Source organism: Abramis brama (assembly GCF_963993115.1).
Source record: "Abramis brama genome assembly, chromosome: 6".
In the NCBI taxonomy this organism is placed as follows: domain Eukaryota; kingdom Metazoa; phylum Chordata; class Actinopteri; order Cypriniformes; family Leuciscidae; genus Abramis; species Abramis brama.
The window spans coordinates 14515006-14569611 of NC_139968.1; the positions used below are offsets into that span (position 1 = coordinate 14515006).

The window sequence follows — 54606 nt, forward strand, 5'->3', positions numbered from 1 at the left end:
GTACACAAAGATTTCTATTGTTATTTAAATGTTATTCTCTTTTGTCATGGTCGCCAGGTTTGCATTTCTCTTCTTATTGAAATATTATTCTGTATTGTACAAATTAGCATTTTGTTTTGTGTGTCTCAAAGCATATTGTTTTGTATATTGTTTTAGTATGTGGACAAAATGCTTTTGATACACACAGGCATTCAGTTTGATTTCTTCAATAGTTTGCCAGTATCAGATGATTTTATATTGAGTTTTATAAGCTTGATGTGAAACTCAAACCTAACTCAGCACTTCACCTCATGGGATGCAACACAGGACTACAGTGTGTAATATGTTTCCTCTTCTGCCCTCAAGAGGATGCAATTGTTATATTTATATAAACCCAATGGATCCCTCATACTATTCAAAATAACCTTTTAATGTAGGCCTATTCAGCAACTATAAGGAAGGCGTTGGTTATGATAAGACACAAGAAAACATTTGATCAAAATGTGCACACCAAATCTTATTGTTTGTATGTTTATTTTTACAAAAAATTAAAAATAAAAAAAAATAATGTACGATTTTTTTTGGGTCAAGATATTTATGAGAAAATAAAAGCGTCTGTTTTTTTTTTTTATTCCATAATTATGATAGTCATAATTTTGACTCTTAATCTCCTATTTTGTAACAGGGCTGCAGGGGTGGACTGTAACAAATCGTTAGCCTCATAGCATAATTGCCCAAGTAAATTTTTTTTTAAATATGCAATTATGCTATGAGGCTAACGAAATTACATTTACTTATTTTTAGTGTCTGTACTTTACTTGAGTATTATTTTTTCAGGAAACTTGTGACTTTAACTTCACTACATTTAAAAGACAAATATCATACCTTTCACTCCATTACATTTATATCAAGATCCTCGAAAGTTGTGATGTAGCAGCTTTAAAAGTCAGTGGATGATTTTCTGATCAGCTGATGGTAAAATGGAAGACGACGGCACCATACTTAGAAAATATGTTTCAGTTTGAACCTTTTACAGATTATGGTTTGAACTACTAACTTTAACATCAAATTTGTTTAGTTTTAGATGTTTTGTTTGCCTAAAACCAACCAAATCACAGCCTCCAAAAACTCGTCGCCTAACCTGTGGAATCATATTGAGGTAGGCTATGTAAACTTTAATTTCAGGTGAAAGCTTGAAATGGAAATTGTCTGTTAAAAGCCCAGACAATTTCCATTTCAAGCTAAAGTTTCAGTAAGAAGTATGGTCTGTCAAATTATTTTTTATGGATTTGCCTGCCAAGTTGCCAAAACCTTGTGGATATCCCACTAACGCACAAGCAAGGTTCGACAATGACGTTAGTTAAAATGCTAAAATGTAGCTGGGCTAATAACGTTAACTGAAATCTATTTAGTTTTAGAATAATCTTGTCAAATAGACACAATGTAGAAATCTTTCTTTTCTGGTATGATTTCGCCTTAAAGCAAGTATTTAAATGAGTTCATGGTAGTCGTATGCTAGTATGTTGGATGGAGCATCACTGATTGGCTTAATTCATACAACTATGAAACAATAATAACTCTCTCTCTCTCTCTCTCTCTCTCTCTCTCTCTCTCTCTCTCTCTCTCTGGGTGTGAGGTGCATTGTGTGCTTTGGAGAGCGCTCTTTCCTTTTTGGGCTCTCCCCCCCTTCTCTTTTTGTTTCTTTTCTAATTTGATTTTCCCCCAACATTATTTGCATTTATTTGTTAGAAAAAAAAAAAAAGTTCACAGCGTAATACGCGGGTTCTGGGTGTCAGTATGGCAGCCGTTCCTGTGCAAGGTGCAACCCGTATCTCTCCGTAATGGGTGCAGGTGTGTGCCAGAGGCTGGTGTAACAGTCGAAGAGTTGCTTGTCATGGTAGGACAAACGGTTGGGTTTGATAATGTAATTTCAGCTTTGCGAATGAATAAAGCAGTCGTATTATTTTTGAAATCCGAAGCATTATTGAATCAATTGACTGTGGATGGATTGTGGGTGAAAGAGGCTTTTGTTCCGGTTTCCCTGTTATCTGCCCCAGCTACAAAAATCACTATTTCTAACGTTCCGCCATTTGTTTCCAACGACACCATCATAAAAGAACTTGTAAAGATTTGGGAAATTTGCGAGCCCCATGAGAATGATTCCATTAGGGTGTTTTGTCGTCAAGTCTACATATTCTTAAGTTCCCAAGAACGATCTTTAGAAGCATCTTTTCGAGTTAATCATGAAGATAATTTGTATATGGTATACGCGAGCACAGAGAGTCTGAAATGTTTTGAATGCAACAATATTGGACAAGTGTTTTGCGTGCCCGTATAAAGAAGTGTGCAATGATTCTCAGCATCCACTGATTAAATCTAGAGTTAAAGAAACAAATGGAGTTTTTCTCATGAATGAAAGGAATAGACAAGACACTGAGCAGACTGAGTAACTTGTCACATCCACCGTCTGTCTTCCTCATCTGTCTCTGCACTACACTCCCCAGAATCCTCCTTGGCGCACACCTGCACTCACTCTCCTCTCTCTCCTCTAAGTAGTAATCACCGTCACCTGGATCCCATCACCAGCTCACCTTTATATTCAGCACTCAGTCACTCACTCCTTGTCTGGTCTCGTCAATACATGTCTATTCATGACACACAGACTCTCTACTTCACCTACCTGCATACTTACCATTGATCCTGATCTTCTTCAGCCTGTCTTCAGTCCATCTTCAGAGAATCTTCATCATCTGCATCTGCAAGAGAAAGAGAGACTTTGTTATCATTCAGTTAAGCTTCATCCAATTATCTACTTCCTGTTTACTCACCTTTCACGCTGTGTCCGATCCATTCTGCTATCAAACTTACCATCTTGCCTGCTTCGTTTGTACAAAACCTGACAGTAACGGAGGAAGTGAAGGAACAAGATGAGGTGAGTGGAATTGTTTCTAAAAGCGTGAGTGATGATCAGCCTGGATGCAGCAATGCGGTTGAAAAACCTGATAGTGTTTGTGATGTTACTACGATTAAGATAGTTAATGAACACAATGCAGAGGATGTGCTGAAACTCTCTGAACTGTCTCAGGCAAAAGTTTTAGATGAAATGGATGGTTTATACTGAAGATAGCATGAGAGATAATGAACAATGGTCGGATGAGTTGGAAAGAGTTAGAGAAAACGATCTGTACACTGTTGAACAAATTAATAGTTTTCTTGATGAAACAAAAGGGAAAACAGGAGTGGTAATTTGTGATTTTTTTTTTTTTTTTTTTTTTTTTTTTTCGCTCTTGAGAAATGTCTTTCTTCAGTGGCTTGGGCCCGAAAAACGAGTAATTGTGCTGAACTCTCGTGACAGAAACAGTTTCGGCTTAAGAAACACATTACAGCGGTTAGACAAAAAAAATTAACTTTTGGGAAGTAGCATTTAACGAGTGGGAAAGTTTAAAAATTCATGATGGTATCCACTTTTTCTTTATTTTTTGCTGTTTTCTTCCCTCTCTCTTTCTGATGGAGATGTGAATGGGATGAGGGACATGAAAAAATTTGCACTTCTTTCTGAGATTATTAATTTGAAAGAGTTAAAAGTATTTTTTTTTTTTTACAAGAGACAGTCATTTGTATAATGAAGTTGATTAGGGATTATGGTGGAAGGGAGAACGTGCTCTTAGTCATGGGAGTAATCTATGTGCTGGGGTGGCAACACTGTTTGCTCCTCTTAATTTAATAATAATAATTTATTGTCATTGCAATGATACGAGATTACATTAGAGCATCAATTGACAGTGCAGTTTCATGAAGTGCAAGAGATCAACAATAGCATATTTTGTAAACAGGGCACAGCGACAAATAACAAACAAGGAAAAAGGAATATGAGGCAAAGAATCACTAGTAACCAGGAAAAATTAGTATAATTGTGTGTGCTGCAGCAATGCAAAGTCCAGTTCGCAGTTATTGCAATTGTTGGATAATGTTAAGTGAGTGGATTAAGTGAGAGGAGGAGGGAGAAGGGAACGGTGCTTATTCAGCAGTCTAGCTGCCTGGGGGCTGTTGGCCATTCTGGTGCTTCTGGCTTGAAGAGACTTATACCTCCTGCCCGATGGTAGCAGGCTAGGGCTGGGCCGATAGATGATATCATATCGAATTGCAGTAAAATTGATGACGATAACGATGATAAGCTCTGGACATTTTTACTCAATATGGATTAATCTAAGAGCCAATCTCACAGCAGAAATGCGCGACAACAGCCAATCAGCGTGCAGCTTTTAATGTGCACGTCAAAGTACAAAGTCCATTTCCTACTGCACTTTACAAAGCAAACTCAACACGAGGACGACAAAGAAATGTGTGGAAGTAGTGACGAAAGTGAAACTCACTTTGAGTTATTATCGAAAGATGATGAAATTGTCGACAGAAAAGGTAGCATGAATTCAGTTGTATGGAAGTGGTTCGGCAATTTGAAAAGCGATGAGGCGCAGATTAAAACAATGTGTAAAATATGTCGTCAGTCGGTGAAAACCAAGACTGGCAACACAAACAACCTATTCCATCACCTAAAAAAGTACCATCCCAGCGACCACACTGAAAGCATGAAAATTCGGGCCGATGCTACTCCGTCAACAAGTACTAGAAGCGGGGCTGTACCAGAGCAGAAATCGATCTCGTCGTTCTTCGTGGCCATTAACCCTTATGAAAAGTGTTCCAATAGGAGCAAGTATATTACACGAGCCGTTTCTTACTTTCTAGCTAAAGATATGTTGCCCCTAAACACAGTAGAGCAAGACGGGTTCAGGAAAATAGTTAAAGTGCTTGACTCCAGGTACGTGCTCCCTGGCAGAAAATACTTTTCCAAAACTGCACTGCCTCAGCTTTATGAAGAATGCCGCGGAAAGCTGGAAAATAACCTAAGGAACGTGAGATACTTTGCCACTACCACCGACCTATGGTCCAGCCGCACATTTGAGCCATATATGAGCCTCACCATTCATTACATCGACGAGGAGTTGCTCTTCAATTAAGATGCTTGCAGACGGCATATTATCCGGACAACCATACTGCCGAAATACTCTCCGCGGGTCTGGAGGATGCACTCGCATCTTGGGGCCTTAGCGAGGACTGCTAGGTGTGCATCACAATGGACAACAGTACCAACATTGTCAAGGCTGTCTCAATTAAACACTGGACTCACCAGCAGTGTTTCGGTCACCGGCTGTATCTAGCCATTGGTAAGTTAATAAACATAAAAAAAAGTTTCCAGTGCTAAAAATAGCATATAAAAATGTATAACATATCCTAATTGATTTTACAGCATTTAAGGCTGTCCTGTTTGACTATGCATAATTTAGAAAATGCTTGCGTATTCACACTTACCTTACAAACACCAACTTGTGTGTGGATGTGGACTGTAAAGGCAGTGATAAAGAAAAAAACGTACGGTACGGTACGGCTCGGTTCGGTACGGCTCACTTATGGCGCATTTCCACTGCATGGTACGGTACGGTACGGCTCGCTTTAAATGGTACCACCTCTGTTGAGGTTCCAACCGTACAGCACCAAAATGTCTCATGGTGGCAGGGCAGTGAACAGGGACGTCTCCCTGACACCCCCTGCAGCAAAACCTAATTAGATGTTACACCCCAAGCCTTGTCTCGTCGTTTCAGCCAGAGCCAGTGGCTTGCTTTCTCAGCTTCCTCAGAGAGCTCTTTAGTGAATCTGCTCAGTGTGGCTCCCCGTAGTCCCATGTCCTTGAGCAGACGTGATATCGATCTGCCCACAAAGACGCTGGCACCCACCTCCACCGGGTACAGCCTCACACTCCATTCACTTTCCCTGCACTCCGCAACCAGATCTTCATACTTCGCCTTCTTTCTCTCGTAGGCAGCTTCCAGTCCCTCCTCCCATGGCACTGTCAGCTCGATCAGTATTACTGACTTCACAGCTGCAGACCACAGCACCACGTCTGGTCTTAGGGTGGTGCTGCATATCTCCTGTGGGAACTGGAGCTGCCTTCCCAAGTCTACTTCCATCTTCCACACCGCCCCTGGTGTTAATAGCTTGGCAGGTTGTCTCTTGCTGGTATGCATTGCGTGTTCCCCCTGCCTAATGAAGTGGATCCTGCATCGGCTCTCTGATGGACTCTGGTTGTTTGTCTCCTGTCGACTTTTCTCCAGCACCTTTTTACAATAGTTTACAATAGTTTTATGTTTACATTTTGCACATTTACCTTCTTTTGACACAACTTTTGGTTTTTAATTTATTTTAGAAAGTTGTCTTAATATTTTAATGCCAAATGTGTAATCCGATTTTGTTAATAAACTATACTTTAAAACATAATGATCGAACCCTCTAGTTGTTGTGGCTTCTGTCATTGTTGGGATACTCTGTTAAAGCTGGCAGCACTAACAATTTATATAAATCGAAATGTATATCGTTGGCATATTGCCCTGTTAATCTGACAACTGACATTGACTCACTTTGCATTTTAGATCAATGCTAATGCCCGGTCACCATACTAACAGGCGAGGCTGCTCGTGACACTTGCTAAGTGCTTGGTGACCTTTGTGAATGCAAGCGAGTACTTCATCTCTCATCTTTGTTGGGATCGCGATTCTTGACCGTGTTTAAGAGAAGCCCTGTCGACTCGCTCAAAAAACCCTGTTGCCTAAAGTAGACTCACAAATCGACAGGCACCGCTTTTACATGTTTAGGCCACCCTTGTCGAACATATTTAAGCACACTTTGCAGCTCCTCCTCTTAGTGTTGTCAAAAGTACCGGTACTTTGGTACCAAGTTGGTACTGAATTTTTTTAAATGTGACGATACCAGCATTTCTGTAGTACTGGTAGTGGTATATTCGGTACACACTAATAGGCAGCTGCTATCAGTCACTTCCGTGTTTAACTAACCGCGGGGCTCCAGACTAACTTTTTTACTAGGAGCACTGTAGCCGATATATACCACAATCTATATTGTCTGTGTATAATAAACAGCAAAAAGACTATTTAAATATTAACCCTGCATGTTCTGCTGGTCTCTGTGTGAATGAATGGCACAGATGCGCGGTTTAATTTACCACACACACACACACACACACACACTCACACTAAAGCACGAGTGACGCTCGCGCTGTTTTCAGTCTCTGCTGCCTCACGATATGATGACATGATGAAATTCATCTCCAGAGCCACTCTGAGTCACTTAATGAGCATTTTACCATTTCATTTGAGAAAAACTATCGTCATATCATACACACACAGAAACTCTAAGGTCTTCACGGCAACCCGTCAAAATAAAAGTTCAGTTTAACGTGAAGAAATTGACAGAAATAATTATATTAGGCTACTGTACAGTAGATTTAGCTATGTCTCCATGTATTAAAAATACTACTACTACTACTAATAATAATAATGTGTGCATAGAAGGTTGCTTATTTTTCACTTGATTTTTTTATAAGCAATATTTACGTTTAAACAGCATGTAGCCTTCAATGCTTATATGTATTATTTACTTATGATTACCGTCATAAATAATAAAGTCATTGAATTGAATTTAATATTTTTTTCAAATAGTTAAATAAAATAGAAAAATGGTTCCAACAGATTTTGCTGAGGTACCGAAATTGGTACCGAGAACTGTAAAATATTAATGGTATCGGTACCGACTACTGGAATTTTGGTATCGTGACATCCCAACCTTTTCTCGTAGCACCGGCTATCTGCTGTAGCTTCTGAGATGAAGCCGGCAAGTGCTCCTCAACTCCAGCTACATAGGCCTCGACTTCCTCTTCGAGGTCTGACGGTTCTGAGTTTGTTGGTAAAGTGTGAGAGACCTTGCGAGCCACATGATTTTTGCCAAAGAGCCAGGTGTGGCTCGCGAGCCATAGGTTCCCAACCACTGGTGTACACGAATCAATAGATTAAATTACGTGACCATTTCACGAACTGCCGTGAGACTGGGCTGGTCTGACAGGGCGGGGGGCGTGGCGTGGCATCACGATGGTGGCTCTCCATCGTGATGTCGGTCAGCCATCGTCCATCAGCACAACCCTAATTAGCATGCCATCAGTCCCAAAGAGCCAAAAACGCTCTCTTATTTCATCTATTCTTTTTATTAGCCCCATTTGAATTGCAGTACTGCATCCCAGCAGATTTCCAACATGAGCTCCTCTCACCACATTAGCATTCATCAGATACATATTTTTTTTTCACACTTACTTTTGTTCTCAGTAGGCCCATACACTCCAGCTTGCCACCAGGACTGTGCAGTATGATGTTTGTTTTGATCAGTGGTAATTTGTTCTTTAGACTTTCGTAGCTTTTCTCAGACATTACAGTGGCGTCTGCAATTTTGAAATTAATTATTTGTCCATCCATGAAAATGTCGACAGTCCATGGTGGAATAGGTGCATTCTCCCTTTGAACTGAGCCTAGGAACATAGCTGACCCCCTGCATCCTTAAGATGTCACTTCTTGCACTGTCTTAGTGTGGCAGACCACAGCAAAATGGCCAATCTTTCTGCACTTACAACATTCTGATTATGGGTTTTGTTACATCTTGTGCATTTCTTCCTGTCACTCCGTTCATTTCTATAGCCTTGTTCTTTGTCTATCAGAACTAATTTTTCTTCCTCTGCCTTCATTCACCTTCTTTCCTACATTTAGATAGGTGGGCAAATGCATTTGTCTCGTGAGCTACTATTCACGCTGGTATGTTGACGGAAGTCGTGGGATTTCATGTGTTGCGTGATATCTCTGCGCCCAAGTAGCAGTGCTTTGCCTGTGCTTCCCCCTAATATAGTCCCAAGTCAATATCTGCCTAGGAAATCGCCTAGTGTTAATCTGCATCGCTATTTGTACTCGTTGTGAATACGCAGGCCACAAGAAGTAATTAGGTGGGGTTTTTTATTTTTTTTTATCACAGGACATGCTAGCTGGCAACAAAGGATTCCATTCATTGTGCTAAACTAAGCTAGCGCCGACCCTGTCAAACTAAAACAACGCATGCACTGAGACAAAAATGCATTTGCCCACCTATCTAAATGTATGAAAGAATGTGAATAAGCCCTATTTCAAAAAACGGTGGAGTGTTCCTTTAAGGGGATTGCACACCGGATGAGAAGCGCAGCCCCACGTCTTTAAAAAAAACTGAGAAAGTGTGCGTCCGGTGTGCGATACCTCGAGCTGTCCTAGACGTGGCACTGCGAAAGCAAAAGCTTCGAAGTGTGTGGTGAGAATACGACACTGAATAGGCTACATTAAATTTGGTTTTATATGAGCAGGTACTGAGACACACAGACAGACAGACAGACAGACAGACAGATAGATAGTGTAAGAAAAAATTATGTAGACGTCGAAGATCTTAAAAATGAAGTTTATTACAGTATAGCAGTGGCAAGGTACACAAAGCACCTTGGGTTCACCGGTGTCAGAATGAACCCAGAACATCCAAATCTTAAACCTTTTATCCTGTTACAGTTTACAACTCTTTAAGTTGCCCTTATTGTAACAGCTGTGGTCTGTATGTTAATGAAGTTGAGACACCCCATTGTCTGAGAAGGTTCTCTGTGTCCCACACCCAGTCCCATTCTACAATTGACTACCATTTGCTCAGGATGTGATCAACCCAAATGGTCAAGAAACAATATAACTTGACTGCCTTAATCTCTATGATAATTAAGCCATTTTGGGGATGAGCTCATTCTAAAATATATTTAGGAGTGGAATCTGGGTCGAGGCAGACTACAATTTCTTACAATAGTCTCAACCTGCACCTCAGTACTCAGTACCTCACACACTTCGAAGCTTTTGCTTGCACTCCTACATCTGCTTTTCTTTTCAGAAAACGATCCATATTACAGTAACGTAATCTGATTGAACGGTCAATCTGACGTTGTGACGTGATTGGTGTTGCGATATTTAAACATAAATTAGCTTTTAGATAATGCATCTTGACTTAATTTTTTTTGATCAAATACATTCATTAGAACAATCAGATAATTAGAAAATAACAAGATTTGTCAATTAAAAAATAAATAAAAATTAATTTGGGAGTAGTCTACCACTGCCTACACGGCCCACCAGATGGCGCTCCGAGGCCCACTAGAGGTTGAGAATCACTGCTTATAGCTCTTTACTTAAAGAGAAAGACAGTCTTTTCAGCTTGCCACTATAAATCGCTATTTTTCTGCACTAAACTAGTGAATTTTGCCAATATATATTCAGAGATGATAGACAAGATGTTATAGAATAATAATTTAATTAAAACTCAATTTTGACAAAAAACTGACATTCAATCTATTTTTAGACCTTATTGAAAATATACGAGCACAACATCTGACAGGTTTTCCCAGATCGCATCACATTTGCACAAGATCACAAGATGAAATCATACAAATTCAAACCTAAACCTGCATGGATGTAATAGAAAAAAGAAAAAAGTTTTAGTACTATCTAAGTTGGACTGTTTATCAAATGATTTTAGCATCTTATACAAATTATCATGAGTTGTCATGAGAGTGTGTTGGCTTTATGTGACAAATAGCAATTTACTGTCATTTTTAACTTGATAAAGTATTGATGATTTGGGTTGGAAGGTGTTGAAAAAAACAAGAAAAAAAACGTGTATACAATGTGGTCAGAGCAAACTTGACTTCCTCTGCTGGTTCAGAGCTGCAGTAGAACTTCATCATCCAGGGTTCAGTTTTAAGCAGAAACATGAAGATCCTTCAGCTTCATTTCTGTGAGTTTATTTCTTGTTATGAATATATTTACATGAGCTTAACCATAAATGGTTTTATGTTAAAGTTTCACAGTGATTTTAATCATATAGTAATGATGAATGTTTGTGTCTTATAGATGTATTAATCTGTTGTCGAGCTGCAGTGTCAGATCAACTCACTGATTTGGGATCAAATGTGACCATAAACTGTCTTGATGAAAATGAGGTTTATTGGATTTTACTGAAAACACCAGATCCTCCAACAGTGATTCTACGGTCAACCTCAAATCCAACAGCGCCTTTTTACTCAAATAAAACATTCAGAAAGAAATATTCACTGCAGTTTAAACATCGTCTGGTTATTAATAATGTGACTGTTGATGAATTAGGAGTTTATTACTGTATGAACACACACACCTCTAAAACTCAGCAACAGCACCAGACTGCACTTCACCGGTGAGTTCATTTACTCCTCTATTGATCAAAACATATTGATGTACATTGTGAATGTTTATTTTTCATTACTTATTTACTACATCAGTTTTTTTAAACGTGTATGAAAATCATAATTATCACTCATTGGTTCATCCACACAGAGATTAATATGTTACAGATATTAAAGGTTTATAAATTTGCAGTCATTGTTCTCCAGCTGGAGACTGACATTAACAAACTCTGAACACTTTCATTACAGAATCAACTCAACTAACTGAGTGTCACAATCATACAGCGGTGGAGTTTATTAATCAGAATCAGACACAATGGCAGATTATTATCATCATATCTGGACTGATGAACGGGCTTCTGCTCATTGTGCTGATCGGTGAGATTACGCTTATTGTTTTAAAAATGATCAAATTAAATGCACAATAGTGCAACAAAAAAAAAGCAATATGATGTTTTATTCTTAGTTTTTGCTGCTGGAAAAACAGAAAAGTTGGACAAACACATTCATCCTGATCTGCAGACACAAGTTATATATCAGCTTCAAGGCCCAAACCAGCTGTAATGTAAGTTATTATAAGTTATTGCTAAGTGTCTTTAAGTTTTAAATATTGATTTTAATTTAAATAAAACAATTATAACATTTTATAATAAAACTTTTTTTTTTTTTTTTTTTTATCCCAACAAAATATTGTTCCTCTTTGTTTGTATTCATCTATATCAACTGCAACTGAATGCTATAATTTTTTTTCCTTGTTGCTCTTCCAGTTCACCGAAGTGGAACATATTCAGCAAGCAAACAGCATCTGTCTTTGACTATATAACATGTTCTTAAATGTCATGTGCTTAAGTCAAGAATATAATATTTTATGGTGTATATATATTGGCACATAAATCTTGGCTATAAAAACTGTTGAAAATGTAATTCGTAAACAGTCCATCTGTTATCAAGCTTCAGTTAATATAGTCATATCGATGTGAAATTCTTCAGGATTTGCATGTTTGCGCACCTACCAATAAATTGACTGAAAACAAGTCTAGTATTATTATTTTTTAAATGGCCTGGCACGAGTCACACCTCCATTATACATATTTATATCAACATGTATACTGTATATATTTGCAAAATAATTTGTGTTCAGCACAAGTCCACACAGTGTATACACAGGCTACACAGTGCGGTTAAACTCAACTGAAGTGTTAAAGCAAAACCAGAAATATGTTCCACTGGTCGTTCACTTGACAAACAGAGTCTCTCACCTTTGTCTAGAGTGGAGGTTTAACCTTAAACCGAGTGCCAGTACCTTCATACATTTATGTGTCTCAGTTCTCACAGTCGTCTTAAACTCTAATGGAAACAGCAGAATTGCAGAATCTCTGCTTTGTCTACTGTATATCTACAAATTTATTGTCAGAGAACTTTTATATTGTTTATATTGAGAGTTTATATTGGTTTGAATATCCAGCTGTCAAATCTGTTGTTAAATATTCACCTCTGATCTTCATTGAGTGTTTGTATAAAGATCGGATTTAAGTCTGCCTTGATTTCTACAGCCCAAACCCACACTACTTATAGAAAGTCAGACTGAACTCTGACTACATCTCGGCCATTTTGAATGCTAAGAGTCAAGTAAAAAGTAAAAGTGATACAGGTTACATTTAAACATTTAGTTTAACAAAGTTTAAAGGGTTAGTTCACCCAAAAATTTAATTCTATCATAATTTACTCACACTCATGTCGTTCCAAACCAGTAAGACTTTTGTTCATCTTCGAAACTAAATCTTTTTGATGAAATCTGAGTGATTTCTGTCCCTCCCTTGACAGCTACGCAACTACCACTTTGACTCTTCAACAAGTTCAAAAGAGATTGTACAATTAATTCATATGAATTGAGCGTAATTGAGTGGCCTTTTCGGTCGTATTGCGGTGACAGGATTTCGGCCCTACGCCACTGCTTTAGTGAACCAGGACAATATCCTGTAAAAAAGCTTTTGTTTCAGCTTTTGTTTCTGCTCTGACAGCCGCAAGACCATGTCGAACACTGTGAGTGTGTGTGAGAAATCAGGAATGGTGAGAGAACATTGTGCTGCTTGGTATGTTTTTCATCTTCCAACCAAACTTGGGTCTTCAGCCGACAAAGTTTCAATCCCGTCTGGCTATAGCGCGCTTCCCATAATGTTTACGCATTAGGTCAGTAGGCGAAGAGTAGACGGTCTTTTTTGCGGCTGTTTGGCGTTTACACTACAAAAGCAATCTGGACGAATACGTTTTCAACTACCTCTGGAAGTGGTCGAAAGTGGACAAGCTCGAAACGTTTTAGACCCCGTTAACACCTGTATTTAGCGAATGCAGAGATCATTAGTTATTAACTTAGGGACCGCTAACACAACACTGTGTAAAACAGAAAACCTTTAATGCGTTCAGGCCTGTTTTTTGTACGACAATAGTGCCTGATGACTTGAAATAGGTACCAAGGTGCAAACTTTGAAAGATTTTGAAAAACGTTATCATCTCTGTGTAAACTTCAAAACCGTGAATCTGTGAAAACGCTGATGCCGTACACATGCAAATTACGTGTTTAGTCTATAGGTATTCGCATTTGAATATATACATGAATATCAGTCACGTGACCTCTTACGTCATCCGCTCTTTTTCCAGTTGACTGCCGCCATCTTGAGTACCTACCGAGTACTGTCTATGGTACTGACAAGCATTAACTAGTTAGCTTGCTACTATTTACAGCTTCGTATGGATACAGTAATTGGCTACGAAAGACAACATTTCGCACCTCGACTGCCATGAAAAGAAACGCTACTTTCAAAAAATAATATCATTAGGGTGTGATCCCTACGCGATACCTGATGCGTACTTCCAGCCTCTGTCCGCTGTTAACTACCAATCCTGGCATTCAATTATATTATATGTTGATCCGACAATTTTAAGTGTGTATTTAAATGGTCCAGGGGTAGAACTTTTGCCAAGCGTGTCAGAGGTTCTGGGTTCTAATCCGCACTCATATAGTTTTTTTATTTTTTTATTATCAAAACCGATTATGTTTATCAGTGGTTGTATATCAGGCAGGGACACGTTTGTGTGCATTTTGTTTTGTAATTTCACCCGAACGAATAGAGAGTCTCTCCACATTGAAGCGCGCGTCCGAGTGAAGACTGTGCGCGAGCCACAGAGAACACCGTATCCGCGCCACTGATCGCAGCAGGAACGAGCACTTTGATCACTTGATTTCAGAAACAACACATTTCAGCGCTAGATCGCCTCTTATTTAACAAACGAACGAAATGAATGCTCTGCTAGTTAACTGGAGATGTTTTGTTTATTTGTATTGGTACATTCGTGCCGCAGGATGTTTCAAAAGTGGTGGGGACATGTCCCACCCGCAAATTACGGCATCTATTTTCGTCCTGAGGTAGCCAAGGATATTTTGGGGTCTCCTTTTTTGTTGTTGCACCCCACCGCACAACATCTTGAAGGCATAGCTAGCTAGTTCCTTTGCGACTGACGTGAATCAGGTACACAAGATGGTGGCAGACAAGTTTTAGAAGTGAGTGACATCAGTGAGGAGACGTTGGTGACATCATCTGATATTCATCTATATGTGTGCAGGCGTGTAGTCTTTCTTTACAAATTGACCTCAGCACATTATTTGTGTGGCCTGCATAATACAGATTTTTGCAAACTGGAATCATTTTGATAACGTTTTATCTGTACAGAGGTGAAGGGAGCCTCTGATATTAATAAACACCCTGATGCTTCTGAGCTTGATAATGGCAGTGGATTGCAACCATCAGTGTGAAGCTCATAAAAGTGCATCTATCCATCATAAACAAACTCCACACGGCTCTGGGGTGTTAATAAAGGTCTTCTAAAGCAAAATGATGAGTTTGTGTAAGAAAAATATTCATATTTAAAACTTTATAAAGTAAAATAACTAGCTTCCGGCCAAACGAACATCGGATTCGACTTAAGTGTAAAGCGCAACTAATGCGACAAACTGCAGATATTTACGCTGTGCCTTGACGCACTACACTACTTCTGACGTCACAAGTTTCGTAAGTTGCGCTTTAGGCGTAAGTAGACTGCGCATGTTCGTTTGGCCGGAAGCTAGATTTAAATTTAAATATGAATATTTTTCTTACACAAACTCATCGTTTTGCTTTAGAAGACCTTTATTAACCCCCCAGAGCCGTGTGGAGCACTTTTATGATGGATGGATGCACTTTTATGAGCTTCAATCTGATGGTTGCAATTCACTGCCATTATAAGCTCGGAAGCGTCAGGGTGTTTATTAATATAACTCAGATTGTATTCGTCTGAAAGAAGAAAGTCACATATACCTCGGATGGCTTGAGGGTGAGTAAATAATTTGGTAATTTCCTAATTATTTTTATCATTAATAATTTATTAAAATGTTCAAGAATAATTGAGTTTTTCTTTTTTCTTTTTATGATTTAATACAAATATATTATCAAAAACGGTGGTAATCAAAAAAACACACCTTTTTATCCTTTTATTTTATTGCAAAGTGCTACAGAACAGATTTACTCAATTTAACCATGGACAAAAAAAAATATTCCTTAAATAATGGTTAAATAAATTGTATTATTATTGTTGTTGTTACTATTATTATGAGGCCTACAATAGTAATATATTTCTGTCATAATTTTCTTCTAAAGTAAGTTGAACCAAACTTTTATTTTGACGGGTTGTAGTGAAGTCCTGTTTCAGAGTGTATTTGACAATGTTTTTTTCTCAAATAAAATGATTGAAATGCTCATTAGGCGTTCTCAGAGCAGCTCTGGAAATGATTTCATGTCCTCGTATTGTTTGTGAGATGCTGTAAACATCATGAGCGTCACGCGTACTTGAGTAGCCTATGTAGTAGACAAAACGGCGCTCTCATTCGCACATATTATACATTTATATAGCAGTCTTTTGCGCTTTAATATTCACAGACCATGTCGCGATTTGATTTATTGTACAGCTTTACGTTATGTGTTTTACGTGACATCTACGTTAGGCCTAGTAACATTAGGTTACTGTAAATTCCATTTTCATGACTGGATTCCGGGATTTCCTCAGCATCACAGAAATGATTGGCCTTAAGTTATTAACGGAACTTACCTTTCTCTGCATGGAGGGATGGTGTTCCCGAACATGTTCTATGTGTTTCCTCCTTTTGCAGCCAAATTTGCGTCCACAATTTTTGCAGATTGGATATATGCTCGACTCGAGGACAACCGTATTTCCATAGTGGCCGTGTGTGTGTGTGTGTGTGTGTGTGAAGAATCTGTCTTGTCGGATATGATTTAAAATGTAGCGAAGTAGGCTACAATACAAAAAACATACTTAAGTAAAAATAAAATTACAGATTTAAAAAACTACTTAAAAAAGTAGAAGTAGCCCTACACAAAAAAAAAAACGACTCAATTACAGTAACGCGAGTGTGTAATTCGTTACTTTCCACCTCTGGCATTTGTATAAGGTAGACTGAATGATGCTGTGCACTTGACAAGTGCATTTAAGTACATCTACAGTAACACAGTGTACTTGTGCTATATGTTGTTAAAATAAATGTCATCTGGTTTAATATGTTGTTATATAATGACATTTTAAAGTGTGGATTAAGTATCCAGAATACAGCATCACTGTATACAGCATTTTAAAGATTTAGTTCAGGTGTTTATCCAGTAGAGGGCGCCACACAACAGTGAGAAAAACACTAAACAACTCCTTCTTCACTGTATTTCTGTATCTTTAGTTCTGAGCATAACCTGCACTGTATTCTGTTATATTTATGATTAAAACAGAAGAATTACTTCATTGAAGTAGTATATTCTCAGAAAAGTCATAACAGCTTAAACAGTTTGGAATCTTAGTTGAAGTAACCTTGAATTTATCTTTATCTTTTAACTTCTTGGAAACATGACTAAAATACGGTATGTTTGATATTCAAGGTGGCAAGGAGCACATTTGCATTTTTCACAGAAGAATATGTACATAGAGGTGAACGTGATTCACAGATCTCAACTTTGAGCTCCATGTTTCATCTTTATATACAAATATATTTATATATATATAATATATATATAATATATATATATATATATATATATATATATATATATATATATATATATATATATATATATATATATATATATATATATATATATATATATATATATATTTTTTTTTTTTTTTATATATTTTTATATTATTATTTTTTTCTATTTATTTATTTATGTTTTTTTTTTTTTGTTTTTTTTTTTTTAAGAGGCCATTAAAGCCCTCGTGGACCCCCAGTGCACTGCCTCAAAACACACCAACAGCTTTAATGTCTTTGCAAAGTTTTACTGACATTTTTAATTCTTGCATGTTTGGTTTATCTTGACCATTGAAACTTGTTCATTTTCCATGTATAATTAAAAAATACTACAAAATAAAGGTTAAGGTCAATGTCTACATGGCCAAAGCAATACATCATTTTATGTAGAGAATATACTGTAATTTCCTCTTCTGCCTCCAATAGGCTGATAGTGATAGTTCTCCACAATCTAAACCAGGTGAACAACTCTGATACTTTTCATAGTAAACCTTTAAATAGACTGTATATTCAGTGTCTACAAAGTGTAGGTTGGTTATGAGGAAACATTTATTTGGAATTCAAACATTATTTTCAGAGAATCCTTGTGTTTTTTTTTTTCAAGTAGAAACCATGTAAGGGAAGTGTATAATGGAATTTTTTTCTCTTTTTTTTCTTCTTTTTTTTTCTTTTTTCTTTTGGTTATGAGAAAACTTTTAGTTTTATTAAAATATCCAATATAAACACCCAAATAAATATCCAAAAAACTTCAACATGAAAAAGAGATTGTCTGTGTACAATGAAACACAAAGCTCCTGCTCTGAATATAACTGAGAATATTGAAGATTTAAACTATGTCTGTAACTTTACAACACAACTTTTTTTAATTAAAAACTTAACACACAAATTACCCAATTTCACACATGATCAGCTGTTCAGTCTGAAGTTCAGATGAGTTTGTGATTTTAGGTGTATTTTCCTACATCAGCGTATTGAAGATTGCTGAGTTTGATGGAGTTTCCACACAGAAAATCACCAGGGAAACTTTCAGTTCTGTTCTCATAGTCTGAAAACTGTTTCTGAATTTCTGCTGGGAATTATATCACACACAATATTCACTGACTCTGTGTCTCCAGCTCACATCAATGTCTATTAAAATCCCCTTATAAAGTCATTTGAATTTGGGTATTTTTTGTAATTACTAAAGAAAGCCTTGCTATAAAATCTTTTTATTTAAAAGAGTAAACACACAGATGTGATAATAAAACGTGCTCATAAATGGATGTATTACAGTATGTTACAAGTGAAGCTTCCACACCACCTCCTTCACACCACCAGAGGGAGAGTTCACCCGAATACTGACTGGTTCTCATCTGGACTTCATCTCTCATAGGCCCTCATTCCTGGGACTGATTACACACACACCTTCAGTTCATTATACACACACTACTTAAGCACACCACTTACACAGTATCAGTGTGAAGTCTTGTTTTGCAAAATATAGTTTTAAGACACAGAAGGAAATAGTAGTTTACATTTCCAAACATTCATTTTGACATTGATTGTAATAATCCAGTAACATGTTGGTAGTAACGTTTGTCTTTGTGTGTGTGTGTGCGTGTGTGTTTATGTGTGCATGCAACTCAACTAAAACAAAAGTGAGAAGAAGAAAAAAACAGAAATCATGGGATTAATCTTTTCTTGTTGAAAACATAGAAACGAAATATTTTCATGATAATATTTTTACAAATATGTAGGCCTATATTACAATTTTACAAAGTAAAAATGGGTGCCTTACAAGAGGATCATCATATCTGAGGGTCTATGGTTTGTTCACATTTGTGGTTTCTTACATCATGTTTGGTTGTGACTTTGTTTGCACAGGTGGCTGATGGGTTTTCCCTCCAGAAGATTCACATGCAAAAGCCAAGACTGAACTTCACTGAACACAGAAATATTTATTTGTTTGTTCATTGAATAACATAACTAATTTAGTATCTAAACAAGTTTAGTAACATTATCCTCTTCCACGCAGACTAGATCAAATCTGGTCATCTTTCTGGGGCTTCACCTCCACTGTCAGCAGCTGCATAAACTCTGGTCTTGGTTTTGGATCTTGACAGTTTTAGTGTGCTATTAGGACAAGTGCACTTAATTGAATTTACAGTGCCACTTACAGGGCCCTATCTTGCACCCAGCGCAATTGACTTTGTACACTGACGCATGTATCATTCCTATTTTGCACCCGCGCAAAGCGGACTTTTCCCTCCACAGAAGCACGTCGCTAAACTAGGGAATGAACTTGCGCTCCCTGGGCGGTTCAGCGCAAAAAAGGAGGCGTGTTCCGGCGCAAACGTTCCTTCATGCTATTTTGCAGGTTTAGAAAACAATTGCGCCACTAACCAGGAAAAAATAGTTTAAAGTCAGTGGCGCGTTGCGCATGTTATTCATATGCTATTTTAAGGGCGCATGCTTGGCCATAATCAATGTAGCGTGTGCACAACGCGCATACACTTTGATTCTCTCATCTACACAGAAGCAGCAGTTTTCATTTTTGCAAATCATACATTATTATGATAGATAGATAGATAGATAGATAGATAGATAGATAGATAGATAGATAGATAAACAATTTATTATAAAAGCATACATCTAGCTTACACATTTACCCAAATTATCATACACCTTTTTAACCGAAGTTAATTTGGGTGGGTTTCTCCATCCCCAACGTCCCTGACGAGAGCGTTGCTCTCCTTGGCTGTGAACCGCTCCTGGCGCGCGTCTGGCAAATCCGCCGTTATAATAGGAATCCGCTTTAGAACAAAGCGCGTCTGCTCTTAAAGGGAATGTGAGATGACGCTCTGATTGGTTTATTTCACGTTACGCCCAAACCACACCTATGAATAATGAAGCTACTTCAGACCAACCCATTTTAGATTTGCGCCTGGCGCAAGAGTTATTTATTCCGCTGGGAAAATAGCAACAGCGCCAAGACCCGCCCACAAAGTTACTTGCGCTTTGCGCTTTGACACTTGCGTTTCAGATCGTTAAAATAGGGCCCACAGTGTGCTTGTGCTATATTTTGTTAAATAATGCAAATACATTTTTTAAGTGTGGCTTAGGTGTCCAAATATATGTTAGGACACTGTATACAGTATTTCAAAGATTTGGTTCAGGTGTTTATCCAGTAGAGGGCGCCACACAACAGTGAGACAACCACATTCAGAAAGAGGCTCCTTATAGTAGAGAAGTAGAAAGGTTTGATTTGACAATGACAAGTCTTAATATCTTAATATTTTAGGAACTATTACTGGATTACATGGCAAAAAATACTGTATGTTTGACATACAAGGTGGCAAAGAGCACATTTGCAGCTTACCTTGAGGGATATGTGTATAGAGATGAATGTGATTATAGGACAGGTTTCCTCTATCAACATCCTTGTTGGTCCTGCAACAACATCCCCATATCTAGCACTCAGATTTCAAGGCTGGGTTAGAGTTATAAGCTTGTACAGCATTGCTTATAATGTATGGTAATTTCCCTCAAATTTTAGGAGTATGATTTGGGTTTAGTGTACAAGTAGGGTTCAGGTTAACTGAAATATTTTTGACTGAAATGTTGTTCCTGGGCCAACAAACAGCCAAAGCTGATCCAGTTTTGAACACATATTACTTAAAGCTGTTTAGTCTTTTTCTCTCTCTCCCATTTTATAGTAGTAAGGACATTTTGGACCCCACAAGCACTAGCAGCCTTTGCTAATTGCTATGTTTCACCTGAGTCACTTGAAATGCAACAGAAGGGGCCTTCACTTCACACAAACCAGGGTTGGCAATTAATGGGAAGGTGAAATCACCACCAAAAGTATTTAAAATGCCACCCCAAAAATAAGGATATGGGGTAAAATAATAATAAAAAAAAATCCTGTGTGTGTTCTTGTTTTTTGTTTCTAACATATGATATAGCTAGTTCCATTGCATACAGGGTTTTGTGTTTTCCCCCCCTTTATTTTTCAAATGTGTTTTTTAATTGGCCTCTGAACTGCTTGCTAAGGCAAATCCTCTGCTCAGTATAGTCAAACCATAGACTGTAAAAAAAGAGTCAAACCCAAAGAAAGCATTTTGATCCCCCCGGTGGCTAACTGCAGTAGCCTATAAACGTGAGCCAATCAAAAAAAAAAAAAATCCAATTACAACTTAAAATTATTATTATTATTTTTTTCAAATATGGTTTCTGTCATTTCGGGTAGTATCACGCAGACGTATGTTCAAGTGTTAGTTTTTCCAATAAGTTTGGAAGTTTCACAGCTGTGCTTGCGATTGAGTTTGCGGAAGAGGGAGTATTGATCCCACGGCTCCACCTCAGGATAACTACTGCGCAGACTCGGGCTCCAAATTACTTAATCAGAAATGTCCATTACTGGAATATTTTGGCCTTTTTTTTCTATTCTTTTTTACAGTGGAAGGAAGTGGAGACGCGGCGTCGTCATGGTTCCGAAAACGAAAAAAAGGTCATACAGGATTACAACAAAAGGGTGAGCAAATAGTAAGCCTACTGAATTTTAAATTATTCTATTGTGTAACATGGACTTCAAAAGTTTAAATCTCAATTGGGTATGTTTGTACATAATCAGTCATTACTGTAGGTAAGACCTGGCTTTGTTATTTTTTGTTATTTGCTAAATTATATAAATGTGTTGCTTTCCCAATTCATCTTTCTTGCCTCATGAGATACTATACAAGCAGAAGTAGTAGGTCATCTGTATATTTTTTTGTTTGTTTTTTTGTTTTATGAATGGGATTCTGTCATTTGATTTATTGATCATTATTCAAATAAATTGTCAAAATTCATTAGTTGAGTAAATTAATACATGTATCTATTCTCTTTAATAATATGAAGACCTCCGATGCAAAAGCCTGTAAAAGCCACTTGTCAAAAATGAGATAATAATATTGAGTGAATGCTCTCTGTATACGTTCATAAAATACAAACTCACTAAATCCCAGCCAGCCCATTCAGAAACCTAGACCTTATGTAGCTCTGCCCCTTTTCAGCGCTGCGCTCGTTGTCTTTTGACTTCCGGTCTGTATTTTCACAGCGATCTTGTGTATTTATGAATGAACGGCTCGTTTTAAAATCTTCCCGGTCTACTGACATTTGTTATGACATCTGCTTTAAACATTACAGTCCTCATGATAACTTTCGTTAACTTTACATTAATTAAATCCACTTCAAAAGCTAATTACTCCTGGACAGCAATGCCATAGAAATATACAGAGCGACTGCAAAAACGGAAGTTCAAAGACAATATTCTAAAGATGGCGGCGCCCTTGTTTCTCTGGTGCATAAGGTGATAATGTTAATATTAAAGAAATACGTTAGACGGACTTAGAGGCTTTTGCATCTGAAGTCTTCATATCGTCGCTGTCGGGCGGAATCCTTGTATCTCCAAAACCATTATTTTTCAGGAAATTAAAAAAACTGCATATTTTTTGAGTTATTAAACATTGTATCGTTAAAGTTGGTATTATAACTTATATTGCTATCATATACTGTTGTATACCAACATTAACACAACATTTCCCCAAAATCATGTTTAATCGGAGATACGAGCTTTATGACTTGGGGAGATACGAGGTTACGCTGTCATTGATTAGAATGGTATGGACACAGACTGCTGCTGCCAGCAGTGTTCATCAAAGTCTGCGGTCGCATTGAGCCTTTTGACAAGAGATAAGGCTTTAAGAGCTATTCAAATCTAATGATTGTGGTTACATACATCTTCCTAAACTCTATTTTAAACGTTTAAGAGATATGAGTGATGCAATACCAAAATATTAGGCTGTCTATAGGCGGAAATTAATCTGCACGCAAAGTCGGCGGTCGCGTTGAGCCTTTTGACAAGAGAAAAGGCTTCAATAGTTAACCAAAGCTAACGACTGTGGTTACATCTTCCTAAACTCAATTTTAAAGGTTTAAGAGCTATACGTGAAGCAGAACAAAAAACGATGAGGTAACTAGGCTGTCTATTATCATCCAGTGCCACATTACTTCATTTTCTCTGTACAGCTAGCATAAAAGTAGTTTTAAATTAAACATTTTTTATTATTATTTAGAATACCAGTCAATATGAATCAATTGGAAATACTTTTGTGTTGATTTACACTTATTTTAATGCTTTCTGCTATTAACAGAAATAATGTTGCCCTTTGTATAATAAATACTATTATGTGAACACTGATCTGACAGAAGCTAAAAACATATAACACAATCATGAAGAATCACTGCTGTTGTGTCTGGATGTTTTGTATGATCAACATCTCACTGTTCATTTTTCAGATTCAGAATGAGATCAGATTGAGATGAGACTTGTTTTGAGGTGGAAAAATGTCTTTGTTTTGCAACAGTGGGCCCTATCAGATGTCCTGCGCCACGTTGTTTAGCAAATGTGCCCCTTTGTGCGCCCATGGGCGTGCTAGTCTGAAAACGAGGTGTGTTCAGGTATGTTCAGGTGTGTTCAGGCGCATTGTTGGTGCATTGCTATTTTGAGGCAACAGAAATAGACTGGGCCATTGACCAACAAAAACCTGGTCTAAAGTCAATGGCACAGTATTTTTTTTGTTATTTAAAGGGCGCATTATTAATGTACTTCTACAGGCGGGTCCACAACGCTCATACACTTTAAAGGGAATGGGAGATTAGACTCTGATTGGTTTATTTCACGTTACGCCCAAAACACACCCATTACTCATTAAAGGTCCCATGACATGCTACTTTTTGTAGGCTTTAATATAGACCTTAGTGGTCCCTAGTACTGTATCTGAAATCTCTTTCAAAAATTCAGCCTCGGTGCAGAATTATAGCCACTACAAGCCAGTCCCAGAATGAGCTTCCTTCAGACGGCCGTTTCGGTGTCTGTAGCTTTAAATGCTAAAGAGGAGGAGAAAGGCGACGCAAGGTGGAGGGTGGGTGTGGCCTTGATCATCTTGCGGCAACGGTACCATGCATGGTTACGTTGGATATATTGCAATGGCACGAAGACATGCAGTCGTTCAAGCATTTCAGTTTGACCCAGAATCTGATCCAGATGGAGAAGCAACGGATGAAGAAGTTGCAACTCAGCGGCTCCAGCAGGACGTTTCAGAATGGTTAGTTTAAAATATTATGTCTGGATACGGTACTTTATTCGGATGGTTTACAGTTATTATCAATCATGTAGCTAACGCGAACCTACTGTTGCCTTTACATGAGAGATCTGTAACGTCTGTAATTTATCTTACATTAACCAACAGGAAAACGGTTATCCAAATAACAAAGAAGTGTACAACACTCACGTTACAGTGTGTGTATTCACACACATACTTGATGCTGTCTACCTTTACATTAGCGCAAGTAACTGCATAGCTGCATAGCTAATGTTACAGCCACATTCTACGTGTAACGAGCTAGGTAACCATAAACAGTAAAGCAACACACTTGTATATCATTAGTTGACTTACTTGTCCGAGGTGTGTAGCTGAGCCAAAGAGAGTTGGTACTGATCCAGACTTTAGTTTCAGACGTTCAGCAAGCCCAGCTCTGTATTGACCCTTCGGTGTTCATTTGTACATCCAATTATTGAGCAATTATTATGCTTCACTCGCTCAAAAGCTCTCTCGTGGATAAACTAAACTAAAACGCGCGCGTTCCTACTTCCTAGCTCATTTTCTCATGGGCGGAAAATATTCTCTGGGCGGGCAAAGCAGAGAAAGGGGAGGTAACATTTCTCCTTATAACGTCATAAGGAGGAGATTCAAGATAAGCCCGGTTGAGCTTCCATTTTCTCAAAGGCAGAGAAAGATAGCAAAAGCTTGATTTACACCGATTAAAATTTCTAGAAACTTGGGGACCATATACAAGCTAGGGGAACTCATATTAATGTTAAAAAACCTCAGAAAGTGAAAATTTCATGTCATGGGACCTTTAAGAGAATAGGGGCAACCCTTTTAGACCATGCGCCAGGCGCACCGACCATTTTTCCTGTCATTAACCTAGCAAAAGTGGATTCGGACACACACTTAGTGCACTTGTGCCTTGCGCTTTAGACCGTGCACTTAAATTAAAATAGGGCCCAGTGTGTCCAACTGGATTTGAATGCATTTCTCATGAAAAGTATCAGTACTATCCCAAAAATATGCTCTAAGAACATTTTGCTAAAGTTCCCATTCATGGCACTACAGACTTATGATTCAACCTCAGATGAGATCAGGGAATCAGCCTGATGATTATATTGCCATCAATAGTTAGCTATCATCACCCAATCACATTATGTCTTATCTTCCTTTGCTACGGTAAATGTGTTTTATAAACACACTGTTACAGCAGCCAGAGAAAACAGAACTAAAACAAAATCAAGGTGAAAAACTCAACTAAAGGTAACACTAATCACCATAATGGTGATCATTAGCATTAGAGCTAAACCTCTGTTAATTCTAAATAAGAGCTTTTGTAGATGTATGAGAGAAAATAAAGTCAAACTGTAATAAGCTGTTATGTTGTTTTTGGAGTTGTTTAATCATCTTATGCTGAGATTTTGAGAGATTTAATGTGTTCTTTGATTTAAAGTTAATTTAATCTAAGGCTGTGGCTGGAAGTAAGGTGTAGTTGTTGTTATGTTTTTGCTCATCTCTTCTCTTTAATCTGTTCTTGTTTTTCAAAGCCTTCAGTAATTCTGCTTGTTAACTGGCTTGTTAAGGCTGAGATTACTTTATACAGTAAATAGTTTTTGTGGCCCAGAAAAGGTACAGTTGTGCTTTATTTGCTTTACGCTTGGCTGATATGCAGCATTCCTGTGGCCTGATTGTGGTTCAGATCTGGCAAGCGGGAGCACAGCTCCAAGTGCCATCATTCCACATGGTATGAGGGCCAGATCTGGGTCGACACAATGTGGCAACCACAGCTACCGGTTTTACAGTAAATTTAAGTTTTATTTGTTTGTTTTTTAAACAGTGTGTATTTCATTCATTCACCAAACACAAACATGTGAGTTTCTGGCATCAGGCATAACTGGAAGTTTCTATGCACACACTCACTAGACTGGAAATCTAACATGGCCACCATATGCGACTAGCCAATTAGTAATGTGTCAACCTGACAAAATAAATCATAATAAATGATCAATAAATCAACTGATAAATAAATCAATAAATAAATCAATAAATAAAATAAATAAAAAAACTATATAGCACCTTGTTCATTCTTATAGCACTACAAAATGAACGTTATAATTGTTATTGAGACATGTTGGGTTTGTAACGTAATATTGTATTGAGTAAGTGTATAGAGGAAGAGAACCTTTAATAATACTTATTAATTTTCGCAATATGTAGAATTCAGAAGACAAACCATTGATCCATTCCTGGAATTGAGTTGAGTTTAAGATGATTAATGGCATCAGTAATGTCCTCAAAACAAAGATTTTCACAAGTAGGTAGCAAATTTAAAATGTTTGTTGCTCAAAAGAGGAAATATGACTTGTAGAAAGTAGCACAAAATTGCAACATAAGTTTGTAGATGAGATGATAGTAGATTCATGGCTTTAGTTTTAAGGCATTACAGTTTTTCTAATTTGCTAAGACGCAGTAAATGAAACTGGGATCCACTTGATCTTCATCATCACATTCTTAGCACAGCAAAAGTCTTCTCTTGCAAATGTTTTAACTTTTTCATTTGTTTCACACATTTTCAAGGATTCAATACTTTATTGCCTTACAACTCGGTGCAAGTTGTTAGGGATTTGCTTCAGTGTGCTCATAACAGGACATCAACAAGATACAACCAAAGACATAGAGCAGATATATACACAAACGGTATCCCGCACGGGATGACACTTGACACAGGCAGATAAAAATAAAATAAAGGAAACACACCACTCACCACGTACCTGGATGACAGTCCAGGAGGCTTTAGTGGCTGATGTCAGGTAGAAGTGACAACTTGCATAGGGATACAGAGCGCAAATCCACAACTTTACAATAAATAGATAAAATAACACTAGTATGGTTGGCATAAAACATATAAAAAGGTATAATAAAATCATTATAAAGAAATGTGCAAATTATGCAGACTCGTTAAGAGAACCTTTTTTCATAAGGGGCTGGTTCAGGGGTTGAGAGCTGTTTAGAGATTTAGGCTGAATCCCAATGGGCTCTATGCACGCATCACTTCCGCATTGGCGTGAGGATGTTTGGACATTTCCGGTTAACGGAAGAAAACATTAAACACTGGCAGTCGACATTTACGATGGCAGAGACGAAGTTCACAAGGTGTTTGCTGGAGTTGCCGAAAGTGTCTGTTAATGATATCCGGAGGATCGTTCGGGCATCCAGTACGACACCACGTAGCAAATTAGATAAAGGCTTTAAATTTTACGTTTCTTCATTTCTTTGCAACTTTGAAGGTAATTTGCTAACGCTAGCTAGCCAGAGCTAGAAGTCTAGCTTTGGTGTTTTAAGTCATGACTCCGTCCTGCTTCAGGTTAATCATGCTTTAAATAAAGTTTAATTATATACCTCTCACTTCGTGTGTTTGTACTTTTATTAAAGTATCAGGTAAAAACAGGGCAACAAATGAGATATCTGTGAGAGCCCACTGCTACCGCTCAATGAAGAAGCTAAAGCCACCACACCAGCTGAAAGTAGGACTAGATTAAGAGACACGTTCAAAGTTCTGTTGAACTTGTTTAAGGTTCCGTTCAACAAAAGTTTTACTCGTTACCACATTTCAGCTTTGATTACAATTTCTAAGAGCCACCTTTATGGTTTTCACGAAAGCTGAACAGTGGTAGCCTAATACAGAACAGGGTAGCTGAGTGGGAATTACCATGCTTTGTTGTTGGGTCTGTTAAACAAATTGGAGTTCGGTTTAAAATGTAAACAATAATGAGTTTATAATAATTACTACTTTTGCCTGACTTGATGACTGCAAAGACAGTAAAATATTCCACTCAGCTATTCTTCAAACTGCTGTTGTTCTACTCAAAACTGTCCTGTCATCTTTACTTCATTCTTTATAAACATAAGGCCCAACTTCCTTGTTTTTGTACTTGATGTTTCTACTCTTCAAGAGGAATTAGGAGCAAAACCTGAGCAACTCTTTGCAACACTGCATTTCGATCGTTGCTTTTACCTTACCTAAACAGAACGTACGCATGCCAGTTATGTATCCACCACCTCCAAAACTCCGAAGCTGCTGCCAGATTATGATGTTCCAAGGACAAGTTTCCTATTGTGTATCAACAACACTCAATAACAGTTTATGTGTTAATCACAAAATTTATTCCCTAACAATTTGACAACAGCTACTTGTGAAGTAGGCTATTCAACTAGCCCGCTTGCTTTGCAAGACTCCGTGGCTGAGCAGTGTGCACCCACCCACTTCCTTATTTGGGTTTTGGGTTGCCAGGTTTTAAGACAGAAAGTTTTAGGCTAAATTGAAAGTAAGTAAATGTGTAGGGTGTATTTCATACACAATCTGGCAACCTGGGAAATGTCAGACTAACAGAAAAAAATTATGGATCCGTGATTTTAAAATTAAGTTTGATGGTCATGCAAATTACGAGAGTTTTCTGTGCAGTATACACAAAAAAGTAAAAAAGTGCAGTGTACACCAATAAAAAGAAGAAAGAACTGGTTTTGCTCCTACTGCTGCTGCTGTAGACCCTCTTCTGTCAAAACGCATTAAATTATGCTTCTGTGTATTTCAGATGACATTACGTGATTCACAGCCAGTTATGCTTGTTAAAAGCTACTGTTCCTGTGTGGCTGGGTGTGGGATATGCAATAATTTGGTTGCCTTACTTTATCAGACTGCCCATTACTCTGAATGTGGCATGTCTGTCGTCCCTCCTGTACTTTCATGCACTGAAACCGAGCAGAAGTGGCATAAACCACGTACAATGGTTTGTATCATTTCAATACCAAACAGTTGTATCACATGCATACTAGCATCTCTCCTAATACCATTTCATAAATAAATAGGGAGTGAAGCCAGGACCTGTGGATGCCATGGTTGTAGTGAAGCCCAAACCAGATGCTACTTCGGCAAGCGGAATTAGGTGTGCAGAGTCCAATTAAATAGGCAGATTACAATGTGTTGCAAAATATATGTTACTGATAGCTGTTAGATAATGGTGTATTTCCTAGTGAGTCTGTGTACTTTTCCTGCTGCGTAGTGACATCTTGGTTATCTCAAATGTCATGATCAGGCTGTACCGCTACGACAAAATACACAACGCAGTCGACTATTAGATAGTCTAAAGTCTATACAGTTACACATAGAATTCATAAGAATCCTACAATGGCCTGATATTGTTATTCCAGATCTACACTTTACAAGGGATACAGTGGTGAGCTACCAGACCCATCAACCCTCAACCCACTACCTGCCTATGCTGACATGGAACCAGACTCTCTTCCCCTTATCTGCAGAATGAACATCACATCTGACAAACCACTCGTGGACTCCATTTTTGGCAAGGTACAAACTGGCAGTATCCTGTCATATCAACACCCACCACCTCCACCTGACAGTGTTGTCATCCATGAGGATGCACCACCGTTTCCAAAAGTCCCACTGGAAGGTTACCATCTACAACAAACAGAGTGTTCATTCGCCATCATGACAGATCAAGAAAAGCTGCACCTCAGTTCTCTGTCTGTGACTTTGACACAGTCACACCAGATTGAGGAAGCAACAAGATGCCAAAGTGCAACACCCGAGTGGCATTCCCTGAGGAAGGAGAGAGTGACTGCTTCACATTTCCGGGAGGTAAGCCATGTAAGAGGTACAAGCACAGCAGAAAAACTGGCAGAAAGAATTATCAGAGGGACAAGACAAACACCGCTAATGAAAAGGGGGCTAGAAATGGAAGCAGGTGCATTGAAGGACTATGCGGTTCTAAAAAATCTCAATCTGACCAAGTGTGGGCTAGTCGTGCACCCGGACGCACCTTGGCTGGGTGCATCGCCTGATGGACTGGTTTATGACCCACTTGAGCGACCATCATTTGGTCTGGTTGAAATGAAATGCCCAAATGTAGCCAGCTATATAGACTGCAAGTTCCTGAGATTTGACCATGGCCTACACAAATTGAAGGAGAGCCATTGTTATTATTGGCAAGTCCAGGGACAGTTACTCATCACAGGAATAGAATGGTGTGATTTTGTTGTTTGTGCCCACGATGACATTTTCGTGCAGCGCATTTACCGAGACAGCACTGTGTTAGGCTCCCTGAAAGAGAGATGTGATTTGTTTTTCTTTAACACATACATGCCCAAATACCTCGCTATGAAAAGTAACTGAACAGACACATGAATTGTTGCATTATTGTACAATCATTTGAAAGTTTATTTTGTCAACTGTCTTATTTACAACATTGTAATATTAATCATCACATATACAAATTGTAACATCAAATTGTAAAATAAATTGTAATTGTAAATTAAATAAATGTAAAATAAGTAAAAATAAGTTTTGTACAATAAATCGTAAAATAAGTGATAAGATTAATAAGATTAATAAGATTCGAAAACTCATTCCGCTACAAACGAGCTCAGTTCGCGATCGAGAGAGAGAGCATGAATGAACACGCCATCCCTTTAACGTTGTGCTGCCAACACTAGCCATTGGTTGCCCAGGCTTTAACCAAGGGCCCATTTTGATAGTTGACCAAAAGACATGCGACTGTGTAAAGTTAATTAATGCTGCCCGTCAATGAAAGAGGGATTTCTGTGCCGAATAGTTTATGTTCCTTAACCCTGCGAATGAGCCGCTCAACATGGACTCTCAGTCTGGCAATAGATTGTGTCTTCCTGACCTCTGGCTCAGAGAGTTGTGCTCTCTTACACAGAAAGGTAGGTATGTGGACTTTGCAGGGCACACAGTCTTCTACGAGGAAACCTTTGTCAACCATTATGGCCATAGATGGGTTTAAGAGAGGCACAATGCCAGACTGCTTCAGAATCTCTTTATCGCTGATGGCACCCTCATAGAGAGACGACACAAAGGTTACTGCGCCGTGAGGGGCCATCCCAATTAATCCTTTAAATGTACAGTGTGATTTATAGTTGGAGAACACCTCACTCTGGAGGAGAAGAGAACTTGGTGTTTGGCAACTTATTTCGGTACAATCCAAAATAATTTGTGTATCAGAGTAACCCTGAAAAACCTCTGGCATGTGAGATTTTACAGTCTCCTCATCCAGCCAAATACCCACAGCCCCAAGTACAGTATACAGGAAGTTAGCCCATGTATTTATGATGCGGCTTACAGTCGACTGGTGGATTTTGAATCTGTGGGCCAGATCCTTCTGCATCAGACCCAATGACAAGTAATTCATAAAGAGAAAAAATTCATCAATGGGTTGAAGAATCTGAAAAGAGAAAGAATTAGATGTAAGGATTTGATAAGATTATGCAATATATCTTGCTTTCTAAGAACAACTGTAAAATATATTCACCGTTGCACTGCCAGTGTGAGGGACCTTATCATTCTTCACTACACTTCGTGCTCTTGTCACCCGTACCATCTTGCAGGTGGCTGGTTCTATCTGCTTCCAAAAGGCCATCAGGTGGGCGTGACTTGCAAACCTGTGGGACATAGGTGTTACATTTCATTACATTACATTAAATTGCAAGCATGTTAGCATCCGTATTGACAGTTACTGTAAACATCCTATAACATTTAGGCACTAAGGTCAAAAACTGGACCACACACATCAGTCCTTTTGCTTACTGCTCTTCTCAGTATTTTAAAATACAATGCACTAGTAGATAGATCTAGATAGTTTTAAATAGATACTTTTCTCATCACGAGGGAAATTCAAGGTTTCCAGTAGCTTACAACAACACACATCACGCATGCAACATTTAAACAGATAGGCTTAATAATACTTAATAATACTAATAAATGTTGAAAGCTCTAAAACGTCTATATTAAACACAGGTGTAAACACAGGACATTTTAATTTACCTTGTGAAGAACCTTATGTCATCATCTGATCCAGAAAACCGCTCCAAGCTGAACTTGTTGCTGATAGATATCTCCTCTATTAGGTTTCGAAGTCTTGCTATCTCTTCATTAAGTTCTTCAATGTGGTTAAGAGACATATCCAGCGCAGCAGGTTCACTACTGTCGCAGTAGTCATGGTCAGGAGGAGGATGGTCCAATTCCACAGATGGATCGTGCGTGGTTTCTGTATTGGGACGCTCGGTCCTTTCCCAAACTCCGGGCCGCGGGGCTGGCAGACTGAAATTGTTCCACTGAAAAAGCACTGGAACAGCTCCCTTCTTTAGACGTCTGCGCCCAGCTGGAGTCGGAGGCTCTATCACGTCTTCACTTTGAAAGTGTCGGCTGCAGACTCGTGTGTTTGTTGTAAGAAACTCGTCTCGTCGGATGTTAATCACCCACCGTTTATGTAATTCGATGTCTTTGGGAAAAGTAAAAAAACTAACAGAAGAATTGCATGTTGCAGACACTGTGCATTGCGGAACACAGCAGTGGTGGCTAGAAGAGCTGTCTTCCCGCCTTTGAAAGGACAATTTCGTACGTTTACATGTCATCGCGTTATCAGTAAAGACGAAGTACAAGTAAAAACATTAACATAAACAACACAACAACGACGAAAATTAACAGTTTTGGGTTTTTTATGACGACAAGCATTCAATGGTAGCATAGGTAGCACTTCACTCGACAATAACCGGATGTTTACAACCATCCTGACATTAAACCGGAAATACGTCATGCTCGCCAGTGCATACCGCCTATTCTCTGTCTTACCCCTTCCCCTTACCCCTTCCCCTTACCCCTTCCCCTTACCCCTTCCCCTTACCCCTTCCCCTTAGTTTTGCACGTTCACGTAAGAGTAAGGGCTATCCCAATTCTCATTTTGATCTAGGGGTAGGGCTAAGGGGAAGGGGTAGATACCCCTTAAAACCAAGAATTTTCGCGAGCTTACTTGAAACCAAGGGGTACCCAGAATGCACTGCGCAACCGGCAACAAAGGCGGGCATACCATCAAGAAAGTCTCATTTTCGGCTTAAATGATTGATTGAAAAATTATGACAGTCGTGTTTTGTGCTCTACACAGTCATGTACATATATATTTGCAACCATGTTGTTAACTGAAACGTTTTTAAACGTTTTTAAAAATCGCTGGTCTGCTACGCTAGGCTATGCTAACGATACATTGCTGGTTTACACAATCAGTCCCGCATTTCTCTGACTAATGTCCGGGATTCGGCTTTTGTTTTCTACAGTCGCCATTCATTATGTGTAACGTTTCATTATTTGACACTGACACGTATGTGCCAGCTTTGCAGGTCATGTATTCAGCTTCAAACGGATCCCGACTGATACGAAAACACAGGAATTTAAGCAATTCTAAAACGCACATAAACCGATCACTTGTTTCACTTGTTTAGCGTTCATGTACGTTAAACACTACATTCAGATTCACCGATTTGAATGAATTCAGTCCGATTGAAACAACACTCTGTGCATAATGAATAGCGACGGCAGAAAGCAAAAGCCGAATCCCGGACATTTTGGGTGATCCCGAAATCCAGGCGACATGTCCAGGAAAAAGATACGTGCTTTACATATTGTAACGCGTTGTGTTAGGAGGGAAACAAAATAAGGATAGCTCGCAGCTGAAGTATTAGGCCAGACAGACTCACGGAGGCGATTCACTCGCAATTTATTGACAAATCAAACTCCTGCAACTGTCTGCCACACGCTCCACCTTGCCTTCCACAGCGTCACTCAATAAAACAAAGCAAGAATAATGAGCATCAACACAGAAATGACCCACATACATGGGGTTGTTCGAGTCGCACGGCACAATACCATTACAGCCCGTTCAACAGAGAGCAGAGCGCGCAGCTCTTAAAGGGGCCATACTTATTTCCACTCGTTACAATATACTGTCCTGTATCACACAGGGACGCCGGAGTATGATGTATGATGACGTGGCGTCTCATTTCATAGGGGTATGTTTTCAACCCTAGCGCTTACCACTCGGTTTCGAGGGACAAGGGCTAGGGGTAAGACGAAGGGGTAGGGGTAGGGGTAGGGGAAGGGGTAAGACAGAGAATTGGGATTCAGCCTTAATGGCTCTGCAGTATGTGCTGTTGAGGAAGCGGGAGGTTTTTGTCTTAATAGCTCTCATCCTTCTCCCTGATGGGAGTAAAAAGGGAGTTGGCAGGGTGAGTATCATCTTGTAGGATCTTTAGGCCTTTCCGGTAAATACGGGCCTCGTAGATCTCACAGACCTAAAACTGTTCACCCGCTCCACCACCTCCCCATTGATGTGCAAGGGCTGGGACGACTTCCCCCTTCTGCGGAAGTCAACCACTAGCTCCTTAGTTTTGGAGACATTTAACTCTAAGTTGTACTTTTCACACCCTTTGTCAAAACAGTTACCACAGATCTCATTGAAAGACCCCAAACTCTATTGGATTCATTGTGTTGAACAAAAGGAAAACATCTATTCACAGCTAATAGAAAGTACTTGCATAATTATGAATCTCTAATGCACCTGTGTGAAACTCATTTGCACAACTCTTCAATCAGCAATCAGTCCTCATCCATTTATAAAAGATGAGAGGATGGCACCTCTGTGTTGCTATTGTAATACTTGTTTGTGGGTGTTCTCGGGGCTTTAATCCAAAGATAACTTTAGGAATATAGCAATAAAACCCTCAGACATGGACAAGTTCTTCTTTAGCCTCTTTTCTCTCTTTATTAACTCTTTCTCTTCCACTCTCCTCTCTGTAACCCCGTCATAATAAAAATCCTCCCAACAACATCCACTTTAACACAATATATACTGCTGAATTAACATTGAAATATTCAAATAAAACATCAGCATTAATCTTAATGTGCTACACTTTTAACTCTTACACTACTTCCCCCTTACACTATGTCCTCGTTTCCTGATACAAAACAGCAATATCTGTAAGAAAAAATGTTTTCCTTACATTTGCAATTTAAAACAAAACACTTTGATGTTCTGATGTCCTGAAGATTCTTAAAAAAAATCCCTTTTTTATTCCAGTTAAGCCTTCTTTTTAATTTTAAGTTTCACAGACATTTTCCTCTTTTGTTTTTATCTGCCATCTCTCTTTCTGTAGTCGTTCGGCTAATGTCTGTGCTGTGTGCACTGAGCGCTCTCTCCTCTCCATCATTAGTAGACACGGCCCTTACTGCCGATTGTTTAAGTGTGTTTTGGTAGTCTGTCTGACACAGTTTTCAAAAGTGTTTTTCAAAAACTACTGATCCCACCTTTAAAAGGCTTTATGCCAAAGCACTGGTAACATTATTTTACATATATACGCAATTACAATTTACACGCATAAAAAAAAAAAAAAAAAAAAAGAAATTTAATTGTTTTATTTAATTGTTATTCATTGTTGATGTTATTGTCCTGTTGCACTGATTATTACTCTTTTGTCATGACAGGACGTCACAAACCTGCAGCCAGATTTGCATTTATCTTTTCTTTTTGTATGGTAAGTATTATAGCATTTTTATAGCATTTTGTAGTGTGTTCAAATGCTTTTGATAGATATTGTCATCATACTGTTTCTGAATCACACATAGACATTCAGTTTGATCTTTCTTCAGCAGTTTACTGAGGTTTGACCTGATGCCATTATCTGATGCGTTTTATTTACTAGTTAGGGGTGACTGATATGGGTTGGTTATGATGAGGGTCCATTTATTTGGAGTTCAAACATTGGCATACAACTAAGGTTTTTTTTTTTTTTTTTTGGCTCCTTGTCTCCTCTGAATATACCTGAAAAGACTGGAGTAGATCCTAAACATAGTATGTCTGTAATTTTAAAACATACAACTTTAGTAAACTGAAAATGAAAGATACAAATTAACCAATTTCACACATCATTGATGATCAGCTGTACAGTCTGAAGTTCAGATGAGTGTGTGATTTTAGGTGTATTTTCCTACATCAGCATATTGAAGATTGCTGAGTTTGATGGAGAAGTTTCCAGTAATCACCAGGAAAAGTTTCATTTCTGTTCTCATAGTCTGGATCCTGTTTCTCTTGTGAATGACTGCTGGGAATTATATCACACACAACTCCACTGTCATTGTGTCTCCAAAACACATTATTGTCATAAAGTTAAACATCATGTAATAACACCAATAACAGCCTCTACTGTGAAAAAAAAAAAAAATGTCCAAGAAAAACTCAATGGGAAAAAAACCAAGAAGAACATTTGTATTGTATGTATTACACCATTGTTGTATTATGAATTATGAATTATATACAATTGAAGCCTGTTCTCATAGTGATCAGTCTGGTTCTTAATACATAGATACGTTAAGTTTGTTTGTCTCTAGATTGCAGAAGTGTATCACTTGATGCCACTGTTTGATGATTTATCAGAATCGTGTTGCTGAGGCACCAGGATGGAGTTATAAACATTGCCACAATGAAGAAGTGGCAGTTTCTCCACAGATTTCTGCGGCTGAGATACAGATGGGGCCTGCAGGAGCCATCAAGAGTCTGATTGGGCCCTCAAAGGCAACAAAGCCATCAATCATTTATATGCAGCAGCATTCAGACTGGAACATCACTAGTGAATTTCAGCCATCAGATCAATCACTCATTGATTCAGATTTTATAAAACCTTTCTAGCGACAACAAAATCATGGGTTCGATTCCCACAAGTCTTCACACCAACCTTAAGACTATAATTGATTATTAATTGATGTATAGATCATTGTAATTTAGTGGAGTATTTATTGTGAAGATGTATGTTTTAATAATTCCACAGGTCAGTGATCTTTTGATCAAAGCATTCATTTTCAGGTTAAGCTTCAGGCAAAAGCCCTAAAGTACTGCCACAAAGAACTGAGACAAACAAACTATGCAAACATTCAGAAAAATGCTAATAGTGGTGAATGAGAAAATCACAGCACTTTGATTTATCCATTCTTTGTTAAATGAACATACACATATTTAAACAGTGTCATTGTGTCTCAGCACACTGTCTATTTATCGTCACTGTGAAGTGCGTCAAGAATGCAGAGCTTCCAGTGATGTCCTCAATCTGACCAGCAGAGAAAGAGAAACAAAACGTGAAAAAACAGCATTTTCATTTCATTCACATTTGTTTACAGTCATATCACCATATAGGCTTGGTTTCATGTGTTTCCTTAATGGTTGTTTTGATCAAATTGAACTGTTTGGCACAAATTTGGTTTATATCTATGTATTTTAATTATTATCATGTTCATATTTGTCTACATATTGATGTTATTCATCCATTAAATACCTTGCAAAAACAGAGCATTTGTATTGTATTATATGGACACAAAGTTATTGAAGCCTGTTCTCAGAGTGATCAGTCTGGTTGTTAAATAAATGCATAGATGCGTCTCATTTAGTTTGCAGAGACGTGTCACATGATGCCAGTGTTTAATGTTTTACATTTACTAAGGTGTGGTGTTACTGTGGAAACCCTCGCACCACAATGCTGGAGTTATAAACACTGAAAAGAGCAACATCCATTTCTTTAGCAAATTCTGCTGCCAATCGACTGTGTTATAGGGAATTAATGAATCAGATGTGGTAAATGTGCAGTTTTATTATCAACAAACATAAAATCATATATTAAAAAAATACATTTAACAATGGCAAATAAAACATGAAGAAACATTTTTCAAAGGAGAATAAGTGTGGTCAAACAATCGGGCCCTTTCTATTAATGAGGCCTTTTCTCTTAAAACTGAGGAGAAAAACTTTTACTTTTCATTACAGAAGGTAAGTGGTATTGAGGATGGATGGATGGTTAAAATATATATTGCTATTTATTACAACTGAACAATTAGAGACAATGAAGTGCTTATAATACCACCCATTTTAGGATTCACATTTTCAGACTAATGGAGATTTAGTTTTTCAGTGAAGTGTCTCTTTTTCTAGTAAAAACTAAACGAATAAGCCTCATTTGCAGGCCAGTCTCATGGAACCTGCTTTGTTTTGTGCACGCATGGCGACAGTTCAAAAATGTCTGGTTAGTAGTGCTAAAAGGTTAATGCCCTATCAAGTTTTTTTGGGAAAAGTGGGAAGCAATCTCTTCTTTTAGTTCTTGTTTCAGATACAAGCATGAAGATGTTTGTCTGAAATGTGTAAAGCTCTAGAGAAAGAATCCAGTCATGGGAAGGACAGGACAGCCATAAGAACCAGCAGGTAAATCACTGTGGGTGATGGCATCGCCAGCGTTGTCACAGTGTATTCAAGCTGCAGCAGTGCTGGCGCTAGTGCATAGTATCACTTTACTGTACCTTAAAATGTTATGTGACATCAACCATGTGAGCGGCGGCAGCTGGGCTGGGCTGAACAACACAAGCAGCAACACAAGACGAAGTTCACTTGCAGAGTGCAAGTTTCTGGATGGCACATAAGTCTGAAGTAATGAATTTAGGTAAAAGGGGCCAGAGCCAGTGGTTGTTCTGTAGGCAAATGTCAGCAACTTGAATTTGATGCGAGCGGCAATTGGTAACCAGTGCAATTTTGTGAGGAGAGGAGTGACGTGTGCTCTCTTTGGCTCGTTAAAGACCACTCTAGCTGCAGCATTCTGGATCAGTTGCAGAGGTTTGACAGTGCAAGCTGGAAGACCAGCCAGGAGAGCATTACAATAGTCCAGTATGGAAAGAACAAGCGCTTGGACAAGGAGTTGTGTAGCATGTTCTGATAGGAAGGGCCTGATCCTCCTAATGTTGTATCAGGCAAATCTGCAGGACCGGACAGTTCTAGCAATGTGGTCTGTGAAGTTCAGCTGATCACCAATCACAACTCCAAGGTTCCTGGCTGACCTTGATGGAGTTATGGATGACGAGCCTAGCTGAATGGTGAAGTTGTTGGGGTGTTGGGTTGGCTGGGACCACAAGCAGCTCCGTCTTTGCAAGGTTTAGTTGAAGGTGGTGGTCATTCATCCAGCCAGAAATGTCTGTCAGGCAGGCTGAGATACGATCAGCTACCATCGGATCATCAGGCTGGAATTAGAGGTAGAGTTGTGTGTCATCAGCATAGTAGTGATAGGAAAAGCCATGTTTTTAATTTGCCGACTTTCATTTGGACATTCACTGAGATCTTTTGTTTAAACCACTAACCTTCAGGTTAAAATTTAGACAATATTACTCTACTACAATTTATGTACTGAAACACAACAGTAAGACAAACATTCAGAAAGAGGCTGTAAAGGAGACAATTCACTGTAATTTTTGTCTGAATATTGAGTATTTTTACTTTTTCTAGTTTTGAGCATAAATATCACCATATTTTGTTTTATTTTTACTAAAACATTTTTAGTAAGACAAAAATTCTGTATGTTTGACATACAAGGTGGCAAAAGCTAGGGTTGAGTTCAGGATGCACAAGAGCTCATTTGTGTTCCATTTGTTTTCATAAAACCCGGAAGATAATTTGCATTTGAATCAACGGATCCATTGGGAATTTCCTGTTGGAAGGTGGTTAAGATTACTTTCACTTTTTGTTCTACGTCATAAAATACACAGACATATACCTGATGTGAATTTTCACATTGATGTGTTTTTAAGTGTAAAGAGGCAAACCGCTGTTTTGCTTCAATAGTAACTGTTAAAAATAGTAACTCTCAAAAAGCATTTCAATTGTGATTAATAAGTAAATGTGCATAAACTAAACTGATCAAACTGTTTAGAGATATTTATTAAACAAGGTCATTCTTGTGTCGGAAAACATGTAAATCTTCTGACTGGAGTCCTGCACATGATGCAAATGTGACTCCAAAGTACAAAGACGCCATCTACTCGTTTTGTAGAGTGTAGTTGTGTTCTGACATCAGTCTGCAGAGCTGTAAATCTCAACCCTGAGCTCCATGTTTTTCAGTTTTATTTTGTGCACAAAACAGAAAGAAAGAAAGAAATTGAATGATGTAATTTCAAAAATTAATGTATCAGTGAATGGTGAGAAGTTCTAATTTTAACATAAACAAGAAAAATACAAAAAGAATACAAAATAAATGTAATATTGGGAAACACAACATGTTAAAAGAACAGATAATGTTCAGGCAGCAACATATTAACAGTCTAGTTTGTCTTTTACCAAACAATGTTTCTGCTTCAGTGTTTCAAAGTTTCATTCTGTTAATAATACTATCAAAGGCCATGATATCACCACATTGTCAGAATTATAATAAATTAAAGATTTTTTTTTTACTGAAGATAGTTTGCAGTTTCATCAGCAGAAGTCAGCTTCAAGACTCACAAGGAGTTCATAGACCGCCCCACTCATAGTTACAAAGATCACAGCAATTATACCCTTCACCAAGGTCTAAGCTACGTCATTGTTTCAGGTTGAATGATTCTGATTGGCTAAAAAAATAGACAGATAGACTGAAGAATAGGACATGGACAGATAGACTGAAGAATATCTCCAGCGATTATGCAGCTGACACTCAGACCCTGGATTTAGCCACGTCGTGACCTTCCAGGTCACAGATCTGGGTTGCTGGGCGCCAACACGTCGAAGAAAACAAGTCAGTCCATCTCCAATAATGCCACTTATTCCTTAACCTGTAACCAAGAATACTAACACACACAGACACACAGCTTCTTCAAGGTTGGATTTGGTCGGGCTCTAACGATAAACAGGAGAGTCTTCTCAAAACATCCAGATAACATGTTCTTTCTCTCAATGAGATGACACTTTAATCTAACAGTAAAGTAAAGACTTTAGCTAAAAAATGGTCACTTAAACTATTGGTTCCAATGAACCTTCTATGTTTTAACATGCGTAAGACCTCAAATAAAACAAGCCCATATTTCATTTCTGGATAAATGAGCAAGCACTGTTACTGCATTCCTGGCATTCGGCCAGACCCTCAGTCACCTCTCAGATATTTCATACAGACGTTTAAAGAATACATGAAAGAACATTTTCGATAATCACACTAGTAACTTCTACAACAAAGTAAAATATCATAAGTCTAGAGAAGTCATTCAACAAAATATTGATTATTACCTTGATTATAATCACTCATTAGATATACATTGAAGCAGCAGTGGATTCCAGAATCCACTCCTACAGTGCGCACCAAATTAAACTTATATACCACAGGGATGTCTGTCAAACACACCCTAAACTCTCGGTTAATTAATCCAAACCTTGCTTACTCGAGGTATGCTGGTTCCAAAAATGCGTCCAGGAGTAAGTTCAGCTAAATCAGAGTATGTTCACGATTAACACACAAGCTATAGAGTGGTGCAGGTATCTGTTCGGCTGATGGCATTTAATCTCCTTGACAGCCTCAGCCTCCTTTTCAAGGGAACTCGCACTGTGTCGATGACGACATTCTGGGGAATGCCCCTTACCGTAACGCGTCTGAAGTATGAATGAAACTAATCCAATCTCTTCAGTAAGCGATCTCTGTTGAGTGAATTATGGAAGCATATTATGGCGAGTGAGCAATTCAAGTGATGTGTGCATCCCTGCCCTAGATTTATCGCGGGTGGGGACACACACAAGTTGTGTGTGTACTGTTTAAGACCCTCGAGGGAGCTGCTTGCGGCCACTGTAAATCACTAAAAAGTTGTGTTGGTGTCTTAGGATCTAAGATGGCGCCTGTGTTTGGTTTGGCTGCTGCTGCATCGCATCCGTGTCAACTTTCTATGTTTGTACTCACCTTATATGTTTCCATATCAGCCCTATTGTCTGACTATTGTGTCTCTGCTGCTCGGACTTATGATTGATGCTCGCTGTTGGACATCAGAGTGTCTATGGAAGGACTCTTTGAAAGCTGGGAAAGCTTCAGATAAACTTTTCCGCCCCCACTCGTGTGTCCTCCCTCATCACCTGAGTACCGGCTCCTGTTTACGACCAGGGGCCCTGGTAATCCCAAGAAGAGACAGAGGAGAAGGAGAAGGGGCTGCAGAGCTGGCGCTCAAGTTAAGAGAAGGCGACAATCCTGGACGGGGGTGCTCTGGCCGTATCGCGGAGAACGATTCCGGTGGCTGAGGCCGGTTTCCCTACAGATTGCGGGTGAAAATGCTCCCCAGCTGCAGCGCCCCGGGATGTTTCTACCTGTTGGACGAGACCCTCTTCTGTACCAGCGACTTGTTGATGGGAACGTGGACCTGCCATTAACGATGGTTACTGTACTGACCACTCGCCGCAGCTGGAGATCTCGTGACCACGTCAGCTGTTTACGGTCAGTTCTGTCACAATCACTTCCGTTCCGTCACAATCAGCTGTTGAGGATGCCGGTCTGCCAACATCACTCCACATTGCCTTGCTCAATGCTCGTTCCATTTCTAACAAAACTTTTATTCTTAACGAGCTTTTTATTAGCGAGAATATTGATTTTATGTTCCTTACAGAAACGTGGCAAAGGGAAAATGAGTTTGTTCACCTAAACGAGCTCTGTCCAGTCGGCTGCTCTGTTACTGGGACGCCCCGAATTGCACGCCGTGGTGGTGGGCTTGCTGTTGTGCATTGTGATAGTTTCATATGTAGAGTGATAAACTCTGAAAGTCTTTCCTCTTTTGAATCACAGATGCTCAAGGTAGGTTATTTTAACGCTTTTTACAGTGTGTTAATTTACCGTCCTCCTGGCCCAGCAGGCGTCTTTATGACTGATTTTACTGACTTCTATCATCTATCATCAAACTTGAGAAGGTTTTAATTATTGGGGACTTTAACCTGCATATTGATGATTCTACATGTAACACAGCTGTTGATCTCCTTTCTATCACAGACTCTTTTAAATTTATTCAGCATGTTCCTGGACCCACACACATTAAGGGTAACACACTGGACTTTGTCTTCTCTCTTGGTCTAGATATAGTAAATGCACGTGTGGAAGATGTACATGTGAGTGACCATAGCTGTGTGTTTTTTAATATTAACTTTCCTCGAGATCCTCCACCCCTGAGAATTAGGATTATTAATCATGACACTGCTGAGAGGTTCCCTGCCTTGTTTGACCCATGTTCTCTGATGGGATGCACTGATGTTGATGTGCTTAATCAGTCTTTTAATGGTCAGTGTTAATCTATTTTAAATAAAGTAGCACCAGTTAAATCAAGCACTGTCTCCCATAAAAAACATTGTCCTTGGATTGATGAAGCAATCCCGAGTTTTAGGAGAAATTGTAGAAAAGTGGAGCGTCTTTGGAAATCTTCTAAACTCGAGGTTCATAGGCTCCACCTTAAAGAACTAAGGGTTACCTTGAACGAGATGCTGAGAAAGGTGAGAACTTTCTTCTTTTCTCCGCTTATATCCTCGAATAAGCACAATCCCAGAAGCTTATTTTACACCATTAATAAAATAGTTTTTCCCTCTAGCCCTCAAGCAACTGTGTAATCTAAATCTGATTGTAATGATTTCCTCCACTTCTTTGTTAATAAGTTTAGAGATGTTAGGGCAAACATCTCACCATCACTGTCTCAGATCTCTGCCTGTGACTTGTCTCCTGCTCATTGTTGGTCCACTTTTACACCTGTGACATTACATGACATCACCTTTCTGTTACATTCTTTGAAACCCCTATGTTGTCACTACTGTGCTATTTGTACAAGCATTTGACTCCATTGGCCCCTGTATTGTTGAGATGCTTAATACCTCACTTTTAACTGATGTTGTTCCTAGTTTTTTTAAACATGCCGTTGTTATGCCTGTACTAAAAAAAACTAGTTTGGATCCGCTACAACCTAAAAGCTACAGGCCAATATCTAAACTTCCATTCATGTCAAAAATTCTAGAAAAAGTTGTAGCAGAAAAACTCACCCTTTTTCTAGAGAAACACAAGTTGTTTGACAATTTCCAGTCTGATTTCCGTAAAAAACATTCCACGGAGACTGCATTACTTAAAGTTTCTAGTGATATTATGATGTCAGCTGACTCTAAAGAATATAGTGTTGGTCCTATTGGACCTCTCATCTGCTTTTGACACTATTGATCATAATATTATGATAAATAGACTCTGTGATCTGGTTGGGATGTCTGGATCAGGTTTAAAATGGGTTTTCATCCTACCTTTCTGGTAGAAGTTTTAGTGTTTATATGAATCAGATCATGTCTGAAACTGCAGAGTTGTCGTGTGGGGTACCTCAGGGTTCTGTCTTGGGACCTATTCTGTTCCTCTTGTACATATTTCCTCTCGGACAGATACTTAGTCAGTTTAGCGCATGGGTCACCAAACGGAAAGGCCCTCGGGCCGACTCAGGCCTGCCACCCCCTTTGACTGGCCCCCCAGCCCCTCTGCCCCCCACTACTTGAACCGGCCCTATGAGGCAATCCCCAAAAGTCATCATGGCCTATTTTTTTGATTGCTTTTTGGAAAATAATAACATGTCTGCATCTGGTATTTTGTTGATTTTTTCAGTAAAAAAATTATATTTAGTTATAAAATGAACTATATTTGCTGAATTTTCCGTCACCCGACATGCTCGAGATCAAGCAGTGACAGACAACGCACGTGCTGAGAACTGTCAGAGAACTGTCAGTGTTCAGGACAGCAAAATGGCTAGCGTTAAACAAAAAATTGAGTAGAGCTGGCTAGTTGTTCTAATACTCATGTTATTACTAATGTTATAATAATTTTTATTTTTTTATTTATTTATTTATTTTGTAGGCCTATTTATTTGACCTTTATTAAGTGCTGCACACAATTATTATTAATATTATTATTAATATCAACAGGCCTACCTGTAATTTATAATTTTTCACTCACCTTTGCCAGTGTCAATCACCTCAACTAGGCAGATGTTTCTTACCTTGACAGCTTTGATGTTATTTTTATTAGAAAATAAATAAATGGAATATCTGTGGTATTTCAAATTAAAACAAAGTGTGAAGACTCGATTACTACTTGCAAACCACTAGTAAAGATAAACAAATATGTGCCAGGAATCAAGTGTTGATATAGTAGTGTGGATATAGTAGTGGGGATGGCTGTGCCAGGCTACTGAGGCTAGTAATCTCTACTACACAATGAGGCCTGCTGGTGGTCATTTTGATCTGGGTCATACAATTCTATGTTATATAGCTGACCCGGCCCCGGCCCCCCCATCACAGTCAGGAACGATAATGTGGCCCCCAGAGAAAAAAGTTTGGTGACCCCTGAGCTTACCATTTGTATTTGGATGATATTCAACTGTACTGCTCCTTTAAGGAAACTGAGTTCTCTAAACTGTCTTCTCTAATCAACTGTCTGACTAGTATCAAACAGTGGTTATGTGACAACTTTTTGCTTCTGAACTCAGACAAAACAGAAACACTAATTATCGCCCCTGAAAGTAAAATCCCAAAGATAATACAGCATATTGGTAACTTAGGCTCGTCTGTCCAAACGAGCCTCAGGAGCTTAGGTGTTGTTATTTAATTCAGCTATGTCCTTGGAGCTCCACACTAAACAATTAGTTAGAAACTGTTTCTTTCAACTGAGGAATATTTCCAAATTAAGATAATTTTTGACTATGGGTGAGTTGGAGATGATCATTCATGTGTTAATTTCCTCTCGTTTAGATTACTGCAACAGTCTTTTTACCTGTTTGAGTAAGAAGGAGCTTTATCGTCTCCAGGCTGTTCAGAACTCTGCTGCAAGGCTTTTAACTCACATTAAGAAAAGAGCACACATCACACCTGTTTTAGCAGCACTTCACTGGTTACCAGTCCAGTACAGAATTCAATTTAAAATCCTTGTCCTTACTTTCAGAGCCCTGCATGGTCAAGTTCCTACCTACATCACTGACTTGATACAGCTTCACACTCCCACTCGGAGTCTCAGGTCATTAGATCAGAGGCTATTAGTGGTTCCCCGCACTCATTTTAAAACTAGAGGGGACCAATCATTCCAGGCAGTGGCTCTTAGGCTGTGGAATGCTTTGCCTCTCTTTCTGCGTTGTGCGAACTCTGTTGATTCTTTCAAAAAGCAACTGAAGACTCTGCTCTTCAAGCAGGCTTTTAGTTAGTCAAGGTTTTTTTTATGGTTGTTTATTATGTTTTCTATTTATATTTAATATTCTTGTATTTTGAATTTGTTACTGTATTATATTTTATTGTGAAGCACTTTGTGATTTTTATCTGTGAAAAGTCCTATATAAATAAATTTGACTTACTTACTTACTAATCATAAAAGTGCTGCGCTCCCGTCTGGCCATATTCAATGGAGGATCGCGCTCCCCGTAGTTCGGGTCCAGCGTCTCAGATCGAGGGTCTCGCAGATGGAGCTGACAGAGGAGATTGAGACTGCACACTGCTGCGGCAGTGGAGCAAGTTTGGGCGGAGTAACAGAGCTCCTGCGGGAGCGGAGTAGATTAGCTGTAGTAGAAAGACTTGGATTTGACTTGCTTTTAACTGTCCAATGAGCCAGTTGGGTGGAGAATGGGCTCCTGTTGGAGGAAGAGATGATGCTGCTGTGGTTTTGGAAACAACTTGCTTTCAAACTGTGATTCGAAAGGTGAGTGGGACGGAGATCTGAGCTCCTGCTGGAGCAGAAAATAGCACTGCTGAGGCAGTAAAGCGAGTTAGGATAGGGAATGTGGCTCCTGAAGGACTGGTGGCCTGTAGGGTTGGGTGCATGAGAAGTTGACAATAAGAATTTAGCTGATGAGGGTTCGTTGAGCTTCTTTGATATGGAAGCGATTTGAGCGGATGTAACTCTTGAAGGCCTCCGATGACCAGCGGCCAAGAGCTTCGATCTGCTGCTGAGAGAGGTGTTTTTGGGTAGCTGTGGTTGCTGCGCCTATGCGAAATGAATGGCTGGAAAAGTGGTCTGGGATGCCTGAATGGAGCAAAACGGTGTTTTTGAAACCAGAAACGTGTGAAGGGACAGTTGGAGTCGTCTACGAAAAGTGGGTCGGAAGGGGATTTAGTCTGCGAGTTTCTGGAAACCATATAGGCTGAGAGAGTTTGGTACGGTTGGATTGGTGATGAGAGATTGAAAATGTATATGAAATGGCCTTTCCTGGTTCTTACTTTGCTTTATAAAATAAGAGATGGTTTCGTTGTCTAACACTGATAGATCTGTGATTGAGGGGGTAGGCTTTTGAGTTGAAGCTGGAAGTGATGGTGAGTTCTGATCATCTGAGGAAACCGAAAAAAAGCCAATATGTACATTGCGTGCAGTGTGCAGGCAGTGTTGGTGGAGTGGTAGCCTCGCGGAGGGTGGAAATGCATTTAGTAAGTATGTCTAACGTTATTGGTTGTCTGGCATCTGGGCGGGTAGGTTGGGTTTTTTGGATGCCTTTGATGAGCAATTTGTCTGAGAATTTGCTATCTCTGAGGAAGGCGAACCAAAAATAAGTTTGTGAAAGAATTGGATTCCGCTTAGATGACCCTTGATGGAGCAGGCTTTGAGGTTCTTGATGCTGTTGAGATAGGATATGAATAAAGTGATGGTGAGCAGAGAAAAATTGGGAAAATGCAGGTTGTATGTAAAGTGGGAAGACTTAAAACACTTCCATGCGGTTAAGTAGGATTGGAGGGTGCTGGGTGAAACGGCTTGAAAAATGGAATTAAGAGAGGTGTCGAGAAGTGGTTTCAATGGGTGGTTTATGGGAATATCATCTCTGAATAGTGAGGTACTGGGGTTGGGAATGGGTCCATGTCTGGTGCCAGCAGCCTGAATTTGGAGTTGAGCCAGCGGGGGTTGAGAGTGTGAGCTGGCCGGCCGGGACTGAATCTGCGGCAAGGCTAACTGAGGGCCTGCTGCGGCAGCCTGATGCTGGAGGAAGGCCCGTTCCTTTGCGTGAAGAGGGCAGCATTGCCCGAGACACGAGCGTGGTGCTCGGCGGGCCTTATTGTCCATTTCTCTATAGCAGGAATTATTGAATAGTCCGGTTTAGAGAAATGCGCGGAAGGAGATTGCGGATCCTGTGGTGGCGAGGACCCATTTGTTTGGCCTGACGCCCACGAGATAAAACCAGAGGATTGCGGCAAAGATTCCTGAAGGACGAAAGATTCTTTATCGGACGGGAGAGCTCGTTTCGGACATATTAAGAAGGTAGGGCGGGGCCAAATGCTGAAGACTGTCAAGGAATGTTAGGTGAGTTGACAGAGTGAATATATATGCTTCCTCTCATGCTGATAGGGTAGACATGGTAATTGTTTGATGACAAGTTGATTGGATTGATTATTTGAACGTGCTCCTCCCGAAATTTGTTTATGAAACATCAATACAAGTATAGTTCCGTTTGTTTCTTTTTGTTTGTGGTGGGTTGTTTTCAATTTTTTTTGTGATTTGGTTTCTTTTGCTAACAGTGGGTTTATTTTGTTGTTAATTCTGTTTTGTGTTATTCTTTGTGGCTATTTTTCTGTTGATTTGGTTTTGATCTATTTTGCAGAATGTATTTTTATTAGTGTTTATTCCCCCTTTATCTCATCCTGTTATTCTGGTGCCACTTAGGTGCTGATTATCTGCCTTTGCTGCAGATAACATCAGGGGGCCGCCATAACATTGTGTCTGTAAACTTTAATTTGGTCCTTTCTTTTTCATTATTTAGTGTAAATTTTTTTCTTTCTTTTTTTTGTTAATGTGTGTCCCTTTTACTTTTCTTCTCCAGGAGCCAGTGAGGACTCGGTGTGGAACAGGGGAGGCTAGCTGCTTCATTAGGTAGTGTGTGCTTCACCGTGTACTGACAAAACTTCCTTATGGCAAAGAGTATAGAAGCCCAAGAGGCGAAACTCAATAGAACGCTCCATAGCAACAGTTGCCCCCATGACGTGACGGCGCGGCCGCCATTATGGACTGAAAACTGAAGGAAAACGCCGAAAAATTATGGGAGTCAATGGCACTGAACCAACTTAACATAACTTATTTTTTTCTGGCCGTCATATCTAAATATGAAAACAATTTAAAATACATTAATGAGGATGACCGATGTTAAATGACAGAAAATGTTACGTCTATGTGTTGGTTATGCATGGCCTAATTACCCTTATGAAAATAGTATTTTGGGACAAAATATTACTATAGAAGTACTATAAGAATACTATAGAAATACAATAGCGGCTCTAGGATATTATAGAGGTATTACAGAACATAACATACTTCTGTGATGTTCTGTAATACCTCTATAATATTTTAAAGCTGCTATAGTATTTCTATAGTAGTCTTATCGTACTTCTATAGTATGTCCCAAATTACTATAGTATTACTATAGTATTCCTATAAGATTACTATAATATTTTGTCCCAAAATACTATAAGATTCCTATAGTACTTTTTCGTAAGGGTATGTCCCCCACTGAATCGGCTTCATTAGCCTACCACTTACGGTTTGCAAAGATACAATTATAAAATTACTGCAAACCTTTAATCTATCAATATTTATGTTCTATTATGCATTTTCCTTGTTATATGAATAACATAAATTCATGAAATAATATATAGGCAGACACACAGTAATAAGATATTTATTCAAATGTTGATTTTGAAATTAGTGAACATCACCATATATATGATTTGGAAAAATAAATAAATAAATAAAATTATAAATGAACATTTCTAAAGACAGTTAATCTTTTACATAGAATATCACAAAAAATATTAACAACTTGTTTCAACATCTTCAGTAAAAGTGCACACAGTGAAATGGGAGGAGGAACATGACTCTGCTTGCCTGACACACAAAAAAAAAAAAAAAATATATATATATATATATATATATATATATATAATTTCACTGCAGAACAATATTAATAACATTTCAGATATTATTGCTGTAAAACGTAAGAGAAGTCTGAACTTCCATCTTTTATAAATAGAATCAGTCTACCTGAATAGATATATATGTGAAATAGAAATAAATGAGCATCTTACGTGTTTTACGTGTCTTCGGAGGATTACACTTCCTCTCGACAACTAGTGGGGGAGGTGGGTTAGGGGCCTCTATTCTTGTGGGCACAGCATCCCATTTCAGCCCACCATGGCTGTAAGACAATGACATGATTTGTAATCCTCAACCTAGTAAACTATTTTTAACTACATCAGGACACTGTCAGAGGATGAGGGTTCAGTCATTTTGGATAATGTACTCCCAAATGCTGGACAGGTATGTCAAGTGTAGTAGATGGGAGTAGGAGTTTAGAAAAAGGAGAAAAGGAAGTAAAGTAAATTGCAGTTTTAGAATGAGATGAGATGTTAGAAGGGACTTTAAGATGAGCTAGATATTATAGATAGAAGAGCTACATATTTAAACATATTTTCAAAAAGTATTACAGTTTTATATTACACATACACATCAGATGGTCTTTTGAACTGGCTGCTGTGGAAATGGGCACTACACACCCTGATGCAGCTGATCCAAAGGTATGCCATGAAGGGATGCATTCCTTAGATTCTGGACCCACCTGGCACACCTGCAATGTATATATATGAAACATGATGAATAAATGTTTTCAAGTGTCAAAATTATTTTGAACAAGAAAATAGATAGCACTGCACTTTATGCAGAAATGCAGAGACTAGGCTATCTGCATATTTGTCTGGTAATTGGTAACACCATTAATGTCCATGCACTTGGTGTGACTGGAGATAATATAATATGAACATTTTGAAAAATTGCATTGATCTCAGACCTATTGCCTCTTTACTCTAGTTGTCATTTTCCACAGTACATTTGATGCTACTGCTCAAATGCACCTTTGCAATTGCTGATAGACCGTGACTGTCAGACACATCAGTGAAGATCATAGCATTAACTTCTGTTACACTTAAATCTATTTATAATGCAAACATAAAATGGCATTGCACCTGGTATGCATTTTTATGAGCAATTGCTATCTGGGTGCAAACACTTTGCCTCAGTTAAATATACCACTCATTTCGGTCAGGCATTAAGCAAAATTAAGTAATCACTACTTCTCCTGTCGCATACCATCAACATAGTATATTGTTATTTCTGTTATTTCATTTTAAGCTGGTGCGGGTTTTAATCAACTCATGCAAGCATCTATCATTTAGCATTCCCTGCTAAAAGAAATTCCCACCAGGTTGAGCCTGAAAATTGTTACCACTATTTCATCCACCACACTCAAAACACCAATTTTATTCTTAAAAAAGCATGTCTATGCTATGGAAAATAAATGCGATCTAATAATCCGTCAATCATTAGTTTATAAGGCAAACTTGACAGAGTTGCACTAGCCTAACATTCATGCAGATTTACAAACGCTAACAATGCTGTCATTCACGTTCAACATTCAAGTTAAATCACAACATCATTAAAATATTTCCACTTAAATGAGTTATTACCTTTGTGCATCCTTTGGAAATCAATGAAATGCCAAATCGCTTCTGGTGGACTGATAATTTTTGCAATTTATTGCAGAACACTGCTTGCGTTTTGACCACTTGCTCATCTTCACAGTTTGGTTGTGTGGCATGCAAACTGGCGCTAACGATTTCAGCAGCTTTCAGTCCATAATGGCGGACGTGCCTCCGCAGCGCCATCTACAGACTGTTACCCATAACACAACAGAGTTTCGCCTCTTGGGCTTCTATACTCTTTGCTTATGGTGTGGGCGCATGGTGTCTGATTTTGGGTTTGGACGACCTCCTGAGTTGCAGCTGGCCTGCCTTGTACCCACTAAGGCCCTGGAGAATTATTTGTCATGTTGGGAGATTCCTGAGAGTGAGAGAATTTTACTGGCGCTGGTGATTTTATAATAAAGTGTATTTTTGTATTGCTCCTCACGTCTCACGTTATCTCTGCCTCCAAATGGTAAAACTTACCTGTGTGTCCTTATAGGGAGTTATTTCCCTGGTGCTCCACCAGGGTGGTGTAGTCGGATTAATTTAATAGTGATTCACTTTTCCCTCCACTTGAGTATTGCCACACATAGGTAAACCGGTTCACCTGTTATTTTACGTCCTCACGAGTGACATCAATTCTATCTTCCTGGTGGGTAAAAATACATTCAAATAAAGGCATTTGTAATCATAACTTCAGTTAAATAATAGCATGCTATCACGCATGCTCAGTATCTCCAGCTCATCGGTTCTCTGAAAAGAACGTGTCTGAAAGAAACAATTCTCGGTTCTGTACTGGTGATTCGAGAACCGCTGCAGCAACCAGTTCTTGTCTTGAATCGAGAAACTCTGTTGAGCTTAGAACTGCTGAAACCTGAATATACAGTCGACAAAACTAAAAACTGCTGAAGAAGCAGTCGAACAACAGGAGAGAACATCAGTCTTGTATATAAAATAGATTAGTGCACTGCGGCAGCCCTTGTGTGAAGCCCTCATCGTGTGAAGACCGAAGAGTGTAAAGACCAACGACTCTACCTGTGCGACTCCACCGAGCAAGGACACCTACAAGGCACTTGAGTATTAATTTCTTGTTTTTTATTTAATTTTCTTGTTGTTTCCTTTCTCTTCTACACAACTTTTCATCTGATCTTTCTGTTTGTGAGCTCTCTTACACTGTGTGTTTTCAAATCCCTACTATTACTAACATACGTAAATCAAATGTCAAACGTCGGAGGCAGTCCAATCCTAACAACCTGCGTACCTTTCCGGTGTCTTCTAGTACTATATTCTCTTTTCCTGTTGGTCTCTGGAATTGCCAGTCCGCTGTAAACAAAACTGATTTCATTACATCTATTTCTAGTCATTCAGGCCTCAGCCTACAGGCCTTGACTCAGACCTGGATCAGACCAGAGGACACTGCCACACCGGCTGCCCTCTCCACTAACTTCACTTTCTCACACACCCCTCACCTGACTGGTAGGAGTGGAGGTACTGGTCTGCTCATCTCAAACATTTGGAAATTTGATCATTTACCACCTCTGTGTGACAACAGCTCATTTGAATCACATTCAATTACCATCACTAGCCCTATTAAAATCCATTTTGTAGTTGTATATCGTCCCCCAGGTCAGCTTGGCAGTTTCTTGGAGGAGCTTGATGTGCTACTCTCATCCTTCCCTGAGGATGGTACTCCTCTCATAGTTCTTGGAGACTTCAACATCCACCTAGGAAAACCTCAGGCTGCTGATTTCCACACTCTGCTTGCCTCATTCGACCTCAAACGAGTATCTACTGCGGCTACTCACAAATCAGGTAACAAATTGGACCTTATTTACACACACTACTGCTCCACTGACCATACACTGGTCACTCCGCTGCACACCTCAGATCACTTCCTCCTCACTCTCAACCTCAACCTGCCTCAGAACACAACACACACTCCTCTACAGGTCGCCTTTCGGCGAAACCTACGCTCACTCTCACCCTCTCGCCTATCCTCTCTGGTCTCATCCACACTTCCTCGACCTGATCAGCTTTCAACACTAGATACTAACAGTGCAACTGATACTCTTTTCTGCACTTTAACATCCTGCTTGGACAACTTCTGACTTATTTTCACATCCAAATATCGCTTTGTCCTTTAGGTTAAATGATATCATGTTTTGTAAGTGATGGTGATCACTAGATTTAAACAGAAACATGATCTGTCCTGTTTATAAGCTATTTTAACTATAGTGAGATCCGGCTCACTAGCTGGTGTTTAACAGGTTTTACTAGTGAGGACATTTTTTAAATAGTGAAGGACATTCTGGACGTCATAAACAGTAGCAGTCTTTACTTTAGCTGTTTCACTTCAACATTTCTCTGAATGATGTCTGAATGATATTCCTGCTGCCATTGAGTCTATTAATACATTATGATGTCTTGACTTTAGTTTATTATCACTGCTGTAGCATCTGGACCAATCAGACACACACAAATGATTCATTATATTTAATTAATAATCCAGCAAACTCACTCTTCCAACAAAGTTATATGAAACTTCCCCCAAAACTAACATCCCAAATGAAGCTAACACACTAGCAGAACCCGGTGTCCTGTTACAGGATCATTAAGATTGATAAGAGTTTTACGACCCCAAAAAGGTTGTGACGCTCACTTAATTCTTACTGAGGAAGAGAAATAAACCCTGTTAATACTTTATATTCTATAAACTCTTGAGAAATGTGTAAACATGTATCTAATTTTCCCATCTAATGATTTTCCTTTTATGTGGTTTGGCCTTTGTATTCTTGTAAACTTTTGGGATTAATGTTTCAGACTTTGTTGCATACTATGGTTAACCAAAATCATATGTTTGGCATGTTAAGTCTCTATAAACTCCAACTTTCGTCCCCCATTTGTTAATTTACATTACATTTAGCTAACTTTGTGACGCATTAGTATTATAAGCATCCTAAAGATTCTTGTGTTAAACATCCAATCAAATTACATGTTCAAAGGCCTGCTTGAACAATGGGTCGTAAATAAATTTCCCTCCAAAGAAAAAGACTTCTTATTGGCTCACAC

General features: G+C 38.8%; 2 protein-coding genes across 2 annotated transcripts; one reads left to right on the forward strand and one right to left on the reverse strand.

Annotated features, from left to right (window-relative positions):
* Nucleotides 1–27518: 27518 nt before the first annotated feature.
* LOC311085155 (uncharacterized protein) lies at nt 27519–30578 on the forward strand (the record flags this gene model as incomplete). Its single annotated transcript, XM_084117587.1, has 5 exons — nt 27519–27603; nt 27821–27912; nt 29083–29175; nt 29255–29331; nt 29597–30578. 5 exons carry the CDS (start codon nt 27519–27521, stop codon nt 30576–30578), a joined length of 1329 nt encoding a protein of 442 aa, XP_083973713.1.
* An 8657-nt stretch (nt 30579–39235) lies between these two features.
* On the reverse strand, nt 39236–51739 carry LOC311084421 (uncharacterized protein). The gene is made up of 4 exons (XM_084116430.1): nt 51541–51739; nt 50575–50645; nt 50107–50216; nt 39236–39299 (listed from the first exon to the last, which is right to left on the reverse strand). The coding sequence occupies exons 1-4, from the start codon at nt 51736–51738 to the stop codon at nt 39295–39297; spliced, it is 384 nt and encodes a 127-aa protein (XP_083972556.1). The 5' UTR covers nt 51739; the 3' UTR covers nt 39236–39294.
* Between the last annotated feature and the right edge of the window lie 2867 nt (nt 51740–54606).

Coding starts and splice junctions, on each gene's coding strand:
- LOC311084421 (XM_084116430.1), bottom strand. CDS start 51,738: ATGGCGCTGCGGAGGCACGTCCGCCATTATGGACTGAAAGCTGCTGAA. Junction 50,646..51,540: donor TTTCCAAAGGATGCACAAAG/GTAATAACTCAT, acceptor TATACATTGCAG/GTGTGCCAGGTGGGTCCAGA. Junction 50,217..50,574: donor TTTGGATCAGCTGCATCAGG/GTGTGTAGTGCC, acceptor ATTGTCTTACAG/CCATGGTGGGCTGAAATGGG.